Source organism: Adiantum capillus-veneris, chromosome 11, assembly GCF_014529385.1.
Source record: "Adiantum capillus-veneris isolate H3 chromosome 11, ASM1452938v2, whole genome shotgun sequence".
NCBI lineage: Eukaryota > Viridiplantae > Streptophyta > Polypodiopsida > Polypodiales > Pteridaceae > Adiantum > Adiantum capillus-veneris.
Window position 1 is genome coordinate 66070935 of NC_140941.1, and position 60672 is coordinate 66131606.

General features: G+C 41.6%; 1 protein-coding gene across 1 annotated transcript; it reads right to left on the bottom strand.

Annotated features, from left to right (window-relative positions):
• Nucleotides 1–7863: 7863 nt before the first annotated feature.
• RFC3 (replication factor C subunit 3) lies at nt 7864–28761 on the bottom strand. The gene is made up of 9 exons (XM_086523194.1): nt 28528–28761; nt 27216–27432; nt 26484–26563; nt 26234–26393; nt 26067–26148; nt 25851–25980; nt 8968–9031; nt 8784–8852; nt 7864–8550 (listed from the first exon to the last, which is right to left on the bottom strand). Exons 1-9 carry the CDS (start codon nt 28694–28696, stop codon nt 8451–8453), a joined length of 1071 nt encoding a protein of 356 aa, XP_086379320.1. The 5' UTR covers nt 28697–28761; the 3' UTR covers nt 7864–8450.
• Between the last annotated feature and the right edge of the window lie 31911 nt (nt 28762–60672).

Sequence of the window (60672 nt, forward strand, 5' to 3'; positions counted from 1 at the left end):
GGTCTCTCGCTCTCTGCATGGCTGTAACAAGATTAAGACTCGACCATCTCGCACCAGTACTACGTGTAATGGGTACCATGTGCCAACTCTAGCACCTCTCGCAATCACTAGCGAACCCAAATGCAACGCAAAAGATTGCTCAAGCAGCGATACCCGACATCCACTATCCCTGAGCTGTCTGACTGAGATCAAATCCCGTCTCAAATCTGGCACATAACGCACATGACACAGGGTAAATCTCATACCACTGGGCAAGGACAAACATATGTCTCCTGCACCCTCAATGTCATACACAACACCATCAGCCATGTGCACACAACCAAGTCTCCCACTAGAAAACATGCTAAACCACTCACGATGCGACGTGACATGGAAAGTAGCATCTGAATCTAGTAACCAATGTGAAGACAATGTGCAATCCGATATGCAATCCGTAGACATAAGATCGTCTGAAGACAAGCTAGATGTAAATGTGACATCGCCGTCACAAGCATACTCAGTAACCACCGTACTGATCTCACTAGCATCTGTCATGCCCAAATCTGCACAGCAACTGCGGTTGCAAAAGGCCGGCTTGATAGAAGGTCTCTACTCGACAATCCACTAATCTGCTGGTCGACTAAGCAAAACATGTCTCAGTCAACTTCGTTACTTGCAAACACTCCACTAGCAGCAGTGCTAGCATACAACATAAAGAATAATCCAATTCTCAAGAAGTACCGGTGCATCGCTGAGCAGCCAAACAAAAGGACATCTATTTGTATTTTATCAGCATCAGCTATACAGAATATTGTAAGGGACCACTCAGAGAAAAATCCATTTGAACTTATGCAACAAGCAGAAGCACATTGTGAAATTAGCATATTGCAAAATTTGTTCAGCACAACAAAGAGAACTGCATTTAGTGCTAAAGACAAACACGAGTTTGGTTCCATACAAATACGCGATACTGCTTATCTAAGCGAGCGGACAGTCAGCTTCCAATACAATGGCTTTCCGTCCCATGAATTTGAAGTGCAAGATATTACATTAGAATCAGGGATATTCCCTTTCCTCTTTCCCACAGGAAAAGGAAACTACCAAGGAGAATTCGACTTTAGTGAGTACATTAGAATGAGAATCTGAACTTCCTTCTCTGTGTACACATTGTACAAGCCATATTTGCTCATGATGTACCAATTGAAACAAGCTATCATGATTGCAAACTCCACAAATAGTACATTTTTGCAAAGGGATATTGATAACTACAAACGAGCACACACCGCGGCATCTACACATGATGCAATAAAGCATATTATTCGATACAATCTCCCAGCCACAATGCCAGGTACTCCACCATGGCATCGACGAAACTTGAGAGACCTCATAACAATGGTGGACACATGGGGACTACCACATCTGTTCTTGACATTCACTGCTGATGAGGTTTCCCAAACAAGATGGCAAGAAGTCATCACAATTGAAAAACTTGCTCAAGGCTACAACCAAAACTTCAAGTGGAACAATTGCCCTGTAGTGTGTGCAACACTGTTTCACCTTCGCTTGCACGCTTTCCTGAATAAATACATCATCAATGGGAGCAACATACTTGGCCATGTAGAGCACCACATGGTGCGCTACGAGGTGCAAAATAGAGGCTCACTCTACGCACATGTCATACTGTGGATCTCTAGCGAAGATTTGTGCCGAGTTACAAACGAGATTGCTGCATACATACAAGCAGAATCACAAGACATCTTCACCACCGAGCTACGGACCTCGGTTACCACAAAACAGGTACACAGATGCAGAGACTCTTGCAGAGTTATGGGATTAGCTAGAGTATGCAAATACGGCTTCCCGTTTGAACCACAGTACAGCACGACTTCAACTATGGATGCCTGCACCGCTAGATGGCTTTACTACCGTCCTGGGTATGACCATCGAAATGTTGTCCCATACCATCCCACAATCTTGCTGCTATGGAAGGCACACATGAATATTCAAAGAGTCACAAATTCAATATCACATTACCTTCTCAAATATGCAATGAAACCAAAACCCCTTGGAAAACTAAACCTCTCCACAGATGATGCAACAAGGCTTGGACTTCACAGCTTGGACAAAGTAAAGCTTCAACTAATTGCAGCCTTTGTATTATCAAAGCCAATATCTGCCACAGAGGCAACAATCAACTGTTTGAAGATTCCAATCATTACAAGGAGTGATCGGGTTGAATACATCGACTCCTCTCCACCATCACTACGACAAAGGTTGCTATCTTGTAGCCAGACTATAGTCATGCATCCAATTGATTTATATTGTATAAGGCCCCTTTATTTTGAAAAGATTACATTCTATGACTACCACAGAAGATACAAAATTCTAAAGCCACATGAACATACTCCTGTACTGAGTTTTCGTGATGCGTACAACAACAGCATCATAGAGAAACAACGCCTCGTTAGATTTACAGAGTATGATCCTGGCCATCAAACAAAGGGATTCTTCTTCAATGACTTGTTACAAAAGCTTCCCTTTAGGAATGAGATGGAACTTCTATCACCAACCAACACACCGTCTTCTTACTTCCTGGAGTGCAAAATCCGTCGGATAATTCTTGATGATGAAGACTTGGAGATGTACATAAATGAGCACACCCAACGCAATATGCTCGTCTCTGAAAATACATGACACACTTTAAACGTAATAAAACAAAAGTTCATCCTCAATCATGAAGATCCACTCACTTTACAGTGAATGACACAGTTGAACCAGGAGTATCTCAAAGTCATGCTAGAATGTTGAAGCTACTGCAAGAGTTCATTGAGACCAACAATGCAGTTCTGACCTCTCAACAGCAAGAAATCTTCGATCGTATATCAGGTCTAAGTAATGGCCTGCATGTCATTACAGGTGTTCCAGGATGTGGAAAAACATTCCTTCACCTCAAGCTTCATAAAAAATAATAAGACAGTTATCCTCCCTGCATCGACTGGAGCAGCAGCTCCTCGCCTTGCAACTACAGTCCACTATCAATTCAGGATTCCTTGTTCCAAATAGCATTTTCCACAAGCAATTCATCCCACAGATGAAAGATTTGTTGCTATACATGGTGCCAATGTCATTATCATAGACGAGATATCAATGCTAACGAGTACAATCTTCAATATGGTCATTCACCAGATAGTTAACATCAGCAACGGAACACTTCCTGACCCATTCAGTCAAAAGCTCATCTTGCTTTTTGGGGATTTGGCGCAACTTCCTCCAGTATGTCATCACCAGGAGCCATTATGCCATGTTTGCAACATATAAAACTCAGTTTACATTGTTGTAGCCACTACCCGCAACATGACCTTCTCAGTTCGCGATGCTGCAGACCCCGCTTACGTCCAATTCTCGGATACAATCCGTCTCAAGCAACAAACAGAACAACAGATAGCTGATACGCTTTCACAATGTGTGATTAATGAAACTGAACTCCTACGAGTAATCGATGACGCTACTACATTGATATGTACTCATAGGGAGGACGTATATAAGTACAACAACTTGATTCTACAAAAGTCCTTCTCAACATCCGATATTGTTGCCATTCCACTAAAAACCAATGCTCTTGATGAACCATTACTGCAGGAATGGCTCCAAGACAAGGCATTCCATGAGATGGACAATACTGCAATTGGGGCTAGATGTATGATTACAGAAAACATTAACTTGGCTATAGGTGCCGCGAATGGCTCCACTTGCCGTACACTTTCCTATTCATACGACCATACCTGTCAAAGTGCTGCTATAGAGGTAATGTTACTTTCCACTGATACCACCATGACAATACGAAGGACTAAACATGCTACAAGAGCAATCAATTGCAAATGGTTCCACAAAAGCACATTCCCTCTGTCACTCGCGTACGCAATCACTGGGCACAAATCTCAAGGAGCTACAATATCAAAAAAATCCATCCTCATTATAAAACAAGCTTTCGCCCCAGGATTGGCATACGTCATGTTCTCTCGAGTGACGGAAAGACGCCATCTCAAAATATTGAACATCCCAACCCCAAGGATGTTCTGCCAGCCAATAGAACACTCCCCCAATGGTTAGATATTTCCTCGCTTATTTTCACATACAAGTCCTCTAACTCTTTCGGTCTTTGATCTCGTAAGGTGCATGGACTGCACAATCAATTCTTTGACGATATTTTTCTTGAATGCAGATTTTCTTCATAGCAAGTTACAACCTCCAGCATCTCCTCATGGGCACCGATCAGGTAACCATTCCTTGAATTAATCTATTTTTTAGCTATATTTTATGCCATTGAATATGTAGAAAACTCAACCATCATATTTCTTTTTCTCTATCGTTCAGATATTTGATAAATTCATCAGCATCGTAGCTACCTCAAAACCAAAAAACAATTATTCTGTATACCCATCTTCAAACCAAATGCGACTAGCAAATATGGCTGGCGAGGCCCCGAGCGCATTCATTGAGAGGTTCCGCACAACTCAGCTTCTCCACTCATATATCAATAAATGTAGCAATCGAAACAAAGAATATAGAAATAACGAGCTAAAGTTGGCAACAGGTACTTCGACCTCTTCATATTCTTGTACTGCAAACATTTAACATTGACAAATTTCGTTGCTTCTGCAATATCTATCTTTTTTTTCTATAGGGTTACAAAAAGAGATACTGCTATCATTGGGCATTGAATTTGATGAGTCAAACAAACTACTGCTAGACACAGAAGCCCAAGAAATACTGAACACAAAGACTGCTGGAATCACCACCTACGCATTCGAGATGTTGCACTACGGATACAAAATTGCCCTTGACAAATTGGTCGTTCTCGAGAAGAATACAGCAAGCCAGACACTTTCCAACATGGTCAAAGAGTTTGGGAACGAATTCAAAGGGACTGAGAGAGAAATCTTAACTGATGAGCAATTCACATGGCATTTTAATAGAGACCTTTTTGATGCCCGGTTTGGTGAGACAACTGACCCATTTCGAAAGCTAGAACCGCTATATGGTAAGCATATGCACCCCTTATAGAATATAATTATCTGATCATTATCTGATTACATACTAATTGAGCGCATCACTTCAGTGCAGGACATCGACAACGAAAACAACAAGGAGATCCCCAACAACATAACAACTTCACAAGAGGAAGCAGCCCGTTCCGACACTACTCCAACTCCCAAAAGACAACGACAGACAAAGAGAACTACATAGTTTACTTTATTAGGTGCAAAAGCAATAACCGTGTTTACATAGGCATGACGTCCGATTTCGAAGCTAGGGAAAGAGCACACATGACAAATCCACCAAAACGGATGAGATATGATGTGTCATCCTTTTCCCCATTTTGTCAAAACTTCGAATTCCATGTACTGCACAATACACACAATAGGAGCACTGCTATTGCACTGGAAGCACAAGAAATAATCACTCAACATGCAACATCCACCAAAGGATACAATAACTTGAAAGGACATCTTCCAAACTGCAAGAAGTACTATTATTTAAAACACCATAGAAAAATATAGTGTTCGCTGAAATTTAATCTTTGTTCTAGGGTACCAACTCTCATTCAGTTTTCTCTTCTGTATTGAATTGCTTCTCAAGAGTCTTTTCCTCTAATATCTATGATAATTTTCATCTTATGTTCTGTTTAGCTTATGCTCTGCAATTTCCTTCTTGAAATTATATTATGTTTAGCTTATGTTCTTACTTTTCTCTACAAGAACATCATTCAGCTTTCAAATTTTAGAATTCAACTGCTACATGTACTGCAACTCAATCACTGATCAAGATACTAGTCCGTCCACATTACCTAAATGTCTTGCAATAACATCAACAGAAATAGACAATCCATTCTAGCAACCCCATGTCTAATACTTCTACAAAAATTCATCAACTAACAAGAACCAAACCATGTAGCAACAACTTATATATTTTACAAAATAAACTTATACATGTACAAATGCTGCACCTTGCCTTCAACACAAATTAATAGTATTCCTTACTATTGCTTCCCAATAACTTATGCACTATACATATCATAACTCATTCCAGCACTCTCCAACTTTATGCCTTCTCCTCCAAAGCTTGGCAATCAAGGCATGCTAGTTTTTGTAATATAGCATCTTCGATGCATCTTCGTTGAAAGGGGTTGTCTAGGTGTGATTTATATCCGAGGGATACATAACTGCAAGAGATCCTGTTTGAGGGCCCTATTTAGCACCATCAATGTAGCATACCCTCAAGTAAGCTTGCCTTTGCTATGGAGAAATGGCATGCGGTGGCTGTAAAAGCAACAGCGATGGTCATCTCCACCATCGCTATTACAAAGAAGATAAATGTAGTCGCGGATGTGGGGTCTCAACACTTTGGTATCGATGGATGTTGAGATGCCCTAAAGAGTTTTTGTGCGTAGTCGTGCCATCTCTATGGTCCTCAATGGGCGTGTGTGGGTGTGGCTCCATAGTCAACACCATGCTCCGATTGAATCTTGACTCATGAGTACGTGAAACAACTCTAGCTCTTAGAGCCTCCAACGAACTTCCACTTCTCATGGCAAGTGAGGGTCCTCATCTATTTACAAGCCTTTGACTCTGTGATTATCTAGTGCATGCTTTGCGCGTAGCCATTTGTCTAGCTGGTGAGTACCTTAATATGGAGATGAGGGGTCTAGCTGGTAGATGAGAATCAAATCATGTGCGAAGAACAAATGGTGGGGGGGGGGGGGATGCATGAGAGAGAGAGAGAGAGAGAGGTAATTGTCATCAGCACCAATGGGTAAGGGTGAATGGTGAGTCGTGTGATTAGACGTGTTGCCTCCCTAGAGCCAAGAACGTAGTCCACGAGCTACCTCCCCTCATAGTTAATGACAAGATACATGTGGAATGTTTATCATCTAGCCACTGAGCCATCCGATTATAAATATCGACACAATGTTGTGATCCCAATCTTCGTCCATAAGCTGTGAGTGTATCTGAATATGCGGAAGTTCTCTCGACCCGTCTCATCGAGGAGGTTTAGCTCTGATTCCACTCATTCACATCTCCTCCTGCTATCGCAAATTTCAACCCCGAGGGGGCAAAGTGATAAAGAGCAATGTATATGAAGTTCTCCCCATGTAGCCATGATTTTTAGCCTCATCCATTGTAGAGTGTACAAATTCAAGCTCTTCCTTGTGGGTGTCTTGCTTGACTTCTTGTTCTTCTTTATGATCTACACCCACCCATCACAAGTGGCCTCTATCTTTCCCTCTAGGCTTTCGAATATCGCTTTCATGAGCCTCTTTGATTGCCTCCTTGTCATCATCCACAATACTTCTTTCTTCCCCTAACAGCCAGTATTTGAGTGATGCAATTTCCACCATGAGAAAGTCGATCGCCTCTCTCATTCCCTCTCTCTTTCTTCCGCTCTTCTTTTGTTCGTCTCCATTTTCCTCTCTTCTCCACACTTCTTTCTTTGTCAGCCTTGGCTAACTCAGTGATAAGGCTGCAGTTGATGGCAGCAATGTGGCCATCCATCGTCTTCTTGTTGACATGAATTGTCCTGGTGGGCTGTCTCAAGATCCCCAAGATCCTTCAATGCTTTTAGTACCATTATTGAGGCGACCGTGGGTATGTGCCCGTGTGTAGGTGTACTACATGATGTATGTGCAGAGCATGCTGTGACCTTCTCAATAAGCAGGGCACTTGCTTCACAGAGCAAGGAGGAGGTCCGCTTGCAAAATTCAGGATTAGAAATACGAAACACATACTCATGAAGATTGCCAATGAAGATCATATACCAACCTGCAAGTCACTTTTGAGTGCCTTAGCCAGACACTTAAAAACTCTAGACCAAGTAGACCAAACATGAAGAAGAAAACGGATTCTACTATGAACATGGAACCTCCGAATGGCAACAGAACCATGGTGTGCTTACATTATAAATCCAGTTGTATGCACCAAAGGGCTCATATCATAAGTTAGAAATAGTCTATCACGTACATAACCACTTCTCCCAAGCATCCTCTACTAGTTACATGTGGTGTTTAATATTCCACCATAGGTAAACCTTCCAGAAAACCTCTTACAAGTGAGGCCTCAAACCTGAGCGGGAAGATGTTTCTTGTACCTAAAACCAAATTAAATAACATGCAAAAACTACAATTGGAGCTACAGCACATCCAGCTCCCCTAAAACTCACATTGAAGATCTATTTCCTTTGATGCAAACAATGGCACCAAAGGAGCTTTTATAGCTCATGACCACCACGGTTGCTTGCTTCCAAATTTTCTGCAAAATGCGGAAGAGTAACAGCTCTTCTCACCGCAAGAGGAAGTAATGGAATGGCCAACAAAATAGTGCCTAATATGGCACAAAAAGCAGCCATAAAGGGTAGATTTTCCATTATTGTAGTAAGATGACATGGTGACTGGGGTTCTTGAGTTAGGCAAATTGTTATTGTGCAGCTTCAACAAGAGCAATTCTGGCATGTGTGAAGGCAGCAATCATTGCTCCAAGCTGTAGCTTCTCGTTTGGACCAGACGCTAGTCTGTACCTGCAGAAAAATCCAGTGCCTTATCGTCCAGCTGTACTAGAGAAAAAGGCAAGTAAACCCTACATAAAACTGGTTCAAATTTGGGCCTAGTCCATCTTCATAGCATATAATAAAACACTGATAAGTACTCGTGCATTCACAACAATGTGAAATAGCAGAACAACAAGCATTAAAATATTAGATGTTACTATTTGAGCACGCGCATCATACATAGTAGTAAAATTGCCACTTACTCGATATCAGCTAATGCATTTATTAACTGAACGCGAATTGGAGAGGGCATATTGATGCTAAAAACAAACCTGCAAAAATGTAAATGACCCAAACGTTAAAATGAACAAGAAAGCTAATTTATTTGAAAACATGGCAGAAGCCAAGCCAAAAAGTCACAGGTTTGGACTACTTTGTTGTACTTACGGATGAAGCTCTCTAATGACATCAACAAGGGCCAAACCCTTCTTTGTCTTCAAATCAGAAATCACTGTCTAGGAGTTAAGGACCAAATACATTAGCTCAAGTAACTCAAATAAAAAATGTCATTGATGGGGACAAAACACTTAAAAGTCTCAACTGGGGAAAAGGGGGGGGGGGGGGGGGGGGGGGGGGGGGGGGGGGGGGGGGGGGGGGCGGGCGTATAACGTATGCAAGCGGCCGGACCAAAGTAATCCACAAAAGATGCTGGCGTGGCAAACTGTACAGACAGCCTGCAAAACGCAAAAATTGTACGGATGATCTGCAAATTGCGGAAGCAGCTCTAGGTGCCGGCTTTTGGGTCTGAGTGCTTTAGAGAGCACAGATTTTCACAGCAGTTGCTTTTCGAGGTCAGGCGCCTTTAAATACAAGCCTTAGGGGCTCTCTGCGGCATTCTTGCATTGCGGAAGTAGAGACAGAGCTCCCTGGCAATTGTACCTCCCCTTGGTACTTTTGGCATGTGTTGTGATCATTGTAGAACTTCAGCATTTGGATACAGAATGAGGAGATTCAGATCTTGAAAACGGAATTACGAAACCTAATCAAGGCCGAAGTAAATGTGACAGAATGCGTTATGCAAAAGAAACTCGATGAGGCAGTAGCAAGTTTTGAAGCATGGAGAACAAATATGGAAAAGCACATGGGGGAAAAAGATGCAATAATCGAGGAGCTAAAAGGAGAACTTGCGGCTTGCAAATCTGCAACTAAGGAGAAGGGAGACGACCGACCTTCGGTGCTGAAGGAGCTCGAGGACATGAAGGATCAGATGAAAGCTCTACGGGAAGGAGATGAACAGAAATCGAAAACGGCATCTTCATGGGCGGAACGTCTTTTTAAGACACAAGAAAAGGTTGATGAAGCAAAGAAATGGATTGAGGATGCGAAGAAAGGGAAGGCCCAGATGCCCGAGACCACACCTACCTCCACCATTATTAATATGACCATTGAGGAAGAGCAGAAAAGGAAGAATCGGGCTCTGCATGTGCGGGTCACAGGAGTCAAAGACAAAGAGAATGTACATGAAGAAGTGAAGGAACTGCTACAACGCATGGGCATCACAGAGCCTACTCACACAAGTGCATGGAGAGTGGGCAAGAAAGGAACCGATGAGAAGGGAAACGTAAAGGATAGGGCACTTATTCTCTGCTTCCCGAATATAGAAATAAGGAAAGAATTTCTAAAGAAGAGGCCAACTCTTAAGAGAACCGGTATTTTCTTGGGAGATGACCTTACATTGGCACAAGTGGCACACATGCAAGAGTTGATGCCAGAGATCAGGGAAGCAAGAGAAAAGGGGAAAATCGCCTTTTATAGAGGAGGGAAAGTAGTGGTTCTGGAAAAGCGCTCAGCATGACGGTGTGAGACCTATCGGGCGACACTCCGAATAGCGGCGTGGAATTGTAATGGATCATATGGGCTAGATGTAGGTGCCTTTGAAGACAGCTTTAGGAACAGAGACATAGTTTTCTACTCAGAGACACACCAGATACCGGGACAGCGTATGCCACATGTGAAGGGCTATTTATGGGAAACAGCTGGTCGACCACACAAGAGATCTCTACGGGGTAGCCGGGGTTCAGGAGGAGTAGCATTCTTATTTAAAGAGGAGCTGAAACCACTACTACAGATTATCAGGAAAGATGAGCAAGCAAGGTATATGTGGGTGAGAATAAGAGCCGAGACAGGTAGATTTCTATATATCGCTATATGCTACTTTCCTCCAAGTACATCAGTCTACTCCTCACCTAAAGGACAGTCCCCTTTCTCCATATTGAATAATGACATATGGGAGTTCTCTAGAGATGGAGACATCGTTCTCTTAGGAGACTTTAATGCCAAAACGGCCAACTCTCAAGCAGTATTCTATGATACTTCTGAGGAAATGCTCAGAGAAGTGGATTTATCACAGAGGGGGCTTACTAGAAACTCACAGGATAAAGAGCACACTGAATATGGGAGACATCTCATGGAGATGGCAACTATACATGGTTTGGCCATACTTAATGGTCTAGAGAATTTCCCTTTATCTGGGGGATTCACATGCTTCCCGCACAAGCATGGGGCCAGTACAGTGGATTATGTCATGACTTCACCAAGCTTTATTTCTAGTATCGAGGACTTTAAGATGGGACCCAGACCGGTTGGGATTGCAGTGGATCATGCTCTCTTGACCTTATCAATCTCCTTCCAATACAATGCCTCTCAAGTACAAAACAAGAAGACTGTAACAGACTTGGACACTCCAAGTCAAGAATCAACCGCGACAGCACCAAATAACCACTTCAAAACAATTCACAGATCACAATAGATTTGCACTGGCCCGGCGGAGTTCCGTGCCTAGAGATATTGGCCCCAAAGACTGGCGCCCCTTTCGGTATTTCTTTTTGTATTAATCAATCATCAAAGTACAAGAGAGCGGTTAGGGTTTCACTCTCAGACTCTGTGTCCAAATGCTCTCAGAAGTGAGACCCTCACCACTTATTTAAAGGTTACAAGGGATGCCCAAAGCAGAGCCCCAAAAGCTTTTAAAATCAAAAGCAGTAGTCCTCTCTCTCTTTAGAGAGTCTTTTCTTTTTTTATATAAAAAAAAAGCAAAATTCGCGTCGCTCATCATTTCAAAAAAAAAAAAGCCTCCGCGATTTCCAAAAATTAGGGTTTTTGGCAGAAATTAGGGTTTGCAGGAATTTTAGGGTTTCTGGCAAAAATTAGGGTTTCTGCTATCCGCCACGGCATCACTTTGTGACATACCCCCCTCTTGAAAGCATTGTAATCGACCGCGATTACGCCTGCAAAACCGACAAAAGCCATAAACCGTCTTAGCAGACACTGACTGTTAGTACCTACGTACTAGGAACACACATCTAGCACATGTACAAAATCGACAGTCACATCACACGACATCACAGCACATCACCAGACATCACAGGACATCACATGACATTCAACATTCAGTCGGATCTTAGACCATGATTTATCGGCAATGTAGCTAGCAATCACATCTAGGTCCAATCAGGACCTCATCGATGTCCGATTGACTAACCCCTATTGCAACCATGTCTATTCGAGATCAATCAGACCAAAATGCTGCACTCATTTCGGCTATCAGTTCCTGCACTCACAAGAAGTCAAGAACAAATCGGTATCATTATCAGGAATTCCATTTCATAAAGTCATCCAGCAGAATACTGTCAGCTCTCAGTATCCCTGAAGCTCAAAGAGACATCAGTGACTTTAGTATCAAAATCGAGGCATCTGTTGACAAAGGAGCGGAGTGACTCCCCTCTTGTGCATCCCACTGCACCAGATCTCCGGCCAAGCTGAATTCTGGGTTCTGTTTGGAGTAGACTATGCGAAACCAAAACATCGAGGTAAAGTTTCACAATCCGAGGAGTATCTGCTAGGTCCTCCTCCTCCATCCACTTCGCATCAAATGTAGGAAAGTTCTTGAACTAAACCAAGAACCGCCTTCGGACTTTACCTTTCTTCGTATCGTTACGTGCCAAAATCTATTCAGGAACAAGGATCTCCTCGTTTTCTTCCACTTCGGGTTGCTCATCAGGCTCCCCATCATCAGGCACATCACCCTTAACAGGTTTCAAGAGACTCACATGCAATGCATTGTGAATCCTCCAAGTATCTGGCAGTTTCAATCGAAAGGAGACATCATTTATCTTGTTAGTGATCTGGAAAGGTCCGTAGTATCGCATACTAAGCTTTGGAAAAAGCCTCTCCTTTCCCTTTTTCTTTCGTAGGCGTGCCTTCTCAAAAGTAAGAGCACCCAATCATCCTCCTTCAATTTCAAGTCGCGACGATGGCGATCCGCTGCCTTTTTTTGTCGTTCTTGAGACTCTTGCAAAGTCTCGCGAACCTTGGCAAAAGCCGTATCCAAATCTCGCGAATATTCATCCGCTTCAAATATCTAATCTTTCGTGCTCAGGAAGGATGGAACCTTCGCAGCACTTTCAACAATCTCACATGGCGTCTTCCCCGTCGAAGAGTGTATCGTGTTATTGTAGGCAAATTCCACCAAAGGTAAGTTCTTTTCCCATTGAGTCTTTTGATCCGAGATACAAGACTTCAATAAATATAAAATCACTGAATTGGCAATCTCAAATTGCCCGTCAGTCTGCAAGTGGAACGATGACCAGAACTGCAACTGCGTGCCAATGTTCTCCCAAATTGCCTTCCAAAACAAACTCATAAATCTAGGGTCTCTGTCGGAGACAATCATCTCAGACGTGCCATGTATCGAAAAATCATTGTGATCATTCTGTGTTCTCGGGAGATCAAAAATGAAATCCATTTCAATACTTTTCCAGGGGCGGGTGGTATGGGTAAAGGCTTTAACAATCCCTATGCCTTATGCCTGTCAAAATTGACCTTCTGGCATACTGCGCACAACTCTTCCACGTCCTTTTTGAGTCACGGCCAAAAGAAGTATCTCTCTATCCCTTTCATGGTGGTAGCAATGCCGCGGTGACCCGTAAAAGGTGGACAATGGTATTCAGTCATAACCTTTTCCCTCAACGGCTGTGTAACGCACAACATAGTCTTTTTCATCAAGTAGCCTTCCCGAAGGGAGTATCCAGCTACTGTCTCCCCATCCCATATCCGTGTGAAAAATATCTGCAAAATCTGTATCTGTGGCATACCGATCGACCATATCCTCGAAGCTCCTATGATGTATCGCGGAAATAGCCAAAACCAACGGTTTCCAAGACAAAGCATCTGCCACCACATTCTTCTGTCCCTGCACATGGACAATCTGGAAATGGAACTGTGACAAGATGTTCGCCCACCGCATCTGCTTTTCCGAAAGCTGCTTCTGTGACAAGAAGTAGCGCAAACTCTGATGGTCTGTAAAGACAGTAAAATCCGCTCCGAGTAGGTAATGCCGCCACTGAGTAAGAGCATGGATAACCGTCAAAAGCTCTCTCTCATAGATCTGTGCTGTCATCTCCGGCCTAGAGAACAAACGGCTCTCGTAAGCTATGACATGACCTTCTTGCATCAAGACCGCACCCAGACTACGACCACAAGCATCACAATATACTTCAAATGACTTCTGCAAGTCCGGCAAAGTCAAAATAGGTCCCGTAGTCAATTTCTCTTTCAATGTCCAAAAGGCAGTCACCTCTGTGGGTCCCCACGAAAAAGGTACTCCTTTCTGTGTCAAGGTATGCGAAGGGGAAGCAACCTCTGCAAACTTTCGTATGAACCGCCTGTAGTACGAACACAGTCCCAAGAAGCTTCTAACTTCATGGACATTCCTCAAATCGGGCCAATCACGGATAGTCTCTATCTTGGCCGGGTCCATTTGCACTCCTGCGTGCTGACACAATGTGTCCCAAAAAATGTATCTCTGGTAGGAAAAATTCACTTTTCTTTGCATTAATCACTAACGTGTGATCTCGTAATGCCTGAAAGATTTGAAGCAGATGATCTCTATGTTCTGCCTCATTCTTGGAGAAAACAATGATGTCGGCAAAGAAAGTGCCAACAAATAGCCTGTACTCTCGAAAAATCCTGTCCATCATCCGGCTAAATGTCGCAGGAGCATTGGTTAAGCCAAAAGGCTTACCAAAAACTCAAATAACCCAAAAGTCGTCCGAAAAGCTGTCTTGTAGACGTCTCCCGGCACTATCCTGATCTGATGATATCCACTCTTCGAATCAATCCTGCTAAAGCACGAGGATCCTTGTAACCTGTCGAGTATATCATCGATCCTAGGAATCGGAAATCTGTTCTTGATGGTGATTTCGTTGAGAGTGCTATAATCGATGCACATTCTCCAAGATCCGTCTTTCTTCAAAACCAACAACACTGGAGAGCAATACGGTGAAGTACTAGGCTGGACAAGACCCTTTTCCAAGAGGTCTTTCACTTGGTTCATAATCTTTTCATTCTGTACTCGGCTCACACGGTAAGGTGGCCGATTCGGTGGCGTGCTTCCAGGTATCAGATCAATGGTTTGATCTTCAGGCCCTCTGAAAAGCAATCGACATGTGTGGAGAAAAATCTTGGCGTTCTTTTGATCAGGTCAAAACATATTCAACCTTTATCCAACGTTCAGTTCTCTCCCAAAGAATGAGTAAGAAACTGAAGTTCATCAAGTACAATCTCTAAGCCCTTCATTTATCAAAGTCGCTTTCTCGGCCCGGTAGTCAACCATGGCGTAGTTCTTGTGGTACCAAGGGATCCTGAGTAGAACGTCACTCGCGTGCCCTGAACACCCTTGTCATTGCAAACAAAGTTTGCCAATGGTCGGTGTAATGGCAACATCCCATCCGGGTGCCAGTCGAACTACCTCTGCATATTGGCGTCAGTCTGTCGAGCGTAATTCCAAATCGAGCCGCCAATTCCAAGTGAAAAGAAGTTGGCCTTTGCTTCTTCAAAAGAGCTTCCTGATCCTTCACTTTGCCCCAAAAGCGGCAAAGTTTGTACTTTCACTCATTAGATTCGGTACACGTCCCACGCCATGTGATACCAGTTCTGCTTTTCTATCTGCCTTTTCTGCCACATTCCTCAGCTGCTCTCGAACGCTCGGGCCTGTCGTCGTCTTTATCATTCTGTTCTTTCTGTGCCTTTTTAGGGCACTTCGCGGAGATATGTCCCTGTTCCCCGCATCCAAAGCACTTCCCCTCTCTAATGAAGCGAGCTCTCTCCTCAAGAGTAAGGTTGGGTCGTGCATCATTTTTCTCTTGGTTGCTCTTTTTCTTTCTACTTTCATTCCCAGAAGTCTGTTTAGCTCGTTGTGTCATGGCCTCATCTGTGGGGTAGGTCAGACTGCCAGAGTGAATGGCAAAGCCCCGCTTCGCATGACTCATCAACTCCTGAATAGAAGTTGACTTCTGTTCCAAGCAGTGATCTCAGATCTCTGTAGGTAGACCCAAGGTAAACCGCTCAATCTGTTCTCTGAACGAGATCTTCTTGAATGAAGAGGCGGGTAGAAAAGAGCTCAAGAATCTTTCACAATAAGCATTGATTGTATCTTTCTTGGTCATCCGAAGATGGTTCCAAGCAGCTCGTATATCTCTTTCATATTCTTGCGTCAACCAAGAAGAAATAAAAAGCTTCTTAAATTTCAGCCATTTAACCGGCGCAGTCTTGTTTAAAAAAGCGTGGACTACCAAGTACGAGCATTCCCCTTAAGGTAAGAGGTAGCTCTCCGAATCTTAGAGTGCTCTGAATAGCGTCCTCCCACGAAAGCGATGTCAAACTGCTGTATAAAAGACAAAGCCTTCGAAGCATCTGAGTATCCTGAAAAGTATCAAACTTGATCGAGTGGCCACCTTCCTTAAACTCTCAGACTTCTTGCTTTTATCTTCAAGAAAGTCATACTGGTTGGCTTTGTAAAAATTCTTCTTGTTCGCATAAAACTTTCCGTCATCGGAATCTGAGCTGTCTGTAGACGAGTCCTCACTAGAACTGTCAGTCTCTGGGCGAGATGTAGCCTTCTTTGCCTTTTTCTTGCCCTTTCCAAAGCTTTGTGTCTTGCTTCGCTTTTTGCTTTTTCTGTCTTCTTCGCTCTAATCCGAGGAGCTAGAAGAACTGTCAGACGAAGAAGAAGAAGAACTGGGTACTCCTTCAAATCGAACACGCTTCTTCCGTTTCTTTGCCTTGTCAAATGTCAACCGACGACCCAAATATCCCGGGAAGTCAGTGCCTTTCTTCTGCTTTTTGCCGTGCTTTTTGTCCTTCTTTTGCACGTCGAAAAGTTGAGCAATCCGTGCATCAACCACGGTCTCTAGTTCCTTCTCCGTATATTTCTTGGAGGCAGAAGGTTTCTTGAGAGCGGGTTTCGGGAGTGGTGTTGTGGTTCTTGGCCACTCCATCTGTACCTTCCAAAGAGGCATATATTTTGCCATCTTCGGGTCCTTGGCAAAATTGAGCATCATCTTTGTTGCATCGCCAATCAATTGACGACGCTCCATCTCTCTTTGCTCCGCCTGAGTAGGCCAAGGCGGGCCATACTCTCTGTCTGAATCTTCGTTGTGATCCCAGCCCGCATCTCCAAATGCAGAGGGAGTCGACTGATCATTGCCTAAAGCCATAGGTGCCGCGGAAAAAAAATTCGGGGATCGGATTTCCGTAGAAGAGAAATCGGCCGTGCTCTGATACCATTGTAACAGACTTGGACACTCCAAGTCAAGAATCAACCGCGACAGCACCAAATAACCACTTCAAAACAATTCACAGATCACAATAGATTTGCACTAGCCCGGCGGAGTTCCGTGCCTAGAGATATTGGCCCCAAAGACTGGCGCCCCTTTCGGTATTTCTTTTTGTATTAATCAATCATCAAAGTACAAGAGAGCGGTTAGGGTTTCACTCTCAGACTCTGCGTCCAGATGCTCTCAGAAGTGAGACCCTCACCACTTATTTAAAGGTTACAAGGGATGCCCAAAAGCAGAGCCCCAAAAGCTTTTAAAATCAAAAGCAGTAGTCCTCTCTCTCTCTTTAGAGAGTCTTTTCTTTTTTTATATAAAAAAAAGCAAAATTCGCGTCGCTCATCATTTCAATATATATATATATATATATATATATATATAACCTCCATGATTTTTGGAAATTAGGGTTTTTGGCAGAAATTAGGGTTTGCAGGAATTTTAGGGTTTCTGGCAGAAATTAGGGTTTCTGCTGTCCGCCGCGTCATCACTTTGTGACAAAGACACACACAAGATATACTTTGACGCAAGAGACTGATTCGGTCTATGTGGAAAAGATCTATAATAGGATGTGGGCAGCCGAGCCAGTATATACTGTAGAGGAGATTACTTCTCAGTTAACAGAGATACTACATGGAGCAGCACAAGAGGCATACCCACATACTCAACCTGATCAGAAGAGAGGATCTGGGAACATGGCTCAAAACAGTTGGTATGACGAGGAATGCAGAGAGACGAGAACCCAGGTCCAGAAAGAGCTTACACTTGGGATCATCACATATAAGCAGTTTCGGATTGCTCTTCGGCGTATAGTACGTCGCAAGAAAAGGGCATTTTTAGCCAAACTGGAGAAGGATTTATATCAGCTCTTCTTGAGTCAAGACTCACATGAGGCCTGGCGCTTATTTCACGAGCACTCACCGCCTCCGACGATTACTTCTCCTGAGATTTGGGGTCAATATGTAACATCATTATATATGGTATCTAGACAGCCTCCATTACCAGATCCGCTAGAGCCATGCCCTGCTACTAGTACTTTCTTTACTACGGAAATGGTGAAAAAAGCCATTGATAAGATGAAGACAAGAAGAGCATATGATCATGATGGTTTAGTAGCAGAACATCTGATCCATGCCAGGGATCTACTTTCAGAAGTCCTTGCTCGTCTGTTTAATCGGGCCATGTGTGAAGGATTACCTGAATCTTGGAAATTATTTACTATCGTACCTATTTTCAAGTCAGGGGATCCTATGATACCTGGGAACTACCGTACCATTATGGTAGGTCACACATCGACCCGACTGTACGCATCCATTCTTGAACAAAAATTGAGTAGATGGGCAGAGAATGAGGGCATAAGGGCAACAGGACAAGCTGGATTCAAGAGGGGTTATTCCACTTTAGATCATATTCTTACGCTCAGAGCCATTATTGAGGAAGGAAGAGCAAGCGGGAGAAGGATGTATTGTTGCTTTGTGGATTTTCGGAAAGCTTTTGATACAGTACCAAGGGCCAGATTGATGCGCAGGATGCAAGAGTTAGGGGTTCCCAAAGAGATTATTTGGGGGATCATGGCCTTATACGGGTCAGTAACTGGTTATGTACGTACTCCAGAAGGGATTCCAGCATTGTTCATTCCACCGTTGGAGTAAAGCAAGGATGCCCACTGTCCCCTACTTTATTTGGTATGTACATAGATGAGGTATCAGATTACATTGATCGAGAGGGTGACAGAGGTGCTCAACTTGCAGGGTCATGGATCCCTTTGTTGTTATACGCAGATGATATTGTATTGATAGCAGAATCACCAGATGGAATGCAGAGGCAGCTAGATGCATTACATAAATTCGCAGAGGACAGTGGACTGTCAGTAAACTTGGGTAAAACCAAAGTTATGGTGTTTAACACCACACCGCAGTGGGTTAGGAGATCGGCACCTACATTTGCATATGGCCACGATACAATAGAGTACACAGAGGCATACACATACCTTGGTGTGGTATTTGCAGGACCGAAGTTTACTCTTAAGAAAGCAGCGGATGCTAGATTGTCCAGAGCCTCTGCGACCTTGGGAGGGTTGGAGAGGATGTGTTCACAAGTGCAGTTTCAAGAATCACGAACAAAACTTTGGGTCTTTGATACTGTGGTGGCTTCGGCTATGCTTTACGGGGTCCAGATTTGGGGACCATCTGTGGATCGGGATAATTGGAAGTCAATGGAGAGACGTTTGGTATCTATGATTTCCCGAATGATTAGAGCCAAGGCCTCCGTACCACACGCGATTACCCGAGCGGAACTAGCTGGCCCTCCGATAGAAATTGAAGCTCTTACCACATCAGTGTCCTTTATACATGGTTTGTGGGATACAAATAATTGCCGATATACTAGACTGGCCCTCGAATCCTCTCGACAATTAGCAATGAAAGGGGATACATCATGCTGGTATGCGCAACTCTCCTCGTGGTTTCAAAGACACAGGTTCAGTATGGAAAGATTAATAAAATCATCCGTCAGGATCTTATACAGTTGGATACTAAGAGGACATGGGTAGACCCTACAAAAGAATTGGGCACGAAGATGGCCGACTACAAAGAAAACTTCCTACAGCTATCTGAAGATGGATTTGTGATTCGCTCAAGCTACATGGATACCCACCTGTCTCATGGTTTGAGATGTGCTATTGGTCAGATTTGTACATCCTCACACCAGTTGGAAATTGAATTTGGCAGATTTAGGGGAATCCCACCTGAGAGCAGAATTTGCACGTTATGCGGAATGGAGCCAGAGACAGAATTACACTACATATGCCATTGCACTGTATACTATGAGATACGTGAGCGTTTCCATTGCCTATTTAAAGAAGGCTTTGGACCTCTAGATAGAGTCATGCAATACCAAGATCAAAGATGCTTAGGCTTGTACCTACTGGAACTACATCGGCACAGGGATAATCTAATGAGAAGACAAAAAGCACTACAGCCTCAGAGGCAGATCACAGATTTCTTCGGATTGAGAGAAGCAGGAGTGGAAGGAGAAGTAAGAGGCCAGCAGCTAGCACAAAGGAGTACCCACATCCATACCAAAGGCACCCTCATTGACAGGGCGATTGAGCTTAGGAAATCGAGACGACCATGACCGAGATGCAGAAGCACACTTCACCGGAGGAGACTACAACAAAGGATTAGAAGCATTAGATTTTTAATCCCCAACCCTTTGGCCCCTCGACCCATCTTCTGGGTTCAATTTCTCTCATCCTCTCGGCTAGTTCTTTCTAGTTGGACACGCCACGTCATCACTTTATGGCATTCCCCGCTCATGAAAGACTTGTAATCACCCTTGATTACACCTGCAAAACAGCCAAACGACAAAAGACTTTCTTCGATAGACACTGACTCTATGTATTCTTCCACAAATCCAACAGTTCTACAAAGACATTAGTCATTGATCAATCACATTTCTGTCAAGGGTCTCAGATACAAATCATGATCATTGTAACCATTTAGCAATCACATCACACCGTGCTGATCTTTTCACAAATGTCTTGATCTACTAAATCTTGTTACTATCATATTCATGTCCCTTTCTTTTCACATTTCAAGCAAACCATGCTCATAACCATCCCCACAGACAGTACGTTCATTGAGCATGCAATTCACAAAATCACACACTTAACACTGAACACCGTGTTTCAATCATTTAATCTGGCCATCTCATCCCGTCCAAAACTCTTGATTCACCTAGATCACTGTGCAACCATTTCATCCTTCCAGAACTCTTGACGCACTCACAACCGTATCGGTCATCTCATCCACATAGAAACCTTGATACACTAGAATCTCATTCACTTAGCCATCACATCAAAATCCCATTGATCTCTAACAAATGTCTAGATGCACTAAGTTCAAATCATTTATCAAATAAAATGCTGCAGACATTTCATCTTTCTCTACATGTCTCTAACGATACACACATAAATGATCACATGTCTTCAATTCAATCAAGGACATTTCCAATCCAATGTACATATGTTCATAAAGTCATTCTGCAAAATATTGTCAGCCTATCAGTATCTGGCAGAAATTGATGATGTGGCATGCCTAACGGACCAAAAGAACACTGATAAGTTGTCCCAACTTATGGGCACCTCCCGACACGGCCCTAGGGACACTAGCAATATTAAAAGAGGCTAGCGAGCTGACTGTACGAAAATCAGCAGATCGCGCTGGGTGTGCTGACGTGGCGAACCGTACGGAAATCTATAAATCACGCTGGCTGAGCTAACGTGGCACCTATACGAAATTCCGCAAAACGCGTTGGCAGCTTTTGGAGCCAAGTGCTTTTGAGTTGAAGGCTTTTCATGTAATTGCTTTTCCATGGCCAACGGCCTTTAAATAAGACCCCTTGGCCTCTCTGTAGCTCACTTGTGCTGATGAGCCTATGAGTAGAGAGGACCTATGGGCAATTGTACTTTGCTGAAGCATTAATACAAAAAGAAATACCGAAAGGGGCACTAGTCTTTGGGGCCAATCTCTCCGGGCACGGAACTACGCAGGGCCGTGTTGACTCAATTGAACCATGAATTAAGTGTGAAGTATTTTAAAGTGATTCTCTCTCGTGTGTCGTGCCAGATTTTAGACTTGGGGTGCCCAAGTCTATTACAGTGGTATTAGAGCTCAGCTGATTTCCCTTCTACGGAGAAATCCAATCCCTTTATCCGCGACACACATGGATTCTAGCAAGAATCAGATTAATCCTCCTGACACTTCTGGAATGGAAGGCAGCACGGGGAATTCGAATGGATCAACAGATCAACAATACGAGCCACCTCGGCCTACGGAGTATCAACTAATGGAGATGCAACGTCAACAACAGGTTGATGATTACGCAAAGCAGATGCTCCAGTTTACGAAGGATCCACAATATGCCAAATTTTTTACCCGACACCCGATTGACGAAGTGCATACTCATTGGCAGAAAGCCATTGATACACCAACAAAGTCAGCCCTCAAGAAACCTCCTATCCCAAGGATGTTTACTGAAGATGAACTTGATGATGTTGTCGAAAGACGAGTCAACCAACTTTTGGGGACAAGAAGACAATCGAAGAAACGCAACAAGGGGACTGACTACCCTGGTTATTTGGGCCATCAATCTGCTTTTGCAAGTGCAAGAAAACAAAAGAAACATGTATGCTTCGAAGGATTTTCCAATTCATCCTCGTCTTCTTTTGACAGTACGGATAGCTCTTCCTCTTTCGATTCGAGTGATGAGAACAGAAAGGGCAAGAAACGAAGAAAGAACCAGAGATTTGGAAAGAACAAGAAGGCAAAGAAGAGCAGACCATACCGCAAATCTCGACACTTTTCTGACAGATTTTGACAAGGATTCATCCGCCTCTGAGAGTTCGGAGTCCGATGACCACATGTTTTATTCAAAGAAGAAGCACTTTTACAGAGCCAACCAATATGATTTTCTCGAGGACAAGGACAAAAAGACCAAGGAATTCAAGGAGGGTGGACATGCAGTAGAGTTTGAAACCTTTTCACGGTTTCAAGATGCTCCCAAGGCTTTAGCCATTATTCAACAGTTTGACACAGCATTCTCTGGAGGTCGCTACTAAGAGCACTCCACAATCAGGAGGGCAGCATCATTTTTGAAAGGAAGTGCACAAACGTGGTGATCCGCTCTTCTCTTAAGGAAAGAAGCCTTGACAAAGTGGTTAAAGTTCAAAGGGCTCTTTATTTCCTCTTGGATGACTCAAGAGTACGAACGAGATCATAGATGTGATAACCGGTTAGAACCATCTTCGGATGACCGAGGCAGACACTTTGGATGCTTATTATGAGAGATTTTGGGATGCTTTTCTACCTACCTCTTCTTTTAAGAAGGTCACTTTCAAGCAGCAAATCGAGCGATTTTGTTGTTTACTTCCCAAAGAGATCCGAGAATACTGCCTTCAACAGAAGTCCGAGTCCATACAACAACTTATGGGGCATACTAAGCAAGGATTTGCTATGCATTCGGATAACCTGACTTACCCCACTGATCAAGTTTTGACACCAAGTGTCACAAATGGGAGCGCATACGAATAATCAACAAGGTGAACATAACTAATCTTTCAACTAAATAGAGTTGAGAGAGAAGTTCGACACAGTATTTGGGACCAGAAGATAGGCTCATCCCCCCCCCTCCCTCCCCCCCCCCCCCCCGAAAGAGAATCCTTTATTAGGGAGAATCTTTTTACAAGCACAAGAACCGGAGAAAACCCCTCCGTTCTAATTCTCTGATTCAATGGTCGTTCCTTCCCGTAAGGGAAATCCGAGAGGTGAGCTCTCAATCCTTTTTCCATCTGTACTCGGAGTCGAGACTCCGCAGACAATTTCCGAATTCCATTCCCGGATTCTCAAGCGTAGACCGAAGCCTTCCCGCTTCTCCTTCGCAATGAAGAACCTGCAAACACACACGACAACAATTCGTATGGCGAATCCACAATAGATACCTGTCGCTCTTGCGTGGGAAAAGCGACTTCCGTACTTCTTAGTATTGCGGTCTCTTGTGTCTTCTGGCGACAGAGTCTTCTCTTGCTGGTGCTGGCAACTCCTCCTCTAAGTGAAGGCATGTGGTGCTTTTATAGCTCCTTGGCCATAGCTGGAATAGTTGAGCAGAGACTCGCCGCGTAGAGATTGGGGTGGATTTTTATTTTTTATTTTTTTGTTCTACCTGAAATAGGGAGAGAGAATTGGCTGGCTGGTTTTGATGCTTTATTTTCTAAGTGGCTGCCCACTTATTAAGTGGGCAGCCGGCATATTTTAAAATTGGTATGAACCTGCCTAAAAACTCAATAAAACCTTATAAGCTAAAAACAATGCTTTTCACAACACTTCCCAGGCGTCCCTGGATGCAACCATATGCACAAATGCAATGTAGACATAGATTCCTCGCGAGAAAGTGTCTGCTCTTCCCGGAAAACTTGTTAAAATATTCCACTTTTTTAAAAAAGCTTCTCAAAACCCATCTTTATTCTTGTGCTTGCATCTTTATGCGTATTCTTCTTTCTAGTTCGGATTTCCTACCACACCAACGAGATATTCCCTTTCTGATACTCCTGTCACCCCATCACGTGACGCATCAGGAATACTCGTTTCCCGGTCTCTCCTACCGAACCAACGGTAAAACCCCTTCGCGATGCTTAATGTCGCCCATCATATGACACATCAGAGTTTTCCGTTCATGATGGCTTTTAATAATTCCAATAGATCTACAGTTCCTAACCTTACGGTTCAAGTGCACATCTTTAAATATCCTAATTTCAATAAAAAGAAATTACTCAAGAAAATAAGAAAATAACAAAATTGTCCATTTAGCAACACCAAGGACTGGACAGAACTCGACAAATGATAACTAAAGAAGAAGGAAGCTTCAAAAAAACAAGGATGCACGACCCCAATTGACCGAGGAACAAAAATCAAAATACCTCAAGGAGGGGAAGTGCTTTGATTGTGGAGAACAAGGACACATCTTTGCAAGGTGCCCCAAAAAGGAACATCAAGGACAATCAGAAGACAAGCCAGAGAGTTCCAGAGCAGCTGAAGAACGTGGCAGAAAAGGAAAGATGAAAGCAAGACTGATACCAGATTGTATGGGGACCGACCTCGATCAAATGGATGAAAGCACAAAACTTTGCCGCGAATGGGGCAAGGTGTGAGATCACAAAGCCCTCATCTTCTTTGACGGAGGAGCCAAGGCCAACTTTATTTCACCTGAATTGGCGGCTCGAGTCTCGACTTAGAATTACACCAGACAAAATGGGGCAACAGGCAGAGGCAGTTCTAGCGGCACCCAGACGTCCTCCTAGGAATCCCTTGGTACCACAAGAACAACGCTGTGGTTGATTATTGGGCTAAGAAAGCTACCTTGGTCCTTGATGAATGAGAAGGGCAGGAAAATTGTGCTTGATGTGAAATTGAAGAGCGAGTCAATCCCACTTGTATCGGCTTCGGCAATTTCCAAATTAACGAAATCCAATCTTTTCGTTTACTTCATAATCCGTTACGGATACTCACTTCTAAAATGAAACGGGGTTTTGAAACAGAAAGTTGGAATGGGAACGGGAGCAGAAGCCTAAAATGGCCAATCCTTGTAACTATGCTATGAGGGTCTATAAATGTCGCAAACCTTCCCTCAATTGGGCGGTTAGTGCCAATGCTCTTTCAAACAACCAATGTGTCTTGAAACCAGTCCACTACAGCTGCAAGGCTTACTTTCTCCTTGGAGAAAAATCAAAGGGTGGCCTTATGCAGGGACAATCGAGGGCCCTTTTCGCCACCATCTGTATCTGATACTGAAAGAATGGAGCAAACAGAGTAAGAGATGACCCGCCAGGGACAGGAAAGCCTGTAAATTTATCCTATAGGGCCACCGAACACAAGCTTGGAGAGAACATGAGAGCACGAGATGTCTAAAAGTGAGGGATGAGAGTGAAGGTAGTATCTGTGCACACGAGAGTGTGTAAGCACGAAGATCCAACTAAAGAAGAGAGCGAGAGCATATGTGTACTTGTATACTCGTCTAATAGCAATTAAAATATATCTTCAAAAAAAGTTGCTGCAAAAACTACTTACCATCAAAAAAATAATAACCTTGCACCACAATTTAGGATACAACTAGAAGCTTTGCCAAATGACTCGTTCAAAAGCCAATATGCCATTTGCTCAATATCTTTGGGCATAGGACTTCCTGTGCAAAGGTAAACCACATCCTCCGTAATGGATGGGCATGCCATGTGAGTCGACTGCATACCAAAGGGTAAGTAAGATTTTCAGCTCATACCAGACAGTCTGATAGCTCAAAAGTTATTCACGCATTTTATCCAGATACCTGTAATATATTGAGACCCCGTCTCATGTCACCATTACTCAGCCTTACTATTGCAGCAAGCCCACTATCTGTCACATCTAACCTGAAATAGTGTCCAAGTGGTGGAAATTTTACAGGCAAAAAACGTGAAGAAAATTCACTAAAAATGCCATTATCTAGAGATATACCCCTCTTCTTTGATTATGTGATGTAGCCGTTCGGTCACACTCTCTGCACTGAGAGGAGCAAATCTGAACCTCGTACATCGAGATTGCAAAGCTGGTATAATCTTGCTGACATAGTTGCAGATAAGGCAAAATCGAGTGTTTTTGGTGTATTTTTCAATGACTGAAGAAATAAAAGCCCAAGAGGCACTTTTCATGATTATTGGAAAAATAAAATTAAATTTGAGGCAACATAGCAAGTTTATATACCTACCTCTGCGCAACGAAAACTGTGCATCTTTAGTCATAGCATCTGCTTCATCCAGTATCACCAGTTTTACACTGGCTCTAGCCCTGCATTTAACAGATTTTCTATATAATTTTCGGAACACTTTGACAGGAAATTTTCAAGAGAGAAACACTTTAACAGGAAATATTATCCACTTTGCACATGGAAGTAGACGACCAGGTTGTCTAACATGAGTACTACACATGGTTTAAATAATTAAATACAGTGGAGATGAGGCAAAGTCTAATCATCGTTAAGCGCTGGTCTGGTACTCCTAGAAAAGCTTCACTTAAAATTGAGAAACAAAGGCCAAAGTCCTTAGTATGCATGTAGTCGATCCTAGATTCTGTTTGCATTAATATTAGGCAGATTTTTTTGAAGTGAAATTGGATTGAATGAGGAAAAGCTCTCAAATGCGTTAAGTTTCCAATCGACTGGACATGGTCTGGTTTTGAAATATGTAGTAAAGTGAATTACCAAAAGACAATAGACCAGCAGCAAACTTCCAACACGCTACTTAACCAGCTCCAGATAGGCACTTAGGACCCTTCCCACTTCCCAGAATTTAACAATCATAAAGAAAAGCTTAGCTGATCAACCTCACATTTCAAGACAGAGCCCATTCCCCCCAGCTAGCACAATAACCTCTAGAGCTCCGAAAGTAAAGAGAGACACTGCCTCTATAAACAACAAAAGAAACAATGAGTAAGGATATACCCAAAAGAAATGCTTTGGGTACTTGCAAAATCCTGTATTTGCTGTCTAACAACATCAATGCCACGATCATCTGAGGCATTAAGCTCTAAAATCATGTTCTGAAACTGAATCCCATATAGTTTGCGAGCAACAGCTAGTATGGTTGATGTCTTCCCTGTCCCAGGTGGTCCATATAGAAGTAAATGAGGCAGTCTATTTTCACCTGTGAGCCTGTCAACTACACACAAGAAACAAAATCAGAACTCTGTCTACGATCCAAAGGTTGACACAAAAGGTGTGTGAATAACTGAGAAAATGGTCACATATAAATTAGCCAGACACCAAGACGGAAGGTAGCTTGGACTAAAATCCGATCTCGAGGAGCTTTATCTAGGTGGTGGAAAATGGGAGCTACAGTGCAACATTGCAAGTCATCATTAGCAGCTATGTGCTTAAGAGAGCGGCATCTCAAAGTACATAAGTCTGATAGGCTCCAAATCATCGTCCAGCTATACTCCTTGAAATATAACTCTTAACTATTTTTGTCGTCATATGCATCAAAATGCTCACATGTTCTCCAAACAGAAAAATGTTGTTCTAATTTGCGGATGGGAATTTTTTAAGTACCTCAGATTCAATGGTGACATCAGATTTGTGAGGCCTGACACAGCTGATAAGGTTGCTGATGTTTAGCCCCTACAAACAGAGTAGCTCAACTCAAAAAACTAGCTTGCACTTGAAGCCCCCCTAAAATTACTGCCTTGATTTCTTGTATCAAAGGATATATTCTGTAAGGATGCATACGGACCACAAAGCACTGAATGAAATTACAGTTATAAACACCCCATCCATTCACCTAATCTATCTCTAGGAGTGCTCAAGCGAGCTGATCACCTAGAGAAAGTACGTAAGTACAGGGCTCCGAAAATCCAGAATGTGGAAACTAAATGTACATCGAGGTGCCATATATGAGAAGTGTAAAATGAACCACTGGGGGGTTGTGGCCCTCATCAAGGCTGAAAAAGACTGAAGTGCAAGATCACCATATGAGATATGAGTGTCTATACTCCTCCGCTGCCCTGGAGGAGCATGCCGATGTATCCAACTGGCAGTGCAGAGTATGCACAAGCTCTAACCAAATGTCTACCAAAGTATTCGCCATAATCAAAGGCTCGTCACTGAAGAAATGTGAACAATATGCAAATTGGTGAATAGCACCACTCATGCCCTGCATCTAGTCTCAAGAACGTAGAAGTCTGCTCCCAAGTCCACAGAACATCTCTCTCTCTCTCTCTCTCTCTCTCTCTCTCTCTCTCAGGAAGAGAGGACGCACTGGTGTCAATGATGTCCTTGTGGGCTGCCACATCTGAAAGGGAGGTGGGCCGGTATTTTTCGACCCATGGTACGCTTCTGTTAGGGACGGTCAACTTGGCCTTGCCCTTCTGCGCCGCTGTTAGCTTCGACGTGACCGTGATCGGCGCGTCCAACTCCATAGCCTCCATACTGACCAGCGCGGGAACGCCTCAAAGCATGGCACTTAAATTACTAACATTCCTTATTTTGTATTAACGCATTAACGCAGTAGTTTGCCTTGATGGCTTTGATGTGCAGATGATGTGAAATGAAAACAAGTAGTAGGTGGTACCTTTTAACTTATGTCATGGCTTGTTTGGAGGCTTTGCAATGTTTCTGTTAGAGTTTTACGATCTCACCTAATGATTGGAATTTGGAGTTAGTCAATGTGTAAAGGCGAAGAATTTGCAGACAATTTTGTTAGATGCAAAAATGCGCTACGGCCAAAGAAACATCGACTCTGTTTTTATATTGCTATTTCTCTTTTAGGTGGTACACTATCAATGCTTTCTTTTTACATATATAGTCTATTGCATTTCTACAAAGTGGTGCATGGCTGAGCCTCTTAGCAAATTCTACAAACATGATTATATGTAAGAGGTTGCAAATCATTCTCTGATACAAAGGCTAGGAGCTCCTCATAGACACTATTTTTTATGAGTTGCTAGCCCTTGTTCTACAAAATTTGGAGTGCTCTACTTCATTTTTACGAGTGAGAGAGAGAGAGAGAGAGAGAGAGTCCTCCTTTTGGTCTATCTTGGGTTGGCAAGGCTACCAAGCTTGATTATACGAATTGGATATGTTAGCATGGTGTGAGGAGATGAAAGCTAAGAAAAATCAATATAATCATAAAACTTTAATTGAGAATGGAGTGGAATCTAGAATTGGTTTCAACATTGGGAACGCAATTGGACTCTATGTCTCTACTACACTCTCTTGCTTGCTTGTATCCTTGCGTCTTTCGTCACCAAATTTCATTTGTGGTCTACTTAAATTGTTCTCTCTCTAGAATTGGCCATTCTAGTGAGAGAAAATAAAAATAATAGAAGGGTCAATTATGTACAATGGCCAAAGGAATGTGTTTGTGAACTAAAGAGTTTCAGAATCTAAATGCATTTTTCAGAAGTGCCATCGGAATCCGATAAGGGTTCAATTTGATTCTGGCTCCATACAATTATATATATGTAGGGTTAGCATCAAAGCTAAGAATACATGCTCATGAGATGGAACAAACATACGCTGTTGAAGGACCCTTTGAAGGCCTGGAGAATCATGTCACACCTTTGATTAGTAAGTTAAGGCTTCATGTGCAAGCGTATGTGGACAAAGAGGATGTTCTAATCTCTCTACTCAAGTATGAGGATGTGTTGCTTGGAGTACCCTGGTTCAACCATATGGCTACTTCCATAAGGCTTCATGTGCAAGCCTATGTGGACAAAGAGGATTTTCTCATCTCTCTACTCAAGTATGAGGATGTGTTGCTTGGAGTACCTTGGTTCGACCATATGGCTACTTCCATCAAGTTTCCAGAGAGGTTGGTAGCATTTTAGCACAAGGGTAGAGACATCACTTTGCAAGTTAATGAGAAGGGCACACCATCCCCATTGTATCACATAACTCCTTTAACCATAAAGGATTCAATTTTTTCTTACATGATCTTTGTCAAGGATACTGCTAAGAATGATGTTGTCTCTTCTAATGGTTCATTAAATGGAGAAAGTGATCTTTATTCGTTTCTAAATGAACACGCTGATCTTTTTATCAATAACATCCCAGGAGAGTTACCTCTTGGAAGGGTGGAATGATGATCATAGGATTGAGCTGGTACCAGAAAGCTCTCCTCCTAACAAGCCTCCTTAACGTGTCTTGCCAACTCATTAAGAGGAGATTATGTCACAAGTTAACAAACTTATGAAAAAGGGAATGATAAGACCTAGTTCTTTGCCATATTGTTCTCTTGTCTTATTAGTGCACAAAAAAGACAGTACACACAAAAGGCATGTGATGAGGATTTGTTTAATAAGTTGCAAGGATCTACTATCATCAAATATAAATTGTATCAAAAGATATTCACAAGACAGCCCTTAAGGACAACTTTTGGCTTCTACAAATATCTTGTCATGCCTTTTGGGTTGATAAATGCTCCAGCCACATTCAATCAAATGATGAAAGAACCTTTCATGTGCATAGGGCTTATACACAATTATCCTTTGATGATTTATAGTCTACTATAAGTCCCTAGAAGAACACAGAGCATCTCAAGGTAGTATTTTCAAGCATTGCAAGAGAATAAGCTATTTAATAAACTTTTGAAGTTAGAAGAGATTCAATATTAGGCCATATTATCTCCAAGGATGGTATCTGTGTGGATCCACAAAAGCTTGAGGTGATAATAAATGGCATGAACTAAGGAATCTACATGAGCTACGAATGTTTATTGGAATGTGATCATACTATAGAAGATTCATTACAAAACTCTTTGCCATAGCAGGACCAATACATGATTTGGCCAAGAAGAACATCAAGTATGAATGGATTGAGAAGGAGAGAAAACCTTTCACTAAGTTTTAAGAGAGAATCATGTCTCAACCTATCTCATTGCTAGCAAACTGCGCAAACCATTTGAGGTCCATTGTGATGCTAGTGGTGATTGCCTTGGAGCGGCACTTCTTCAAGAAGGGCATGCCATAGAATATGAGAGTCGCCAAGTGCACCTTGATGAGATGATTCTTGGCATCTATGAAAAAGAGCTTCTAGTTGTCTTACATGCCTTGGATACTTGGAAGCATTACTTGCTTGGGACACCCTTCATCATTCAAATGGATTATCATAGTCTCAAGTACTTCATGACACAAACCAAACTTTCTGACAAACAAATGAGGTGGGAAATTGCTCACATTCCTGGCAAGCACATCTACCATAGCACTAGGGAAGATGCAATAATAGTATGTGGTTCAAGATGGCTATCTTCTCTATGGATCTTTGATATGTGTTAGGTAAACTGGTTTGTATGAATTGCATGCTCCACCATACACTAGACATAGAGGGATTCAAGCAACAATGAATGTAATTGAGACATGTTTCTTTTGACCTTCAATGAAAAAGAACATTCAAGAATATGTAACTCAATGCATTACTTGCCAAAAGAAAAAATATGACCATGGGAAGCAATGTGGTTTGCTCCAGCCACTCCCAATTCCTAATTCTCCATGGGAGAGTATTGCTATGGATTTTATCTTTGGCTTACCAAAGTCTATCCATGGGAATACAAGAACATGGACAATAGTAGACATGTTTAGTAAGCAATCTCATGTTATACATGTCAGAAAGACTATTAAAGCTCCACATATGGCACAACTATCTATCTCTCAAATATTTAAGTATCATGGTTTGCCAACGAGTATTGTTTTCGATAGAGATCCCATAATGACCAATAATTTTTGGAAGGGACTCTTTGAGAATCTTCTCAATTTCTCTTCAACCTATCATCCTCAAATGGATGGGCAAAGAGAACTTGTGAACTCCATCGTGCTTGATATATTAAAAGCTTATGTAGTGGAAGTAGACCAATGCAACCAATGGGAGAAGTATCTATCTCTACTAGAATATGCATACAACAATACTGTGCATTCTCCTATGGGTAAAGCACCTTTTGAGGGGATCGAAGGAAGGTGAAAACTTCCCTCCATTTTGAAAATGCATGATGGGAAGATCTTCGCTACTAATGAGAATAGTCGTGACACAATGCGTTTGCTAAGATCAAAGAAGCTATCTCTATTGCATAGCAAAATCACAAAGTTGTTGCTAACAAGCATAGAATAACTCTCTAGTTCAAAGAGAGATCCCATAATGACCAATAATTTTTGGAAGGGACTCTTTGAGAATCTTCTCAATTTCTCTTCAACCTATCATCCTCAAATGGATGGGCAAAGAGAACTTGTGAACTCCATCGTGCTTGATATATTAAAAGCTTATGTAGTGGAAGTAGACCAATGCAACCAATGGGAGAAGTATCTACCTCTACTAGAATATGCATACAACAATACTGTGCATTCTCCTATGGGTAAAGCACCTTTTGAGGGGATCGAAGGAAGGTCAAAACTTCCCTCCATTTTGAAAATGCATGATGGGAAGATCTTCGCTACTAATGAGAATAGTCGTGACACAATGAGTTTGCTAAGATCAAAGAAGCTATCTCTATTGCATAGCAAAATCACAAAGTTGTTGCTAACAAGCATAGAATAACTCTCTAGTTCAAAGAGAACGAGTGGGTTCTCTTAAAGTTTCCCGAAGCTAGTTTACAGCACTTTGCGGGCAAAACCTAACATGGAGAACTCATGGGTCATCAAAAGTACTACGCAAAATTAACACGCAGGTAATATGGACCATTCAAGATTCTAGAACCAATTAATGAAATGGATTATCAACTTAAGCTATCCTCTCATTGGCCATAATGCATTCCATGTGAGTCTACTAAAGGGCTACAAGGGTGATCCTCCACAGTAGCAAAAGATCCTCTAGAATTTGAAGCAGCTGAAGAGATATTGCAACCCAACCATACCATCCGCCTAAAGACAAGGTGTTATGCAATGATAAGGTACTACATAAGTATCTCATGCTAAATGGATGCAAGAGCCATAATTAAAGGATAGTATATCACTTGTAGAAACCTGCAATGAATTACATACAGGCCCTAGGCCGCTTGTTACATCGATGTGTTAAAACACAGTATAATGAAGAATAGCACGATTCTCTCTTTTGAGATCTATTGTTTCAAGTTCTTCACGAATGTTTAAATGTCATTTGTATGCATACCAAATGTTGCACACTCGTGGTAGATTAGTTTCTTTCGAGTACCGAGTGGACTCGAAATCTACTATGAAACGATGCTACTGCTAAATGTGTAGACATACTTGCGGCATATTTTATCCCAAATGCCAAGTAGCTTGGTCATCTACTTTCAAACAATGTCAAATGTGCTAAAGGTGGATCCTAAGCAAAAAGCCAATGGACCAAAGATACCTCTATTGAATAGAAGCATAGTTAAGGATGACTATGATCTCAAGTGCGGGGCCATTCTAGTGAGAGAATAAAAATAGTAGAAGGGCCAATTATGTACAATGGGTAAAGGAATGTGTTCATGAACTAGTGACTTTCAGAATCTCAATGCATCTTTTAAAAGTGCCATTGAAATTTAATAAGGGTTCAAATGGGACTAATCAAGACTAAAATAGTAAGTTTTTATGATTGTAACGGGTCTCGAATGCCTCCGAAAGCAAGTTGAACAACCACCCAAAAGGTGGAACCATACTTCCATTTTGTTCCACTCTGGTACCTCAGATTCTGCAAGTCCATACACAGGAGGAATTGCAAGCATAAATAAAATCAATACATTCATCAATGACTCAATTGCTTCCCATCACAAAATGGAGAAAGGCATTTCTCAACAATGTGTGGCTTGACAATGCTCAACAAGGCATCCTTTGTTTCTTCCTCTATCTTATCGGAACTGAAATGTGTAATATGAATACGGCCGCCATTACCATCTGCAATAATCTCCATACCACACTTTGTTAGCAAATCAAGCCTCACTTATTCCACACAATAGATAAAAATCACTTTTTAGGAGACACCCACCGGATGATGAGTGTGTAACAATTGGCAAGTTCAACACATCCAATATTTTTGTTCAAGACTTGTAGCAAAGTCAATTATGTCCTTTGCATACATTCCAAACCTTTTTCTTGAACAACATTAGAAAGATAGCAAATACATGGGGGTGAAAACTCTTGTCAACTTTTCTATGAAAGTTTACACAACAATACAAGTTTCACAACCTACTTTTTTCCTTGGTTCGAACAAGTCTCTGCAAGCCTCTAGCCGCTCCAGAATGTTCCACCTACATAACAAAAATTGATGTGCTGTTAATGCAAACTTTCATAATCAAAATGGAAATATAGTTTTTACAAAGTAGCCACTAATTGCACACCTGAGACATAGCACCTATTTCTTCTCTTTGAGACACTTGCACACTAGACTCTATATTGCTAGCATCTCAGGGGTATGTTGTGGCACACATTGTGTTGTGTTGTATTTGCATATGCATACATAGAAAAAAGTTTCACAAAACTATGACAATCTTTGGTGGCTCTTTATGATTGTATATATTTGTGATTAGGCTTATCTCTTTTGATCGGGGCCTTCTCTGGTACCTTGATCTTCTGCAAGTTGGCCACTACTTCCAAGAAAGCCCCATCGATATCGGAGAGCAGTGATGAAGATCCATTTTGGGCCCTAGGGAATGGCTTTCCAACATCTGGAAGAGGGGTATTCACTCATGAGATAATGTGTGTGGGTGTTGAACTTGTTGGGATGCTATGATTGAGGGCTGCCCTCTAGGCCCGAGTGAGGACACCAGCGGGCTCCTCTACCGATTGTAGCTTGTCTTGAGGGGCAACAACATGGGCGGAAGGTGGCGGCTAAGGGATGGTGCTAACTGCTATCAGATTGATCTTGGGAAAGGTAAATACAGGTTGGCTCTAACTTGGGTGATGTTTGAAGGCATGGATGGACGATGTTTGGGACAATCCTTACTAGAGTGATCCTTAGCCTCAGGGTAATGACGACAGAGAGGAGACCCTTTTGGTAGGGGGCATTTACTTTGGTAATGCCCATATTCCCCACATCTATAGCACAAAATGGGCCAGTTGGATGGACGAGTCAAAGGACAAGGTCGTCCTTGCTCCTACTGCATGAATGTTAGCAGGTCGTCACGGACAGACATCTGTAGCATAGCTATACAGCACTAACATACTAATGTCAATACTCAAGGAAGTGACTCGGATGGGGCACAAAGACTCTTTGATGGTGTCAACCTCAAGAAGTGAACCTAAGAAGCAAACACATCAAATCAATAAGCAAATCACCAACTCTTATATCAGAAAATATATGCATATATCCTTTCTTGCTGCTCTAGGTCATCACGCCATTTCAATGATGAAACGGACTCGGATAGCCATGAAACTCTAAGGGAAGTTGTATTAGGTCTAAGGGGACAAATCTACAAAGTCTGTTTGCAATCCGACAAGGCACCAAAATCACAATCCATCATGTACCATGTCACAAAAATTGCAACAGATTAGCCCAAACAGGTCGCCCTAAGGTCTAATAACACTCTCCTAAAGTCAAAATGTCAAAAAACAATGGTTTAAGCACTCAAAATTGAAGATTAGGCTTGCATACGCATAGTCACAAACCACAAAAAAACTTGAAATGCTTGCACTTGATTGAAAGAGCACAAGAAGAGGAACATATGCAAGTTTTGGAGTCGAAATTAGATTAGCCAATCATTAGAAAAGTCAATTACAAGTTAGAGCCGCTTGGCCGCTTGAGTGTATGTACACATAGCTCTCTTCATTCTTCAAAAGATAAGTCTCCTTTTCATACTAAAGTCATTACCTTTTATACCTAGGGATTTCTAAATGGCTAGCGGCCAGGCTTACATAGACTTTTACAAAAATCATGAAAGAATTACAACTCATAGAATAGATCTGCTACTCTAGAATCCGGATTTACACATAGTGTAGCTACAATAACTCAAAAAAATAATAGAGTACAAATATATTAAAATTGTCGGCTAGGTGGGTGTCCGTATGTTGAAACGGCCAAACACTCTTGTTACCATATACATGTGGTAGTGATGTGTTTGAACACACTTAGGACCACCAGGACATTTTTTCCCTCACTAGGAGGTTTTTCCCCCCGTGCATTGTATATACGTCCATTCATTCTGGGGTGGTCTATCTTTCCATTGCACACTAAGTAATACACTCTCTGTTGTGTGCCTTGAGCTTCCTTCATCTTCTCCAAGATGTGTGTGTTTTCCTACAACCCTAATTCCAACAATTGTTGTTATCAGAGCAGGTTGCGTCCTCCCGGGCTTAGTCGCCAACAGCTCCAGCACACGCCTTCTCACTTTCTTTGATTTTAGTGAGCTTTGGCAAGCGTTCGTAGGTCGACAAAACTTTCGGGATAGCTCGTAGAGCTTAGTCTGCTCTGATTTTTTATTTGGGCTCATTTCGGCCTCCGTTTCCACTACAAGTAGTACTGCCATAGGCTATTTCGTCATTTTGTGGAGAATTTCTGTCAGTGCCATTTTTTGCATGACAAGTCCCTTACAATCTTCTATGGTTTGTGCTATATAGCATGTGTTTTTTCCGCTTCGTTTCTCCTCTTTTCGAGCAGTTTTCACATCAGGTGCAGCATTTACCATGGCTGATGTAATGCAAATGGCCTATGAACTTTGAGAATAGCGGAATTAAGAGAATTAGTGTGAGCATTTTTGAGAGATTACTTTGAGAACATAGAGTGTGAACTTAATTGATGGTAGCAACATAAATCTAGTACTTAATTAACTTGGCATGAACAATACTTTTGCAAGAGAGAGAGTATGAAAGAACGTGACAATAGTTGAGGACCGGATTTACTTGGAGCCGGTCCCCCGTCCAAAAGGCGTTTGTATTATAGATTCTCCCATCAAGAGAGACTTGATACAATACAATCTTTGTGTTCCTTGTGACCTAGGTGATGCAATGAAGATGGAAAGCTTCATGCATCACAAGCATAACATAAACTTTCCAAAAAGCATTAACTATCCCAAGCCTCAGTCCCAAGGCCTCAAACATCCCAAGCTTCATGCATCACAAGCATAACATAAACTTTGCAAAAAGCATTAACTATCCCAAGCCTCGGTCCCAAGGCCTCAAACACCTTCGAAGGTGGAGAGAGCTAGCGGGGAATGAGGGTAGGAAAGAGGAAGAAGAATCATCCATAGGAGAAAGAAATAGTTCCTCATTTATCATCTATCATTTGGGACATGTGTCCTCTTTTTCCTCTTTGAGAGAAAGAACTTAATTATTTATTATTATGCATCTAAATTCTCATCGGACCCCTTTAAAGCCTATCCAATAGGATTCAAGTACATCATGAGGGCCACATGTGGAGAATTTTGCCATGTGTCTTTTATGCTTCCTGAGTCATTTGGTTTGAATTGAACACTTCAAGCACTTAGTCAATCAAGCATGGAAACCGTTTATGCCTCTTGAGGTTTATCTTTGAATTGAACACTTCAAGAACCTTAGTCATTTTAAGCATAAAAATCACCTCAAGCTTTGGGCAAGGTTCCCACAAACACTTTAAGTACTTTAGTTAGCAAGCTGACAAGCACCTTATGCTTGGGTAGGGTTCCCACCTCAAGGTCAACCCTAGCTTGCCTAAGGTCAAAGGACTTTTTAACACTAACTTTTGGAGGTCTTTAATGAAGCTAACCCTAAGGTCTTTAAGCTCCATTAGGTAGCATTGCTCTTTAACAGACCGTCTCTCATTTGGACCCCTTTAACCTTGGCCTCATGTTGAGATAGATCCATAAGCACATGTCTATATTCTAACCCTTGTTCCCGTTTATTCTCCTACATTAAATGATCAGTTTAATATGAGAAAATCATTTGGGTTGGTTAGATATTATATTTTATGATAGCTGACAACAACACAGATGTGTTCAAGATGTTTGTTGTTGAGGACAGATTGGATGGGGACAATTATCCTATGTGGGCTTACATGATGCAACATGTTCTTGTGTCAAAGGGCGTTTGAAATATTGTGCAAAGCATTGATGTACGTTCTGGTTCTGAGGATGCAGGCGGTGTTGAGGATGTTGCAGGTCTTGCTGCAAGGATTGTTGATGTTAGAGTTGTTTTGCCTATGGTAGAACAAGATTTTTGGGATGTAAAGGATGCGCAGGCTCATGTATTGATTGCGTTGTCTGTGAAGTGCACCATTACTCCTCACATCCGTTCAACAAAATTTGCAAAATAGGCTTGGGATATTATGGCTGGTCTTTATGCAAGCCACAATGAGGCAAAAATTGCATTGCTGCGTAAAGAGCTGGAGTCGAAGATTATGCATGAGGAGATGATATGGACACTTTCCTTGCTAGAGTCAAGGATATCATTGAGCAACTTGTTTCTGTAGGTGAAGTCATTTCAAACAGTTCCCTAGTGCAGATTGTTCTTGATGCCTTGCCAGACTCATACCATACTTTTGCTAGTACTTGGAGACTTATGACCCAAGGAAATCCTAAAGTTGTCAAGTTTGATGCATTATGAACATTGTTGTTGTAAGAGTCACTTTCTAGAAAAAATGGGACTAGACAGTGTGCAATTGAACATGCTTTTATTGTTGCTCAAAGAAAGGGTGGTAACAACAATGCAGCCACTTCTTATGGTTCTTCTGTGAGTGGAAAATCACATGTTCCTATTGCTTCTGTTGTGAACAATTCATCTGGAAATTCTAGTGATAAGGGCAAAAAGAAGATGCGTTGCCATTATTGTAAAGCTAATGATCACTTGATCAAGCAGTGTCCTAAGTTGAAGGCCAAAGAGGCTAAGAAGAAAGAGGATGGTTCCACTGCAAATGTTGGTTCCACTACGAATGCGGAATGGGCATTAGTGCAGAGTGTATCTATAATCCTGTTGTCCATGATGCATGCATGTTAGTTGCTGCAGATTCACATGTGTGGTATTTTGATAGTGGTGCTACAAAGCACATTACCTCACATCGTGATTTGTTCACCTCTCTCAGTCTATCCCTCACGGGAATTCGGTTACTTGTGTCAACAATGCCTCTTATCTGGTTCATGGAGTCAGAAAGATTGTGCTTTACTGCTACAAATGACAGTTCTTTCACACTTGTTGATGCACTTTATGTACCTAGGATCAAGAAGAATCTTTTGTCTGTATCTGCACTTGCTAGACTTGGACTTGTAGTAAAATTTGTGGATGATAGATGTACAGTACATGATCTCAATTTCGGTGATGAAATTGTTGCATCTGGTATTTTATGTCGTGGGTTGTATAAGCTCACTTTGCATGACAAGTGTGGGCAAAATTTTGAAAATGCAGTTGTGGATTCAAAGGCTATTTCAGATGCAAAACTTTGGCATGTACGTTTTGATCATCTGAATTTGCCAGTTTGCTGCGTTTGCAAAAATCTGATATGGTTGCTTCTTTGCCACCTCTTGAAGCACCTGTCAAACATGTTTGTGAAGGCTATATTTTGGGTAAGATGCAGCATTCTAAATTTCCAAAGGATGGTTCAGTTAGAGCCACATGCAGGTTGCAGCTTGTGCATAGTGATGTTTGTGGGCCCATGCAAACTTCGTCCTTGGGCAATTACCTTTACTTCGTGGCTTTCATTGATGATTACTCTAGGGATGCATGGGTATTTTCACTTAAAGTGTCTTCAAATAATTTTTGGCTATGGTTGAAAATGTCTCAAAATGTACTATGGACACCCTCCGTTCCGATCGAGGGGGGGAGTATATGTTTCATGAATTTGATGCATTTTTGGCTAGTCATGGGATAAAACACCAATGTACAGTGCCTTATACGCCTCAACAAAATGGTATTGTTGAGAGGAAAAACGGGTCACTTACGAAAATGACATGATGTATGGTCAAAAGTCAAGCTTTGCCGCATTCTTTTTGGATTGAGGCCATCATGTGTGCCACTTATGTACTAAACAGGTGTCCTACAAAATCCATTGTGAGAAGTTTGAAGCTTTTCGTAAATCTTTGAACTTAATCCCCTTTGTGGATTGATCATGTCCTCAGGGCATGGCACTTCCCTTTACTCACGTGCCAGCTCTCATTCACCGCATCACTCCAATGGGGATTTGTTACCATATACATGTGGTAGTGATGTGTGTGAACACACTTAGGACCGCCAGGGCATTTTTTTCCCTCACTAGGAGGTTTTTCCCCCCGTGCATTGTATATACACCCATTCATTCTAGGGCGATCTATCTTTCCATTGCACACTAAGTAATACACTCTTTGTTGTGTGCCTTGAGCTTCCTTCGTCTCCAAGCTGTGTGTGTTTTCTTGCAACCCTAATTCCAACAACTCCCCCCTTCCTAGCTCATGCCATCCCTTGACATGACCATGTGCAATCTTGTTGTTGGGGTTGTCTTCAGGTTTGTCTCTAAGACTCGCCTTTAGCTTTGAAATTGCTTTCTAGTTGATGACACTCCCCCCTTCCTTGAGTGATTTCTATCTGTTGTGGCTTAGTTGTTCCATATTCTTCTTTTTGTTGCCAATTTGGGTAGTGAAGATGGCTATTGGGTGTTGCTTGCCTTTTTGGGAATTGAGCCTCTTTGGGTCGTTGACTTTAGATGGATCTTGCTTTTGTGTTCCACTAGAATGCGAGTCCTCTGCAATATTTTATCAAATTTGAAGCATTGTGTGAGCTTCTTATGATTGTTGTTGATAGCTCTCTTGCTGAATTTGTCATTGCTTGTCGATTGTTTGCCGGTATGTCCTTCTTTGACTTGCGTTTGTTTAATGGAGCTTTGTTGTTGTCTTTGAAGATAAGAGTTGCTCTTGACAAGCATGGTTGAGCCCAACAGTTGTTGCTCTAATTCTTTGATGATTGATATGGGTAGCAATTTTCGTATTGCTGAAGGAGAAGCAACATATACAAGAGGATGTTGATGAGTGTTTCTAGATTAGGGTCTAAAACCTGGATGACCAAAGAGAAAGAACCCGGTGGGAAAAAAGTGCCTTTGGTATATGCTCTTACTAGACTTGAGCAGTTGGAATTTAAGTACATGAAGTGGAATAGTGCGACCACGCTCACTAGCATCTATATACATGTTCTTTCCCCTGTAGATAAAGTAGATTCTCCTTTCAGGAAACTTCATGTTGGCAGCCATGTGGTCAAACCATGGCGCTCCTAGGATAGCATCCTCATGTTGGAGAGGAGAGATGAAGATGTCTTCTTTGTCGACATAGCTTTGGACATGAAGCCTCAACTTCCCAATCAAGGGAGTAACGGAGGCTTGCTGTCCCTTGAAAGCTGCATCAGCCATTACCATATCTCCCATCTCAAAAGCTTGAATGCCCAACTTGGTGGCTAGCTCCATTGATGTGAAGCTGTGAGTAGAGCCAGTGTCAAACAAGATGAAGGCATCATGCTCTCTTACCTTTCCCCAATCATAGGAAAGTGATGATCCTTTGCAATGGGCATCCTCTTTTGGAGCTTCGATGGTGGAAGCCCTAGGACTCTCATTGCGAGTATTCTTCTTGGGGCAAGAATGATAGCCATGTCCTTGCTCCCCACATTTGAAACACTTATGGTCCTTGCGAAAAGCTTCAAGCTCTTCAGGAGAGAGTTTGTTTTTGCCTTTGTAAACTCCCCTCTCCTTGGATTGATTGTTGTTGTTGTTGGTAGTGCCTTGGGAAGAATTTTGAACATTGGTTTTCCCCTTTGCATCATTTTTGTCTTTGTTTTCCATGGGCTTGATATTCCGTCTAGCCCCTTGATGAAAATTGATGCATGAAGCAACCATGGTGTGATGGATTACTTCACTAATATTACCAAGCCGTTGAGAGTTCACTTATTCGGCCATCTTTTCAGGTAATCCCACACAAAATTGTTGCCTTTGCTCGACAAAGTCTATCTTTTGAAAGACAGTAGCCTTGAAATGTAAATCCCAAAACTTGTCTACATACTTGTGGATAGACTCATGAGAAAGAAGCTTCAAGCTGCGCCATTTGGTAAGCACTTTTTCCTTTGCATCGCTTGCAAGGAATTGCTTCATGATGGAAACTCGTAGAGTTTTCCATGTCTTTGGGGATTCACCATTGCCATGAAGGCTAGCCCACCATTGACGAGCTGATTTTTGTAAGTGCATAGCTACATGGTGTAGCTTGGAGAACTCTGTGAAGCCCTTGTCTCCAAAGGCTGCATCAAATTGATGGATGAAGGCCAACACTTTGTAGGTAGCACCAAAGGTGCCATCATAGGTGAGAAAAGAGATACTCTTTCATCCCTCCTTGAACTTCTTTAGCTTCTATAACCTTCGCCATGCAGGAAATGATTTGCGATGTCCTCCCCTCTTGTATTCTCTAGAAGAATAGCCATAGCTTTCGTCGAAAGAGGAGGAGGGTGAAGAAGAAGGAGAAGAGGGTGACCTCTTCCTAGCCCTTTTCTTCCTTTGTTTCCTCTCTTCCCTTTTGGAGCGACAAGGAGAAGGACTATGTGTTTATCTTTTCCTCTTGGGAGGAGTGGACGATCGTCTAGACCGCCGTCTTCATGGAGCGACATCTTCAGAGGAACTTAAACTTTCATTGCTTTCTTGCTCTTTGGATTCCTCCTGTCGAATGGGAGAGTCTCTTCTTTTGGGGGTCTCTTAAAAAGGCCTCCTAAGCTCTCTCTCCTCTTGGAGCGGAAGGGAAATTCCATAAGCATGAGGTTGTTGAGTAACTTCGGTTTGCAAAGCAGGGTTGCCCATAGCTTGCTGCAACCTAGTGACAAGATAATTCACAAACATGGGAGCTTCATCATTAGCACCTTCATGTGCAAAATATTCTATCAATGTTCATCCTACTCTCTTGATTATTGTCAGCCATGTTAAACAAAATTTATGTATGTACTTAGTGTATGCTTTGGCAATTCAAAACCTTAGTTGCCACTCCTCCTAGCTTTTGAAAATCGGCTCTTATGTATCTACACCCACGGCTCGAAGTGGTTAATTATAGAGAGTAGAGGAACAGGTCTAACATAGCAGAGTTGCCAAGGGCTAGCTCCTTTCGGACTTCTTATGGCTCAATAATGGTAAAGCCATAGGCAAGTCTAAAAAGACTCCATTATTAAATCCAAAGCTCTCGAGGTGTGCACCATATCCCACATAGTGGGCTCAACAAAACCGATAATGGATCCTAGTTCCACTTACCCTAATATAATTAACAACATCAACCATTTAGAGGCTACTTAAGGACCTCTCTTCTTAAGCAAGAAAAGAGAAACCAAATGCTGTGATACCAATGTAATGAAATTGGCCTATTTAACTTGAGAGTAGCGTAAATTAATGAGAGTACTTTTGAGAAATGACTTTGTGAGCATAGCTGGTGAACATAATGAAGATAGCAACATAATCATAGCAATTAGTTAACTTGGCATGAACAATACTTTTGCAAGCGAGAGAATTTAGAGAACATGACAACAGTTGAGGACCGGATTTATGTGGAGCCAGTTCCTCTCCAATAGGCATTTGTATTATGATTTCTCCCATTAAGAGAGACTTGTTACAATACAATCTTTGTGTTCCTTGTGACCTGGGTGATGCAATGAAGATGGAAATCTTCATGCATCACAAGCATAACATAAACTTGAAGAAATCTTTAACTATCCCAAGCCTCAGTCCCAAGACCTCAAACACCTTCGAAGGTGGAGAGAACTAGTAGGGAATGAGGGTGGGGAAGAGGAAGAAGAAACGTTTCATAGGAGAAAGAATTAGTTCCTCACTTATCATAACTCTTCTTGCTAGCATACATAATAACATAGTAATGAAGAAGAAGGAGATGTCAAGCTTAAGCATTGAAGCATGGCTCTTGGTTGGATTTGCACTCCATAGCCAAGAGTGTTAGTGTAGGCTCTCAACCTCTACTTGCTTGGAGAAGGAGAGGGAGCTCTTGCACTTTGCAGAGCACACAATGAGAGTGTTTGTGAGTGTGTGTGGGTGAGTATACCCCCTAAGCAATCCACTAGCTTGCTTGGGTCAACCCCCCCTTGTAGCTCATGCTTGAAGCTCATTGGACCCCTCCAGGCCTAGCCAATCACAAGCAACAGGCATTACAAGTAGCAAGGGTAGCCTTGGGACAAGTTTCCCCCTTTCCGTTTTGAGAGAGAGGACTTGATAAATGCAAAATCAATTAATTAAATCTCCTAAATTATCGTTGGACCCCTTGGGTGGCCAACCAATAGGCTTCAGGCACACCATGAGGGTAACATGAGGAGGAACTTGACAAGTGTCCCTTCCGCTTTCTTTGTACCATGCATGCCTAGTGTGAGTGTGTGGGTGTTCTCTCTCATCCCCCTTCAGGTAGGGATCGCCCCCTCCTGGTAGGGATTGAATATTTGACTTTTTGACACCTCAAGACCCTCATGCATAGGCCTAGTTCCCACCACAATCTTGATCCTTAAGCACTTTAAGCTTGGGCTGGGTTCTCACCTCAAGTACAACACTAGCATCTCAAGCATGTCAAGCACCTCAAGCATCTCAATCATCAAGCACCTCAAGTACCTTAGTCATCAAGCATGACGAGCAGGAGAAGCACCTCAAGCTGGGTCGGCTTCCCGCCTCAAGCTCAGCCCTAGCTTACCTAAGGTCATAGGACTTTAACACACATTATTGGAGGTCTTCAATGAAGCTAACCCTAAGGTCTTATGCTCCATTGGTTAGCCTTGCTCTTTGATAGACCATCTCTGATTTGGGCCCCTTTTCCAATTGGCCCCGTGTTGAGAAAGATCTATAAGCACATCTCAATATCTTAACCCTTGTTCCCGTTTATTCTCCCACATTAAGTGATGAGTTTAATATGAGGAAATATTTTGGGTTGGTTAGATATTAGATATTAGATTTTATGACATTACCTGTCTCTCTTGAAATCATAGTCATCCTCGACTATGAGGTAGAAGAGATAAAGCTTTAGTCATTAGTCAATTTTACTTAGTGGGTAGAGGATCCCTTTTTACCCTACGACATCTTTCCAAGATGGATGACTAATCCATTTGGTGCTTGCGAGACATAGCTACCGCAAGCATGTCTGGTCTTTAGTCCATTTCATTCTCCCAAAGTAGAGTGACAAATTCTACTTGGTGTTTGAGAGACATCGTCATCACAAACATGATTCTAAGCATGCATACTAGTTAAATTTGTGCAGAATTAAAAAGAGGAATAGTCTTATAAGACAAAAACATGAGTCATTTAAAAGAAATTTGTACATTTGCTTACTCTAATGTAGCATTGTAAGCATCGACAAGGTTCATACTATCCTTAAGCTGTATTCCTTGCATCCATCTAGAATCTTCAAGAGGATAATTTTTGAACTTAATAAGATACCGTCGGATAATCTTACCATGTCGTAGTACCTTGTCTTCATGCCGAAGGATAGCTTCGGGTTGTAGCACCTCTTCTTGGTCTTCAACTTTGGGAGGGTCTTCAATAATTGGTTCACTTGGTGGCTCTCCTTTGTAGTGCTTAAGTAGGCTTACATGAAAGGCATTGTGTATGAGCCAATGGTTGGGCAACTTAAGTAAATAAGACGTCTCATTGATGAGCTTCAAGATTTGGAAAGGACCATAGTATCTTTTTGGTAGTTTAGCATAATACTTTGATGGCTCGTAGGATTTTTGCCCGTTGTTTGCCTTAATCGAGCCTTAGGAAACTTGAGTAAGACCCAATCATTTTCTTTGAATATTAAGGCCCTTCTGTGCTTATCAGCAACAGGTTTTTGGCTTTTTTGAGAGATGGATATAGCCTCTTTAATCTTTTGAAAAGATTCTTGTAGGTTGCAGCTATACTCATCGACAACAAAGATCTTCCCATGTACTTTGAGTAGCAAGGGACTTTTAGGTCTTCCCTCAATGATCTCAGAAGGTGCTTTTCCCGTAGAAGTATGCACAGTATTATTGTAGGCATACTCTACAAGAGGTAAGTACTTTTTCCATTGTGAGCGTTGATCTCCTTTAGTAACATAAGTCTTGAGTAGATCGAGTATCGTAAGATTGGCTATCTCACTTTGGCCATCCGTTTGTGGGTGATAGGCCGAAGAGAAATTCAATCTTGTTCCTAGATTTTCAAAGAGACCTTTCCAAAAATTAATGGTCATTCTAGGATCTCTAATTAACACGATGGATGTGGGTAATCCATGGTGCTTGAAAATTTGAGATATGAAGAGAGTTGCCATTTGATGTGCCTTAATAGTCTTTTTGACAGGAATAAAATGTGCTTGCTTGCTAAACCTGTCGACTCTTGCCCAGATTCCCGTATTCCCATGGATAGACTTGGGTAATCCAAAGATGAAATCCATGGATATACTCTCCCATGGTGAATTTGGGATAGGCAATGGCTGGAGTATTCCAGGTTGCTTCCCTCTATCATACTTGGTCTTTTGGCATACTACACATTTTGAAACATACTCTTGTATGTCCACTTTCATGGTAGGCCAATAGAAGTACGTCTCTACTCCTCAGAGAGTAGGTTGAATACCTCTATGCCCCGCATATGGAGGAGCATAGGATTCATACATAACTCTCTCATGAAGGGAATGTGTAACACATAGCCTATTGCCATGGAGAAGATTACCATCTTGCAAGGTGAATGGTTCCTTAAGATATCATCCTCATGTTGGAGAGGAGAGATGAAGAAGTCTTCTTTGTCGACATAGATTTGGACATGAAGCCTCAACTTCCCAATCAAGGGAGTAACGGAAGCTTGCTGTCTCTTGAAAGCTGCATCGCCATTACCATATCTCCCATCTCAAAAGCTTGAATGCCCAACCTGGTGGCCAACTCCATTGATATGAAGCTGTGAGTAGAGCCAGTGTCAAACAAGATGAAGGCATCATGCTCTCTTACCTTTCCCCAATCATAGGAAAGTGATGATCCTTTGGAATGGGCATTCTCTTTAGGAGCTTTGATGGTGGAAGCCCGAGGACTCTCATTGCAAGTATTCTTCTTGGGGCAAGAATGATAGCCATGTCCTTGCTCCCCACACTTGAAACACTTATGGTCCTTGCAAAAAGCTTCAAGCTCTTTAGGAGAGAGTTTGTTTTTGCCTTGTAAACTCCCTTCTCCTTGGACTGATTGTTGTTGTTGTTGGTAGTGCCTTGGGAAGAATTTTGAACATTGGTTTTCCCCTTTGCATCATTTTTGTCTTTGTTTTCCATGGGCTTGACATTCTGTCTAGCCCCTTGATGAAAATTGATGCGTGAAGAAACCATGGTGTGATGGATTACTTCACTAATAGTACCAAGCCGTTGAGAGTTGATGTATTCGGCCATCTCTTCAGGTAATCCCGCACAAAATTGTTGCCTTTGCTTGGCAAAGTCTATCTTTTGAAAGACAGTAGCCTTGAGATGTAAATCCCAAAACTTGTCTACATACTTGTGGATAGACTCATGAGAAAGAAGCTTCAAGCTGCGCCATTCGGTAAGCACTTTTTCCTTTGCATTGCTTGCAAGGAATTGCTTCATGATGGAAACTCGTAGAGTTTTCCATGTCTTTGGGGCTTCACCGTTGCCATGAAGGCTAGCCCACCATTGACGAGCTGATTTTTGGAAGTGCATAGCTACATGGTGTAGCTTGGAGAACTCTGTGAAGCCCTTGTCCTCAAAGGCCACATCAAATTGATGGATGAAGGCCAACACTTTGTCGGTAGCACCAAAGGTGCCATCATAGGTGAGAAAAGAGATACTCTTTCATCCCTCCTTGAACTTCTTTAGCTTTTGTGACCTTGATCATCTAAGGATTTCTTTTTGTATTGACTACTTTTGTTGTGGCCGTGGGTTGAACTTTTTCTGCACTTCCTTTGCTTTGATCACCTGCTTCAATCGATGTTGACTCCATTGGCTATAATATTGCACCTTTTTTGCAATTTTTGAGCATTGTCTACCTGCATCTGAGTAACCTTTGATCTTAAAAGATCCACAGTACTTTCTGGCAAAATCTGTCTCTTCGAAGGAGATTTTGGTGGTGACCTTTTTATCACTTTCTGGACTTTAGCTCCGCTTGACTTTGAATTTTTTGTCACATGCTCTGGCATCTTGAGGCTTTGCATTATCTTCAGATAGTCTATGACTTCAGTGGGCCATCCATAGGGGTGCGTACAAGGTCTTGATCTTGTTGATATTCGTTACCTTGTGCATCTTGATATGCATATGTGAGCTTGGTCACATGTAGCTGTTTGAACACTATGGGATTTGTCGACTTTTGACTTTGATTTGTGGAGATCAGCTGAAACTTCTGTCCTTGGATGATCTTCATAGAGGCATTTGTCTGTAGATTCTGATGGAACCTGGGTCGATTGGAAACTTCCAACAACCATATGAGCTTTCAATGGTTTCTGCTTTGAAGGGGTCTGTTGGTTAGAAGCTCTAAGACTTCTAAACTGGTGTAGCATTTCCTAGTACATAAGCTGAGTTTGATGGATTTACGGCTCTCCCCTTCCTAGGGTGATCACTATAGCCTGCTTCATTGTAAGAGTTCAAAATTGTTTCGCTCTGGTTTAGTCTCACCTTCTGGGACTATGAAGGTACACTTTGGATAGCACTGTTGATGTTTGGCATCTGTAAACCTTCTGCATGGTTTCCTATGTATCTCCTTGAAACATGACAAATTATTCCCCAAGTCAAGCTATAGATAGCATTATCTTTGCCCTGATATTGTCTATCCCATGGGTCTCCTATGATATGAGTTTCTATGGTTTCAGGACCCAAGGTATCATAGATGCTAGACTCTCGTCTATATCTACGACTGTTTTGGTCAAAGTATATGCTCGTTTGGTCACAATATCGAAGTTTAATTTCCGATGGAGGAGAGTTTGGCTCTGAACATATTTTTGGGTTTACTCGGGTAATATCGTTTAGCTCTAGAGAGGATGGGCTATAATAGATTCTTTCCTCTGAAATAAACCATCCTTTTTGATCTATCACTGGACACACTTCTATGAGCTGGTATGTGGGCCGTTCAAACACTGGTTGATCCTTTTTGTCAGTTTCCGTTTTTGGTCTAGATAGTGTGCATATAAATTATGTGTACCATACAAAGCTAAATATCATTCTGCTTGATGTGTCCCTTAGACTCGTGAATGATTGCACACTTGTGGTAGTGGATGCATAATCATTTGCAAACCTAACAATCTTTTCAACATTCGATGATATCTGGACATCTTGACCAAATTCATGCAAAAATTTGTTGTTCAAAGAATCAACTTTAAGCTTTTCAGGTGTCTGTGCATCTTTATGCTCATTTTGAACTTGCAGTGCTTTTACTGGTGCTTCTAATGGTAATGCAAAATCATCTGATTGCATTAAAAGTGACAAGTTAAATGCACTTACATTGAGATTGGCATTTCCAATTTGCTATGTACCTTGCTTGTTGGCAGTTGATATATCCCTGTTGTCTGGATTTCTTGGACAATCTTCAAAAAAATGTCCACCTTTTCATCCACAATCTGAGCAATACGCCATGACTGGTGGTATTTCATTTGGTTCTGTCACTTCAAGCTCTTGCAGAGGAGTTTCTGCTTCTAAGTTGACCAAGTTGTCGGCATCTTCTTTCATAACACTAAGCATCAAGCTTAGATTGCTCCGTCTTTGGCTTTGTTCTCCAATTAGGTTGGCTTCTATTGGCTGATCTATTGGATCTTGCAATTCCGGTTCTCGATTATAGATCTGACCACTATAATCCATGTACAATGACCCTGACTGCATATGCACCAACTGTATGTTTTGTTGGATTGTGCAGAGCTCTGGATAACCACTTGGATCAAATTTTTGCACTTCTATTTGCACTTCATCTTTGAGCTTGCAATACCTGGCTCCAGTGAAGTCTGTGAACATCTGGGAGTTCTCTGAATCTGGCTTCACTCTTATCAATAGAATCTTGGCTCCTGTGCTGCTTTTGCCGCTCACCAAGTATCTATGGCTTTTTGTATCTACATATAAGACTTTGTCTCCATTGTAGCCATATAGCTGTAAAATTTGCTCTGTTGTTGCAGTTATGCATGTGTTGCCACTTCTATTAGCTTGCTCTATTGTACTTGAATTCTTGGCTCGATTTGAGTCCATGTTGGCTTGCTCTGAGAAAACTATCTCCTGGCAGATTTTGATATCGATTAGCAGAATTTTTGCTGCCCGTACTAGCCTAATCTGCAATCACATGTGAGTTATGTCCCTGTTCGTCCGATTAGAAGAGCTAATTTGCAATGCAATTGCTTGCACTTGGCAAATTATAGCATGCAATAATTTTGAAATTTATTTGCTCCTCAAACGGCTTTCAGTTGGTCATTTCAGCTTTTCCCGGCTATTCTCCTGCTATTTCTGACTGTTTCGTTGTTTGCTTGATTTTTTTCCTGCTTGCTCTTGTTCGCTTTGCGATGCGTAATTTTTTTGGCGGTGTGTTTTTTGCTTTTCTGTCTCTTTCGACGACTTCCTTTTTATTTTTATTATTTTTTTGTGAAATTTTGTATTTTTGTATTTTTATGATTTTTAATATTTTTTTAAAAATATTAATTTTGAATGATTTTTTTGGTGAATCTTCTACATTTTTTTGAAGGTTTTATGAATTTTTAATGATTTATTGGAAATTTTTCGATCAATTTATGATTTTTTGTGACTTTTTATAAACTTTTTACAGTTTTTGTGATTTATCTGTGTTATTTTTGAAAATTTTAATGAATTTTGTACGATTTTTTTTGGTAATTTATTTATGAGCTTTTTTTGTAGTTTTCTAATCCTTTTTTTAATTTTCATTGGATTTTTTAATTGTTTTATGTTATATTTAAAGGTTCTTTTGTGATTTTTTGTATTTTTGTATTTTTGACTAATATACAGATAAATAAAATGAAAAAAAAGAAATTGAATTGAAAAGAAACAAAATGAAATGAATAAAAAAGTCAATGACAAAAAAGAAGAGGAAAAAGACAAGAAGCTCTAGTAGGCAACCGTTCACAAAAGAGAGAAAGAAGACAAAATAAAAAAAGAGGTCCCCCTTTTTTTTTGTCTTCTTGTAATTTAATGAATTGTGTGTGTAGGGGTGCTTTCACGCATGTGTGTGTGTGTGTGTGTGTGGTGGTTGACGGTGTTCACGCGTACAAAGGAGAGAGACGAGAGAGAGAAAGTTAGAGAGAGTGTGTGTGTGTGTGTTGACTCGCAAGGCGCCTTAATCACGCGTAGCAAGGACTCGGGCATGGCACGCCGTATGGAGCGAGCGAGAGAGAGAGAGAGAGAGAGAGAGAGAGAGAGAGAGAGAGAGAGAGAGAGGATGAGAGAGTGTTAATTATTGCAATTTGAGAGAGAGAAAGAGGAAGTTAGAGAGAGCGTGAGTGTGTGTGGGTGGTGTTCACGCGCCACGAAGCGAGAAAGCGACGGACGGAATAAGATGAAGAAGGAAGAAGAAGATTATTTTAACGTCGTAGGAAACTATTCCAAGAGACCGTAAAGATCTATCCGACGAGGAGAGTTCATGTGTCAAAAGACAAAGTGGAAAAAGACAAGCATCGAAGCTCAAGAATTGCTTTTAAACAAATTTCCTATGTCCAAAAATGCCAAAATTAAGCCGAAAATCACCCGAAAACAAAAAAAATCATCGAAAAATCCCAAAAATTATCATAAAAAACCAAAAAAAATATCCAAAAAAATTTAGAAACCTTAAAAAATCATTGATATTCACAATCAAACACTTTCGACACACATAAGCACACCAGAATTAATAGTTTTTAATGAAAACGCAATTTACGACAAAATCATCAACCCGACCCTCGAAAATAGCGAAACACTCAGAACTTGGCGGACACAAATGCGATCAAAATGATGCCGTAAATACGCACACAAAATAGCTCGTAAAGATAGCAAGATATCAATTTTTTATGGAATTAAGCAAAAATTCATGCAAAAAATAGCAAAAAATTATCAAAAATTTACAAAAATTATCCAAAAAATACCCAAATTTTTTAAAAAAAATCTCCACACATAGAGGATTAGTGCAGCCAATTCAATTGCCAAATAATTTTATTAATAAAATCTAAACAATTTGACGCATTTCGAGTGTGTAAATCCATGTTTTGAGCTAAAAAATGCAACAATCAACCATTATACACATCAAATATGTAATAAAAAATTGAATTAATCATGCACATTAAGCACTTTTTAGGCACACACACACACACACACACTAATAGTTGACAGTTTTTACCAATATTTAGATGCGCATACAAAAGGGTTAACCTTGTCGAAATTGCAATGTGATTTCACAAATCTTTAGTTGGGCATGACCACAACATAAATCAATCATCACAATTGCAAAATCATTAGGTACACATTGATTTTTAGGTGCACAATCAAGGGCAAAATAGGACACACACGCCTAAAATTAGGCATACACACACTCAATTAGAATGCACACACACACTTGATTTTAGTGCACACACACTTGCAATTGACTATTCAAGCATGCGATTAGATCAATTAGGCACACAATTAGCAACGCGCATTCACCAATTAACAATTGAACTTGTCAAATTCATACGCCACCGATTCTTAAAATTTTTGGCATTAGGACGACATAAAAACGAACAATCCAAATATTTTCAATCCAACATAGCATCAACATTGCATTGCAATAACATAGTATCAACATTACATTGCATCATGGTGGGATCTCTACGCAATTCTACAGATCTTTAGATTCTAAGGAGGTTGAGAATACCACCTTAATTACCTTTCCAATGAAGATCGATTGAACGGTTGAAAACTCCAATCCTTCATAGCAAATTAGTAAGTTAGCAAAAATTACTGAGGGGTGAGTGTGAAATTAAGTGTGTAAACACACAATTGGCAAGATATGGTGACACATTAGGGAATCATGAACACATTGCTTCATGCATACACATCCAAAATCCACAAAAACATAAACACACAAGTGAAATTAATGAGGAAACACATTTGATTATGCCACAATTATACTAGTGTAGGCCATTGTCCCCGGCAACGGCGCCAAATGTTGGGGGTCCCATTGTTGCATAGCTCCAATGACCAACAAACTTATCAATTCGGAGGGATGAGCTACTCTGCTAGGGTATGGAAACACTCACACAATTAGTGAGCTAATCATGGCAACACGAATGGTTAACTCTATGAGGTGAGCTTCTCGGCCTATGGAGGAGCTAAGCCACAATGAAGGACAATCTCCACATCCACTTCTCTTTACCTCTAATCAGCTCAATCACACAATAACGATTGCAAGACGTACACAATGCTAATCTTATCATGCAACACACTAATCGCAAGCATATACACATAGATCTATCGAGCACCACACTCCAATCAAACCTACATGCACACACAAGCAAAAGAGGGCAATCACACAAGATTAGAGAGGGATTAACCACGAATTAGTTAAGATCTAGTTAATCTAAGCATCATAGGCAATCATAAGAAGCATGAGAGAGGCATAGTGAAAGAGAATGAGTCATTGATTAGTGTTAACCAAGTCTCATGAGCAAGGAGAAGCTCAAGGACTCCATAGCCACACAGCTCAAGAGCTCTCACTAGAGAGTGCTCTCAACAAATAAGCTTGAGAACCCTAATTTATTTTACACACTGCCTTATATACCTAGGGTAAAAATATGCAATGTCCGGACGCCCAAGGCCATTAGGGCTCCACCACTTACTGAATCTGCTACCTAGGCACACTACTTACCTGTTCTTTACATCTTGGAACTCCCATTGAGCTCGTAACACATTAAAATATTACAATGGCTTGAAATAAATTGGGAATTTACAATACATGACCATTGTGGAAAAATTGAAAAATGTGTAATTCCAATCTTCACTGCTTCTTTGTATTCATTTTCGATGTGCATTCGTATATTTTTGGTCTTTAACAGCTCCTGTTAGCTGACGTTGACTCAGTTACACACACACACTCACACAATCTCATGTGTGGAGAAAGAAGTCTCTCTCTCTCTCTCTCTCTCTCTCTCTCTCTCTCTCTCTCTCTCTCTCTCTTTCTCTCCTTCTCAAGCTTTAATGGAAAGCTCATCATCTACTTCAAGTTTGGGAGAAGGGAGGCCTACACCAACAACTCTTGGCTTTGTGATGCAAATCCAACCAAGATCCAAGCTTCAATGCATGCTCATCTCCTCTACCATGCTAATTACTAAGCTATGCTAAGCTTTTATGAGTGATTATGTGAGGAGATATACTTCTTTCTCGTAAGACTACTCCTTCTTCCTCTCAATCTACTCTCATACCCCGCTAGCTCTCACCATCTTTGAAGGTGTGTGAGGTCTTGGATCTGAGATCGCGAGGGAATTGATGTTGTGTTTAATAAGTGTTTGCTTAGTGCTTGAAGCTTCCATCTTCATTGCACTAGCTAGTGATTGAAGAAACACAAAGAATTGATTGTAAAATGTCTCCCAAACCTATAATACAAAGCCTTTTGGAGGGAGACCGGCTCCATGTAAATCCGGTCCTCAGCTTTTGTCAATAGCTCAATTTCTCTCTCTTTTGAAGTATTGTTCATGCGTATCTAACTAGGTTTTATGCTTTTTGTTTCTCTCTCCATCCAAGCACTTTTGCTATGCTCATTAGGAATCTATTCTAATAAAATGCTCACTATGTTTATGCTATTTTCCGCTACACACAAGTTACTAGGCCATTAAATGTTACATTGGTATCAGAGCACAAGGTTTCTCTTTTCTTGCTCAAGAAGGGAGGTTCTCAAGCTAGCTATAAATGATTGTTATTATTAATTGCAATTAAGTAAGTAGAATAGGGATTTTTCAGCCTTGTAGTGCGCCTGCCTTCGTGCAGATAATGGGGCATCACTAACGAGAGCTATGATCTTAATAGTGGAGTCCTATGGGGATTGCCTATGGCTCAACCACTATTGAGCTATTAAAAGCTTGGCAAGAGCCGGTGCTGTTTTGATGTTGAAAGATCCTATCTTCTATTCCTTGCAATTAATGATATTCGAGCCACGGGTACAGTAGCTTGAGTGCTTTTCTAAAGGGGTAAAGCGGAGCAACAACTAGGGCTTGAAGTGCCAAAGTACACCTAAAAAAGTTTACACCTAAAAGTTGTTAGAATGGTTGATAATAGGAAAGAGAGTGAAATTAAGGTTGATAGATTTGATTTTGCTAATGAGCAGGCTACTAATGATGCCCCTATGCTTGTTAACTACCTTGTTTCTAGGCTTAAACAAGCCATGGGCAATCCATCCCTCCAAAGTGAAGTGCAACGACAGCTTCGTGCTCATGGGATTCTCCAAACTCCCCACCATGACGAGAGAGTACCTAGGAAGCCACCTTGCGAGACTTCCAAAAGAGGCCTCTCTACGATTTGGGAAGAAGAAGAAGATGCATACGAAGGGCTCAAAAATTTACGACTTGATGACGCATCTCCTTCCCAAAGGATAACTCAAGAGCCCCCACCAAAAGAACGAGAAAGAAGTGAGTCTCCTGCCACCTTGGTGGAGATGGCTCCACGAAGACGGTGGGCAAACGCTCTCCATCACCTCCTAAACGGAGAAGACCATTGCACACTTCTCCACACCATAATTCAAAGAGGGATGATAGAAAACAAGAGAAGAAAAAGGCGAAAAAGAGGTCACCCTCTTCTCCATCTTCTTCATCCTCTTCCTCTTATGAAGAAAGTGATGGTGCAGACAAAGAGGATCAAGGTAAGAAAAAGGCGAGAAAGAGGTCACCCTCTTCTCCATCTTCCTCAAATTCTCCATCTTCTGAAGAAAGCGATGGTGCAACCTTTGAACCATCAAAAAGAAGAGGCCATAGGAAATCCTATGCCACGTGGAAGAGATTATCCAAGCTCAAGAAGTTCAAAGAGGGAGGAAAGAGCATCTCTTTTCTTACCTATGATGGCACCTTTGGTGCTACGGACAAAGTCTTGGCTTTCATCCAACAATTCAATGCGGCGTTTGGAGATGAGGGCTTCACAGAGTCCTCTAAGCTAAACCATGTAGCTATGCATTTTCAAAAGTCTGCCAAGCAATGGTGGTCTAGCCTATGGGCAAATGGTGAAGCTCCACGAACAAGGAAAGCGTTTGGAGATGAGGGCTTCACGGAATCCTCTAAGCTAAACCATGTAGCTATGCATTTTCAAAAGTCTGCCAGGCAATGGTGGTCTAGCCTATGGACAAACGGCGAAGCTCCACGAACAAGGAAAGCTTTAAGAGCTTCCATTATGAAGCAGTTTTTGGCAACTGATGCCAAAGACAAAGTACTCACTGAATGGAGATGCTTGAAGCTCTCTCTCTACGAATCCTTTCACAAATATGTAGACAAGTTTTGGACTTACATCTCAAAGCCATTGTCTTCAAAAAGATGGATTTTGGAGAGCAAAAACAGCAATTTTGTGTAGGCTTAACTGAAGAAATGACGGAGTATGTCAACTTCCAAAGGCCACGCATCATATCTGCAGTCATACACCATACTATGGTGGCTTCTCAAATCAATTTCTAAACAGAGGCTAAGAGAAATCTTAAGCCCACAAAAAGCAAGGGTTTCAATGAGCCTAAGGGGAAGGAAAATGTCCAAAAGTCTCCTAAGGGCAATTCCAATAACAACAAAGCTAAGGAGAAGGGAGTTTACAAAGGCAAAAAAAAACTCTCTCCTGAAGAGCTTGAGCGTTATTGCAAGGATAACCGTTGTTTCAAATGTGACGAGCAAGGGCATGCGTACCGTGCTTGCCTCCAAAAGAATACCCGCCATGAGCCTCCTAGAGCTACCTTGGTCGAAATCCAAGAAGAGGAAGCTCACCACAAAGGATCTCCTCTATGCCATGCTTGGGGAAAGGTAAGAGAACATGATGCTTTTATTCTCTTTACCCTGGTTCTACTCACAATTTCATATCCATAGAGTTGGCCACCAAGCTAGGCATCCAAGCTTATGAGATGGGAGATGTCCTACCTGCCGCCGATGGTGCTTTCAAGGGGAAGAAGCTTTAGTCACTCCCTTAATTTGGAAACTGAGGCTCCATGTCCAAAGCTATGTGGACAAAGAGGACTTCTTTATCTCTCCTCTCAAGCAAGAGGATGTAATCCTAGGGGCACCATGGTTTGATCGCATGGCTGCCAATGTTAAAAAAAGGAAAATCTAATGTAGGTTCATAGAAAAAGATACATACATAGATGCCAAAGAGATGGGTAACACCATACCCATTGTACATACGCAAGCTTTCAATAAGTCAAAAAAGAGCTCTATTTCTGTGTACATGATTTTTGTTAAAGATTCTCAAAATGAACCTAATGCTTTAGCGAAAGAAACAATAAACAATTACAAAGAATTTTCTCAAGGGACTTCAAGATGTCTTTATTGAAGACATCCCTTGTGAACTACCTCCTAAACGAGGCAATGATGACCATGCAATTGAACTTCTTCTAGGAAGTTCACCGCCTAATAAACCTCCTTATAGAGTTTCTCAAGCTCAACAAGAGGAGATTATGTGGCAAGTGCATGAGTTAGTTGATAAGGGCATGGTTAGGCTTAGCTCATCTCCATTTTGCTCACCTGTGTTATTAGTGGAAAAGAAAGACGGCACATATCGTATGCGTGTCGACTATAGAGCACTAAATAGGATCACTATCCAAAATAGGTTTTCCGTTCCACGGGTAGAAGACCTATTTGATAAGCTGCAAGGATTGACCTACTTCAATAAAATTGACCTAAAAAGTGGCTACCATCAAATAAGGATAGTAGATCAAGACATTGTAAAGACCGCATTTTGCATTATGTTTGGTCTTCACGAATACATTGTCATGCCTTTTGGCTTGACCAATGCACCAGCCACATTCAACCGCTTGATGGAGAAGCTATTCATGCCTCACACCGAACCTTTAGTGGTTGTTCTTTGATGACATTATCATCTACTCTAATTCATTAGATGAACACAACCAACACCTCCAGGTAATAGTTTAAGTCTTAAGAGAAAAGTGAGTTTCTCTACATGCCTTAGACTCGTGGAGCGAAGCACTATTTATTGGGGACTCCTTTCATTATGCGGACGGATCACCAAAGCCTTAAGTACTTCATGACGTAGACCAAGCTCTCCGACAAACAAATGAGGTGGGCAAATTTTCTTTCGCAATTTCATTTTCATATTGCCCACATTGTTGGCAAGCATAATCAAGTAGCCGATGCACTCTCAAGACGACCGAGAGTGAATGCGGTTTCCATAGCAACTTACAATGATCTATCTTCTATGATAGATGAGTATGCTATTGATCCCAATTTTAGAGATGTGATTTCAGCCCTTGCACTAGGGAAGAAAGAGGAACCATTTACTTTACAAGATGGTTATCTTCATTATGGCAATAGACTATGTGTTACTAACTCACTACGTGAGAAAGTAATGTATGAATCTCATGCTCCTCCTTATGTGGGGCATAGAGGGATTCAGTCTACCCTAAAAGGGATTGAAACATATTTCTATTGGCCTACCATAAAAGCAAACATACAAGAGTATGTTTCTAAATGTGTGGTATGCCAAAAGACGAAGTTTGATAGAGGGAAGCAACCTGGATTGCTTCAACCTTTGACAATCCCCAATTCACTATGAGAGAGCATATCCATGGATTTTATCTTTGGATTGCCTAAGTCTATCCATGGGAATATAGGAATATGGACGATAATATACAGGTTGAGTAAACAAACTCATTTTATACCTGTCAAAAAGACTATCAAAGCCCATCAAATGGCAATCCTCTTTATATCACAAATCTTCAAGTACCATGGCTTGCCAATGTCCATAGTATCGGATAGAGATCCTAGAATGACCAGTACTTTTTGGAAGGGTCTCTTTGAGAGTTTAGGGAGAAGGCTAAATTTCTCTTCGGTCTATCACCTGCAAACGAATGGCCAAAGTGAAATAGCTAACCTAACAATTCTTGATCTACTAAAAGCCTACGTAACGCAAGTAAATTAAAGGTCCCAATGGGAGAAGTACTTACCCTTAGTGGAGTATGCCTACAACAACACTGTACATACTTCCACGGGAAAAGCACCTTTTGAGCTAATTGAGTGAAGATCCAAAAGTTTCCTGCTACTTAAAGTACACGGGAAGATCTTCACTGTAGATGAGTATAGCCGAGACGTACAAGAATCTTTCAAAAGATTAAGGATGCTAGCTCTATCTCACAGCAAAGGCAAAAGGCTACTGCTGATAAGCACAGAAGAGCCCAAGCCTTTAAAGAAAACGATTGGGTCTTGTTTAAATTTTTCAAGGCTCAATTAAGGCACACCACGGGCAAGAATCCTACGGGACACCAAAAGTACTATGCTAAGTTAGCAAAAAGGTACTATGGTCCCTTCCAGATTCTTAGACCAATCAATGAGATGGCCTATCAACTCAAGTTGCCCAGTCATTGGCTCATACACAATGATTTCCATGTGAGCCTACTACAGCCTAACAAAGGAGAGCCTCCTCAAGAACCAACTATTGAAGACCAACCGGAGATTGAGGACCAAGAAGAGGTGCTGCAGCCCGAGTTCATCATCCGACATGAAGACAAGGTATTAAGAGGCGGTAAGACTGTCTGATGGTATCTTATTAAGTTTAAGAATTATCCTTTTGAAGGTGCTAGATGGATGCAAGGCATACAATAAAAGGATAACCTAAACCTTGTCAATGCTTACAATGCTTCCCTAGAGTAAGAAATTGTACAAATGTTTAAAATGAACAAGCTTTTGTCTTAGAAGACTCTCTTTTTCTTTATTGTGCACAAATGTTAAGTAGTATGCATGCTTAGAATCAAGTTTGTGGAGACGACGTCTTCCAAACACCAAGTAGAGCTTGTCACTCTACTATGGAAGATTGATAGGGCTAATGCGCAGATATGCTTGCGACAGCTTAGGCTCTCAAGCGCCAAATGGATTAGTCATCCATTCTGGAACGATGTCGTAGGGTAAGGTAGGGATCCTCTACCCGCTAGAAAAAGGACTAATGAATAGGCTTTATCTTCTCTACCCCATAGTCAAGGATGACTATGACTTTAAGAGAGAGGTAATTTTATAATAACTAATATCTAATTCTCCTAAATGATTTTCTCATGTTAAACTGATCATTTAATATGGGGAAGTACCAAGGGAGAAAAATCTAGAATATTGGTTAAGCTGGTAGACCGGCCATAGTAGGGATCCAAAGGAGGGAAAATAGGGATCCAAAGGGGGGGCCATCTGCAAAAGAGCAATGTGCAACAATGGGCTTCAAAGACCCTAAGGTTCAGTCCATTAAGACTTCCAAAATGCTAAGGTTCCAAATTTCAAAGGTTATGTTCAATGGTCCAACCCTAGGGAAAATTGGATGCTTTGAGTGTACACAAAAGTCTTTACAAGCTCCAACATAGGAGGGGGCGAGCCCTTTTAGTAGGTAAAGAGAGAGAAACTCACACACACACACACACACACACACACACACACACACACACACACACACACACACACACTCATACAAGCCCCTTACACAAAGGGCATAGTGGACACATGTCAG

What these genes read in the sequence shown, in the direction of transcription:
- RFC3 (XM_086523194.1), bottom strand. Translation starts at nt 28,696, where the DNA reads ATGGAGGCTATGGAGTTGGACGCGCCGATCACGGTCACGTCGAAGCTA. An exon ending in CAAGGACATCATTGACACCA is followed by an intron (nt 27,433 to 28,527) that starts GTGCGTCCTCTC and finishes TCTTGTGTGTAG; the next exon opens with TTGACAGGCTCACAGGTGAA. An exon ending in ACAGTTTTCGTTGCGCAGAG is followed by an intron (nt 26,394 to 26,483) that starts GTAGGTATATAA and finishes TTATTTCTTCAG; the next exon opens with TCATTGAAAAATACACCAAA.